The sequence below is a fragment of the Zingiber officinale genome, chromosome 11A (assembly GCF_018446385.1).
Source record: "Zingiber officinale cultivar Zhangliang chromosome 11A, Zo_v1.1, whole genome shotgun sequence".
NCBI lineage: Eukaryota > Viridiplantae > Streptophyta > Magnoliopsida > Zingiberales > Zingiberaceae > Zingiber > Zingiber officinale.
Genome location: NC_056006.1, coordinates 28,717,500 through 28,789,588, shown reverse-complemented (window position 1 = coordinate 28,789,588; position 72,089 = coordinate 28,717,500). Strand labels below are relative to the sequence as shown.

The 72,089-nt window shown below is 37.4% G+C and overlaps 2 protein-coding genes and 1 pseudogene across 3 annotated transcripts; 2 read left to right on the top strand and 1 right to left on the bottom strand.

Annotated features, from left to right (window-relative positions):
* The first annotated feature begins 16,265 nt into the window (after nt 1–16,265).
* LOC122031910 (uncharacterized protein At4g14342-like) lies at nt 16,266–29,521 on the top strand. 2 transcript variants are annotated; one of them, XM_042591136.1, is made up of 4 exons: nt 16,266–16,467; nt 28,261–28,346; nt 28,446–28,569; nt 29,316–29,521. In XM_042591136.1, the coding sequence occupies exons 1-4, from the start codon at nt 16,465–16,467 to the stop codon at nt 29,361–29,363; spliced, it is 261 nt and encodes an 86-aa protein (XP_042447070.1). In that variant the 5' UTR covers nt 16,266–16,464; the 3' UTR covers nt 29,364–29,521. The 2 variants fall into 2 exon arrangements, with proteins under 2 accessions (XP_042447070.1, XP_042447068.1); XM_042591134.1 differs by lacking the exon at nt 16,266–16,467 and adding an exon at nt 23,465–23,690.
* Nucleotides 29,522–30,160: 639 nt separating this feature from the next.
* On the bottom strand, nt 30,161–31,414 carry LOC122031321. Its single transcript, XM_042590447.1, has one exon. It carries the CDS (start codon nt 31,412–31,414, stop codon nt 30,161–30,163), a length of 1,254 nt encoding a protein of 417 aa, XP_042446381.1.
* An 8,800-nt stretch (nt 31,415–40,214) lies between these two features.
* Nucleotides 40,215–42,258, top strand: LOC122032362 (annotated as a pseudogene).
* The last annotated feature ends 29,831 nt before the right edge of the window (nt 42,259–72,089 follow it).

Genomic DNA, 72,089 nt, shown 5'->3' with positions numbered 1-72,089 from the left:
CGAAGGTGCATTTGCTTCGCTCACATCGCCATATTTCTGAAGCCAAGAAAGTATTAACGCAGCAGTTTTCAGAGGCTAATGTGCCAACTTGTTAACAAGTCCAATTATTGGAGATAGATTCTAGAGGACCTGAGCATCTCGGTTGCACAGAACGGGATATTAGAAACTTTGAGAAAGAGCTAAGGGATGAACAAAAGGGAATTGACGCTGAAACACTCATTGAGTTATTTGCAACTGAGAAAGAGAAGAATTCTACCTTTTTATGATTATGAGACTAATTCAATAGAAAGATTCACTAGGTATTTCTGGGTGGATCATGTATCAAGGAGGGCATACAACGTCTTTGGTAATGCAGTTGTATTTGATACCACATATAATACCAACAAATATGGGTTGATTTTTGCACCCTTCGTAGGAGTTAATCATCATCATCAGAGCATTGTATTTGGTTGTGCCTTTCTAAGTGATGAGAAAACTGAGTCGTTTGTTTGGTTGCTTACGAAGTTCATAGAAGTCATGCCTAAAGGTCCACCAACTGTGATCATCACCGATCAGGATCCAGTGTTGACGAAGGCCATTACCCAAGTTTTTCCTCGCACAGTGCATCGATATTGTTTGTGGCATATACTCAATAAATTTCTCGATAAATTACCCCTTTTGACTTTTCGCAACTACTATCAAACCATAAAAGATTTAATTGTTAACTCCTTAACCCCTGAAGAATTTGATAAGTCATGGGAAGAAGTTATCAGGTGTTCTGGCTTGGAGAAAAATGATTGGTTAACATTGATGTATGAATTACGACAAAGGTGGGTCCCATTATTCCTTAGCCATGTTTTTTCTGCTGGAATGTCAAGCAGTCGGTGATCTGAAAGCTCACATTTATTTTTCAAAAAGTATGTATCACATAAGAACTCATTGATTGATTTTATCATGCGTTTTAATAGAGCATTGCGACACCAAAGGCACAATGAGTTACTTGTCGACCATATTGATATGGTCGAGCAGCCAAAGATTAAGACAAATTGGCCAATGGAATCTCAAATGGTTAGGGTGTACACCAAAAAGAAATGGTTGGATTTTCAAAGTGAAATGAGTGTGAGTCATGGTTATTATGTGCAACAAGCATCTATAGTTGGTGATTTAGTAGGTTACCATGTCATGAATTTTCAAAGTGGTTCATCTACAAAACCAAGGGTCCTCACACATGACAAACATGCAGACTACATATCGTGTAGTGGTAGTAAATTTGAGTTCGAGGGCATTCTATGTAGGCATATGTTAACTTTTTTTCGTATCAACCAAGTGTTTCTACTGCCTGATAAGTACATACTCAATAGATGGACAAGAAATGCCAAGGTTGGGGCAATCTATGATTTTGGTGAGCAAACTTCCATCGGCAATCCATATGTGAAATTGATGGCAAGACACTCGATATTGTCCTATAAAGCTTCAGTAGTGATCGATGTTGCATCTTTGATTGATGAGGGGATAAACCTTTTGGATGACCAATTCGATTGTATATATAGTAAAATTCAAGAGCTGAACATTAGCCGAAAAAGTGACAACCAAAGTCAAAGGAAGAAAGGTATAGATGGAGGCCCCTCTATTGTAGATCCTTCTTTAGTAAGGGCAAAGGGTTGTGGAAAAAAATTGAAATCTTCAAAAGAGATGTCAACCTCAAAGTCCAGGCTATCTCATGGATGCGGTCACCAAGGTGTCTCACACGACAAGCGCAACTGTCCATTATTGCAGCAGGGGTATGCATCCATTAATTATCTCCTTAAAGCATACAAATTTAGCTGAGCATATCAATGATTATCATCCATTAACAATAAAGTTAATGACTAAACGATTGCCAGATCAACTGCTACAGAGAAGGAGAATACCAACGATAACGAATCCTATGAAGAAGATTTGGCATATATAGCTGGTACATTCATGTTTTTATGTACCTATATAACTGAATATGGACAACTTGCGACTTATAATTATTGCACTATTGTTGTAGGTTCTAACACCTTGCCCTTTGCGTTATGAGGATAGGTTTGCCAAACTCTCGGTGAACGGTTATGACTGATTACAGATCGGTTTCCTTCTGCTCTGAGCCTGACGCTATTATTCCAATAAGAATCTGAGATGTATCACATAAACCTAAATTTGGTTATAAGAAAATCATTTCTCCACAAAACTTCCTTTCATCACCATCCCTCTTTCTGCCAATACTCAATTAATGGACTGATGGTCTCCATAATAATATAATTTCAAATAATATAAGTGACCATGGATGGTACACTTTGTAGCATATCACGAATCTGACGTAGCTGTCCCCTCGGGACGGTCTAGTGGCTAGTACATGAGGTGTTGCCACCATGAGGTATGGGGTTCGAATCTCGACAAAGCCGAGGTAAATGTCTCCTTAATGTGTTAGTCACTATTCTAAAGGCTAGTAGCCGTCCGTGATTTATCTCCTCTGTGTTGGCCCTCGGACGGGTTGGCGAGGGCGCTGGGGGCGAGCATATTCACCTTTTGCCACCACGAATCCGACGTAGCTGCTACAATGTATAGCAGCTAATCCGCACTAAATGCTACATCGTGTAGCAGCTAATAATCAGTCACTCATTTTACTCAGATTTTCATGCTATTTAAATTATATACCTGACTATTGAGTTATTAATACACAATGTAGCAGCTAATACGAAGTAATTGCTACACAGTGTAACAGCTACTCTTGAGAAGCTGCTACATTGTTAGGAAATTCTATATACACTAAGTTGATACTATGTGTACAAGCTCATTTTTTTATCCAAATACAAATCACATGGGGGAATAGTTGTATTCACGCATCCACTGGTGGGCTACTGACAAAGCAGGTTTTTAGGTTGAAATTATAGCAGTTCGGGGGCGGAAACTGCTAAAACATATTACTTCATGTTGTAGCAGCTATCGATCCGTAGCTGCTACAACATAGAGAGAGGCATTTGGCTCCACATCTTAGATCATTGATAGAATAATAGCCTAGAAATCTGGTTCATTACTCTCTCATCGTCCATAAAATGACCACTCATAGCAGCCATAACCCATATGACTAGTCGTAAATCATAACTCGTGATTGAAACTATAAAGCTGCTTTGTTAGAAGGGCAACTGTGGGCTCGTGACTACTCCTATTCTCAGATTTAATAATATAGCGCCACTGCTTTCCTATATAACAGAGGGTCGCAGCATTCCTGATTGTCACAAAAGAAAGCAAGTAGCTTAATCATGGATTGCCCACATTTTCTCGGCACCACCTTCGTTATTTCTTTCATGTCATCCTCTGTAAATCCTGAAGTGTATCAAGCCCCTCTTCCGTGTTGGCCCTAGGACGGGTTGGCGGGGGCACTGGGGGCGAGCGTATTCACCTTTTGCCACCATAAAGTCTATCAAGCTCCCAAATTGGGAAAGACAATGCTGTCATGTTGCCTTCCACGATCTAGAGTATGCTTCCATACTCATAAACATAGTTCCTTAATGCGAACACCATCGTTTAGCCCAGATGCGTATACGTTGATGAGGTTTGGTCGCTGGAGTGGATTAGGAGAGGTTGATCACCTCAAATAACTTTTCCTAGCCACTACCAAAGGATGTGAGGGACGTGAAAAATAATATAATCTGTTTGGTGTTCACAACACTCTGTAAGTTGATGAAGGGTGTTCCCACATGGAGAAGAATGTGGACACAACTTGGCCAATATGAAAATGGTGTTGTCTGTATGAGAGCAATGTAAGCGATCATGGGGGTTTTGAATAGTGTTCAATATATAACTGACGATGCAATCGAAATATAAATGTATTGACATTATTTTCTAGGGTAAATGTATAAATATATTGTATGAGTGTTATACCTTGTTATCTTAGTACTATGTAGCTACTATATTATGTACTAGCTATTGCCAGATAATTTTAAACACCGGATTAATTTATTTTTACATATATTATTCCTATTTAATTTCTTAAGTATATCATAATATCACACATAAATGTCCTTATTACATATTTATGGTGACACTAATGTTTTGGTGACATCTACCAAAAACACCCTATAAAGTGATGTCGTCTTAGACCCCCCTCAATTTCCTGACATTTTATAATGTCGTTATACAATATCAATGCTAACATAAAAAATGTCCTAATTTAAAGATATAACGACACTCTAAAATGTCAAGAAAAGTCCTTTTTAGGAACATTTATATATGTCATGTTATCATTATAACAATGACAATGCTAAATGTCACAAAAACTCATTTATTATGATATTCATATTTTTTTATAAAGACAAAAAAAAATGTCAGTAAAGATAATTTATAAAATCATTTTAAATGTCACCTTAACTAATTTATTATGACAATAGCAAATGTCATTATAATAATTTATAAATATATTTAAAATGATCATTAATATTCATATAGAATATATAATATGAATTCAATATTTAAACATCATTACAATCCATCCACCATTCAGAATAGAAAAAAATTATAAAATACAATTTAAAATGCAAATAGATAATCTAAATTCATCCAACAAATATTTGAGTCAAAGTTACAAATGCAAACTAACGACAAGTTCTTTACATTCAAAACTAACAACACACTACACTAAAAATAGTAAGTTTTAGAACAAAGTCTTATAAAATAAAAACTAACTAGGCAGACCCTCTTCAACCGTCATATTGCTTCACAAAAATCCAAGTACCTATCACCTACAAATACAATGAAAGAATTTGTATTAGTGAAATAAAACAATGAAAACAAAAAGTTAATAGAAATAATGATAAAAATTAAATATCATACCAAACGAGAAAATGTAAAGTATCATTCCAAATCTACCTAATAGTAATTTTCGTTTACTGTTAACTGCAAATGCATTTCATATTTATTTAAAATTATAATTACATGATAAATATAAAAGATTAATAATATTTCAATGAAAAGTAAGAAATATACCAGATGATAAGGCCAAGATATCATTCCTCCAAGTATATCCTCAAACTTCTGTAAAAGATCATAAGGTCTAATTAAACTCTCTTCTGGTTCTAGGACAACTTGTATTCTTACTTCACACCAATTTGGTCCTAGTGCTTGTCTCCCTACTATAGTATTTGGATCCATGCTATGGAGCACTCCTTTTGCCACAATTTTCGTTGAATCAAATAAACTTTTGATCAAAACAGAACATCCAATCTACAAAAAGAAAAATAGAGTTAAAAATTTTGAAGAGTTTTGAATATGTGTGACACGCATAATAAAAATGAAATTAGATAAACCTTACTCGTATGGAATAATTCAACTCGAGATGGAGGGTGTCCCTTTTCTTTTTCCTGCAAATATTCAAGTTCATCCCAATCTAATAAGCATGTTTTCCACCTTCAGTTACTTCAATAAAACTAATCAACAAAAGCTAATCAACAGAAGCATGTTTCCAAAGAGCATCAAACTTGAACAAAAATATTATATTATCTTAACGTAATCGGTGGGAGTAGCAGAAGCATTAAACTTGAAGTTAGATGGGAGCAGCAGCAGCCAAAAAAAAAAAAGCAAAAATTATATTATCCATGCATAGACTGACAATACCTCTAGTTCTATACTATATAAACAAAAATACTTTCATCGTTTCAAGATGAGGACCAATGGCAATAGTTCACTTCTTAAACAAATCAATATTCACTTCTTTGTAAAATCACTGTGTTTTCACAATTAGATAACTTTTATATCTAAATTCAAGTTGTTACAACATGTTATACATGCATAGACTGACAATACCTCTAGTTCTATACTATTTAGTCGCATGCTTTGTTTACTAGAGGTTCTCATACCATTTAATTGAAGCATGAAAATTTTTAAATCTTTGCAGTTTTCCAGTTAGTCTTTCTAGCTAGTTTCTACATGTAGATTGGTTCTGGTTTGACAACCAAACAATATGGCCTGATTCCTTTGCCATTTCAACCTCCAGTCTAGTTCAAAACATTAAGTTGCAACAATTTTGCAAATAAATGCACAGGCAGACATTCCATAGCTACTCAAGATTTTCAAAGTAAATGCACGGGCAAATAAATGCACCAGCCACATTTTTGCTACCATTCAGATACATTCTATGAGTTTCAAAGTCTGAAGTGCATGTAGACTCCATCAAGGAAGCAACAAACTTGAATCAATGTTGCTACGGAAGATTTTGCTTGAAGTTTCATTTGACATTTACTTCATTACTAGAAGTCAAATGTGTACTTTATGACTTTAAACTACCTTGCTACTAAGGTCGAGCACAAATGACATGTTGACTAGGAGTTAAAAGATAATTCAACCTCATATGCAAGGTTCACAGTAAACAAAATCAAAAGAAATCCGTGAATTAATATTTGAAAAACATGGCTTGGACTTTGAGTTAGGATCATTAACTGACTCACACTATATAGAATAGACTGGAAAGACCTTGAGCAAGAATAGACTGAATAGACTTCAAACTACCATTTAGAAAGTGAGATGATACTAAACCTCGTATAGAATTATAATATGAATAAGAAGAATTACCAATTTGTGTTGTACTTGAGCAAAAGATGTCCTTCCAGTGGTTTGATGCATCATTATCTTGTGCTGTCTGGCAGATTTATTTTTTTCGCACATTTCCTAATATATTGAAATATACACATGTTACTCAAAATAAAAATCTACATACGATTAGAATCAAATTATATTCTAAATAAAAAAATATTGTCTACCTTTGATTTTTCTTTGTTCCAAAAAGTAATTAGTCCCATGTACTGTTCGACATGAGCTCTTTCAACTCCATTTCTATACTCCTCAGTTTGTCTCAGTAAAACCATCCAACTCTTATCCATAATGATTCTAAAAAAAAAAAATTATTCAAATAAGTTTAGCATTATATATAAATTGAAAAAAAATTATCATGATAGAGGTAATGCAAGTGAAATGCATGTCTAGATAGTATAATCTAGAATGTAAAGGTTCCTTTGCATGTTTAGTTGCAGCAACTTCTTAATACTATATTACAGAAAATGAATTTGCAGAAAATATGTTCTGAATTAAGCAAAACATAGTAGAGGTAATTTGGATCGTAGCAACTACAACAAACTTTGATCAAATATGTTCTGACTTTTCTACATAGTTGCTACTGATCTGCAAAAATCTGTAAAAAAAAATTTGATGATTGAAAAATCTGCTACATAGTTTCTGATTAAAAATATGTTCTGACTTTTCTACATAGTTTCTACATAGTTGCTAATGATCTGGATACATAGCAAAAAAAAACTGCAAAAATATTCTAGGATTATATCCAACTAAGTTTGATGATTCTTAATTAATTGATTTGCAAAATGCAGATTTGGTGTATTATGTTTCTTCATATCGTGCCTAGTGAAAATTATGAAGCAAGATTAAGCAATACACCAAATTATGTTTCTTCAACATAATACACCAAATCTATACACTAATGCAGATTAAGCAATACACTAAGCAAAACAAAACAAAAAAAATCTGCAAAAACCTAGAACCAAGAGAGGATTAGCACATACACAAACCTAAGAAGATGAAGGGTGGATTCAGCGCGTTCCTGGAAAATGCAGCAATTGAAGGAAAAGAGGAGGTGTGAGAAAATGCGCGTTCTTGGATTCGGCGCGTTCCTGGATTCGGCGCCTTTTCCTGGAAAATGCAGCAATCGTAGGGAAAAGATGAAATCCAAGGACAAAGAGGTGGTGTGCGAAAATCAAAACCTGGCCGTGTGCGATTGGCGATTTGCGGCGTGCGAACGAAAGGAAAAGAGGAGATCGATCGAAGGAGACTTACGGCGTGCGACGTAGGGAAAAGAGGAGATTTTGATCGAAGGTGAATGAGCTCAATCGCTGGCGGAAGGAAACCTAGCGGCGTGAGAAAATATCACGCGGCGTGAGAAAAAGAATCGGCACAGGGAATTAGGGAAAAGAAAGAATCGGTTTAATATAATTGTGTTTCTTAAGTTACGTTAATTATTAAACTAATTATTTTTATATTGACATTTATTAAATCTGTCATAATAAAGGGTTTAATATGTTATTTGTTTTTATTTTTTTTGGGTTTTTGATAAATGTCATTATAAGGTATTTATAATGACATTTTTTTATAAGTGTCATTAAGAAAATGTCATAGTAGACCTTTTTTCTTGTAGTGTAATGAATAATTGAACAAGCATGCGACCACAGAAAATAACGTCCACGTTGGAGCAGCTAGTTTGTGGTAAACATAAACACCATTGTAGGAACTGAAATATCATTCCCAGATAACGCATTAAAGGCAACGGGAGGAGTCGGTGAAATTTAATTTTATTCAAGTTGAAATTGTAGTAGTTACTAGTCGGTAACTGCAATAACACAGACCACTTCCATATGCATACTATTGGAAGTGCCAATGAATGTAAAAATGTAATGGCACAATATATATATTTGCATAATAATTGCTAAAAGGTAATTGGTAAGTTAAGGTTTTTTCGACCGTTAGCTACTTCAACGTGTAGCAGCTATTCTGGCGTAACTGCAATATAGTGTAGCATCCACTCTTGACAAGCTGCTTCAAGGTATAGGAGTTAGTACGGATTTGCTGTTTCACAAAGTAGCAACTATTGTAGAGATGTGAGCTGCTACAAGGTATAGCAGTTACTGGTGATGCAACTAACATGCCCTGTCATATATTAATAATTCAATGGTCAGTTATATAATTTAAAAATAATAAATTTAAAGAGACACATCAATTAATTAGTGGTGACCTACCACATCTGGTCCATTCATCCATGACGTCTATAGAATGACCACTCATAGCTGTCATTTATGACAGATATGACTACTCATACCTGTCATAAATCATGACTCTTGAAGAATTCAAAAATCGGCTTTGTCAGAAGTACAGCTATGAACGCGTCAATACAACTATTTCTAGAATGAATAGTAAGTGCCTTGTTTTCCTATATAACAAAGGCAGGGAGACTCCTTTTATGACATCCAAATATAAATGAGTAGTTCTAATTGGATTGATGCCATTTTCTCGACACCACCTTCATCATTTCTTTCGTTGAATCTAGTCTACATATTCAAGTGTTTCTTTCATGCACTAAGGAATCCTCATGAAGTAACCATATGATTCTTATCACAACGAACTTCTCCCATCCTCGACCAAATGACATGGATAAGGTTAGGCCGCTCATGGAGTGGTCTATATTCTCCCTAAAATCATGTGTTCGTGATGAAGACCCTTGAGAGTTCACCGAGGAATCCTCATGGAGTAACCATAAGATTCTTGTCTCGACGAACTTCTCCCACTTCTCCCATCCACGACCAAATGATGTGAGGTAGATGGAAAACAAAAGAGAACAAAGTGAGGGGTCAAGGGGGTTCAGACTATATTACAATTATGACGTATTGATAATATTAGAGAAGACAATATAATCTCTGTCATATTGATAATAAATAAATTATTCCTATTTTGTTTCTTAGATTTGTTGGATATCATAATGAGGTAAATTAAAGTGGACTCATGAGTCCTGATCAAACGCACGAACAACGAACATACGGTCCACATTTTAGCAGCTAGAGTGTGGTAGCTGCTATATCCATGTAGCAACTGAACCATCATTTCCAGATAACACATTAAATGCAACCGAAGGGGTCGGTCAAATATAATTATACTTTTTCAAGATACAATAATAAACTGATCTGCTACAAATTGCAGCAGCTTCTCAAGAGTAGCTGCTACACTCTATAGCAGTTAGTGCGAATTAGCTGCTACAAATTGTAGCATCTTCTCAAGAGTAGCTGCTATACTCGGTGGAAGTTAGTGCGGATTAGCTGCTACACATTGTAGCAGCTTATCAAGAGTAACTACTACAACGTGTAGCAGTTACTGAATATTAGCTGCTACACTCTGTTGGATCGAAACGGGCTAGAGGGGGTGCGAATAGTGCTTGTGGCTTTCACTTTTCGTATTCGGAAAAATTTAGAAGTAAACACAGCAGAATAATAAAGGACAACACAAATAGACACCAAGATTTACTTGGTTCGGAGCTTGGGGCGACTCTTACTCCAAGGCTCATGCTCATTGAGCGTTTACTTTGGGCAACAACTATAATTGTGCAAAAAGTACATGAGATTATTACAATTTAATTGTACTAAAAGACTATACCGACAATAAAGAATTGAAGTTTCGCAGCTTCGGGTCGTCGGGGTCATGTTGTAGCTCAGCCGGATCGTCTCGTTAGCAGCGTGCTAAAGAAAGATTGCCTGGAATGTGCTATATCAAGCTGCTGGTCGAGACTACCTTATAAAGGTTGTTGAGGGCACCTCCATCATAGGCGAATTCACAGCGTGGATCGACTTCGAAGAAGTCATCGCCTATCCACCTAAGGGCGCCTCCAACATCCTTGAGGGCGCCTTCAATGCCGTCAGAGGCGCCTCATCACTCTATGAGGGCGCCTACAGGTTCACTGTGTGCACTCCTTAACCTTTGCACTCAAGGCACCTCCAAGCTCCATGGAGGGTGCCTCGGGTACTGTTCATCCGAGGCAAAGCTTGCTCTTTTATCCCTACAAGATACGTTAGTCCCAAAAATACCAACCATATCCTGCAACACAAAGTTAGCACATAATAATAACATGAATATAAAAGTCTGACAGTCACCGGACTATCCGGTTTTGACTTCGGATTTCTGACCGGAAACCCTAGGTCGAACCGATGCATACTGTTCTCTCAGCAAGGAACGCGTCCTCACCTATTCCACTCGGGAGAGTATACCTGTTGCCATTCCAGTCCTCTAGACCGACTTGACTTTTGCTCAGCGTTTGAAGCTTCCGGTCTTCATGCTGGACATCCGCTCCATGATCCATCCAGACTTCCACCTAGTTCGCGACGCCAGGACTTTCAACCTAGGGTTACCACCCCCTAAGATTTTGCCCGAAGCTCTCAACCCGCCAAGGCTTTCCGCTTAGGGTTACCACCCCTAGGACCTAGGGTTACCACCCCCTAAGGTTTTCCCTTTGCCTAATCGCAGCTAGAACTTTTCTTCACCTAGGGTTACTGCCCCCTAGGACCTAGGGTTACCACTCCCTAGGGTTTTCCACCTGCTGCACCAACAATCTCCCCCTTTTTGATTATGGCAACACGGTTCAAAGTTAAGTAAAAAAATATAGCAATAAATGAAGAAACTTAAGCATAAATGAAATAAACAACACCTTATGCTCCCCGTTTCATTCATTATGTTTAAGTTCATTCTTAATTTGCTTAACTTTGACTTTTCTCTCCCCTTTGACATAAATAAAAAAAGAAAATGAGTAGAGAGACGGTTGTGCAGCTCCCCCTGAAGGGTAGCACTTTATCTAATTTTTAACAGTTGAAAATGACTTAGCATTTCAAAAAGAATTGTTTTGAAAAACACTTAACTAAATTTTAAAAATACTTTGGAAAATATTTAGCGCTTTCAATAAAAAGTTAGCAATACTTAGCATATGAAAATAATTGCTTTGAGAACCACTTAGATAAATAAAAAAAATACTTTGAAAAATACTTAGGTAAATGCTTTTGAAAAATATTTAGCTAAATTTGAAAATACTTAGCTAACTGTAACGACCACCCTTCTTACTACTACGACACTCTAAGGATGACTGTTACTTAACTACTAACTCTACTTAACCGGTAGGATCGAAATCACGAGGAATCTCTACCGAAAAATTTCGGCAGAGTCTCCCTTGTACCGGTGACCATAAACATCAATACATACACAGTATACACAGCCACAGGTGGCTGGAACATATATTAAACACCCACGCAGTTCATATATAATCAAAATAACCAACTTTCGCAAAACACGATAAAACAATCCAAATGACATGGAACTCAAAATGCATTCTCAATGTTTATTAATCACTACAATGCGAAAAACTCAACAACATCCCAAGCCTCTCCCATAGTCCTAGCATAAGAGGAAATGCAATCTATAAGCAAAATGCTTAGTAAGCGCTATCCTACTCACAAAAACTCGATATGCATGTGAATATACTGAAAACTAAAACTGAATGCTCAAAAGGAAAACTATTCATGCTCATCTACTAGTAAAAGAAACAAACATACTGAAATGCTAAACATGTAAAGCTACCCATGCTCTTCTAATAGCAAAGAACAGTAAGCTAATCTAAATAATATGCTAGCATGAAAGAAAACTAAACTTGCTGATTTTAAAACAAAGTAAACTTAATTCATTTGTTCTAATCTTATTCTTTTATCTCACTTGTTAAAAACTTATCCTTTAATACTTTTATGCTTATGTGAAACTTATTTTACTCGTTCAAAAACGTATACTTATAATACTTCAAAATAATAATCAACTTCTCTTGGGCCCGGCAACTGTACTTGCTTTTACTATTGTAATGACCCGACCCATTTGGCGGCCCATTTGGCGGTCCATTTGGCGACCCTCGGGTCGTCGACCGTCGACCGTCGGCCGTGCCGTTACTACTAGGTTATCTAAACCTAGGGACGACTATGGGAGCTCAACCCAAGGACAACTGAGAGTCCAGTACAGTGCCACTGATAAAAGTAAAATACTTATTATCTTTTAATACTTCTAATATATAATGCCTTGGCATTTTAATAAGCACCTTGTGTGCCAAAAATCCCTAAAGTCCTGACTTTGGGATCTACTTAAGGCCTTGGCCTTTTTCTTGCTTTTCTTTATCTTTCTTATGCTTGATAATACTTCTAAAAGAATGCTTCTTTTAAAAAGAACTGAAATGTTTAAGCAAATTCTAACTTTGAAATGCTTAAACCAAAAATCTGCCTACTATGCTAATAAAATTCTGTATATTAAGCTTAATAAAAATCTGTTTTAGGATTGGAGTTCTGCATTCAATACTTATCAAAATATGCAAGCAATACCTATGAAAGTCTGCATATCATACAAACTTAAACTAAATCTAACACTTGTTGGAATTAAAACCTACACTGCATGCTTCGTATTAAAAAGGACTAAACTAGCTGACTCTAAACATATGCCTCAGCAACTAAAAATGGAAATTAAAACACCAATACCGGAGACTAAACTATCCATTTCATATATATAGGAAACTAAAACTAAACCATCTCATGCATGTTGTGGCGGTATGAAAACTTAAATCTGTGTGCTTGGAATAATCAACAAGACCTAGACTGAAATTCTAAAGCCATAAGCACTAGCTGAATCTAGGGTTTGGATTATAGCAATTGAAGCAATCAAGCACTCATGCACTAAGACTAAAATAAAAGAAACTAGATTAAGCTACTAGAGAACTAATTGGATCTTCCACATAACAAGACAATCTCATTGAATTCCTTGGTCATCAAGTAAATTTACACTTCAAAACTGTACAATAACAAAAGAGATAAACCAAAAAGATTTGATCATAAACCTTTAGAAAACTTTAGCTATTTAGTGATACGGAGATATCAAGGATTAATTCTACCATAATCTGTCCGAACCCTTATTACATCAAGAGAAAGCAAATTTAAAGGTAGATCAGGTTCTGTACAGTAGCAAAGAAACAACAGAAAACTCGAATATAATCTGTTCATTGCTGTTTACTTGGCAACAAAGGGTTTAGAACTGCATATTTAAAGGAAATCTAAAGCCTTGTACTACAATGCTTTCCATAAATTATCTATTAGCAAATCTGTATTGTTAAAGAAACTAAATACTTAATAAATCTACACATTCTGAATTGTTTCCAACCAAGCAAAGCATAAGGAAAGGGTGCTTCTATCAAACTAAAACTCACTGGAATTTTGGATCCTATATAACTCGTTTCATTTGTTTAGAACTATCACTTCTATTTTCTTGCAATTGCTACACCCAAAACTAAAGCCGTTTATGTCAATTGCTTAGCACGAACAAAACTAAAAGTAAGCTCCTCTGTTCGCGCCCCTACTGTAACACAAATCAAGCTATAATCTGCTGAAATTTAAAAGAAAACCCATGTAAAACTTGTTCAACAATATTTCCTCAACCTGCAATGTTGATTGTGTCTGTGTGTCTCGGCATAGTTGCTCAACCAGTAAATAGCATACAGACATAGCAAGAGTGTAACCTAATTTAAACAAATTATTCAGTACCAACAGTGGATCATGCACTATATGATTCTTACTAAGGCACACCAAAAGTTTGTTAATTGTCCCTTCCTTTGGTTTGAGGTTATTCTCCAACACGTTTACCAACCAAACCATGGCTTCTTCAACCTTGCCAACCTTGTAGAACCCATCCACGACAAAATCATTTGTGCAAACTAAAGGCTCCAAATTCTAAACCATTTCAAGCTTACTGTCGAGCAACAACAACTAAAACTGCAAGCTAATTGTAATCCACAACTCCAAATCCATTCAATGAGACATAACAGAATCGAACAGGATCTGGCATAATTAAAAGATCAAAACCTTATAGCCTAAAATCATGCTTCATTCAATCCTTGCAGAATTTAATAGAACAACTTCGATATCATTACAACTACAACAGATTCCGAAATCTACAAAGTCCTACATGAACCGATCATGCCTACTAAGGTAACAAACAGCAAGGGTTTGAGTCAAAACCTGGAAATACTAATTACAAAGCTTTGAAGGAAATCTAATCCACCTGCTTGAACTAAACTAACCCTTCCCTTTCTTTCGGTTTTGTTATTGTACAGTTGGTATCAGAGCAGTCCCCATTCTCCAGCATCACACATCAGCACCATCTTTGTCGTCTTCAAGTAAGAAAGTATTTAAGTTCTTCCTTTTATGTTTTTTTTTATTTGTAGTATGTAGTGATTGCTTATATGCACTTTAGTAAGATAAAAGTTTTGTTTCTCTTTTATACATATACATAAGAATGTTTAGAAAGGATTGAGAAGATATCAAGTCTTTTTCTTGGCATAACTAGACGTCAAGATAGAGGACAAGACAGTGGGGAGTCAGAAAACCCAGTTAAGTAATTAGAACTAGAAGGACAATGATAACAAGAAAGACCCAAGCAGGAGGACGTTCGGGTAGTCTGTGAATATCCAGAAGTATTTCTAGAAGAGTTACCTGAACTATCTCCCAACAGAGGAGTAGAGTTTGAAATTGAATTGGTTCCTGACACTAGCTCAATTTCAAAAGCTCCGTACCGAATTTCTCTAGCAGAGCTAAAAGAGTTACAAGAACAATTTTAGGAGCTACTTGACAAGGGTTTCATCCGCCCTAGTCATTCACCTCGGGGAACTCCAGAGTTGTTCGTTAAGAAGAAAGACGGATCTATGCGGATGTGCATAGATTTTAGAGCGCTGAACAAAGTAACAGTTAAGGACAAGTATTCTCTTTCCAGAATAGATGATCTATTTGATCAGCTAAAGAGGACAATAGAGTTCTCTAAAGCAGACCTTCGCTTTGAGTACCATCAGTTGAAAGTGAAAGAAAGTGATACACTTAGAACAGTTTCCAGGACCAGATATAGGCACTACGAATTTGTAGTCATGCCAATTGGTGTGACTAATGCACCAATGGTCTCCAGAGACTTTATAACAAGTCTTTCAAGAACCACTAATGGGTAAAATGCGATATAGGTGATGATGGACAGAGAAGTTAAGAATCTAAGAAGCAAAAAAGTACCACTAGTAAAGGACAGTATAAGACAGAGGTATCCAGGATTAGTCTAAGTTCGAGGATAAACTTTTTATAAGGTATGGGGAATTGTAACAACCCAAATTTCTCCCTTTCGAGTCCCAAAAGTAATTTTAAAATGCTACAGAAAAATTCTAGAGATTTTTAGAAATTTTTAGAATATTTTTATACAATTTTTGAAGGTCGTTTGGTATTTTTACTAAACGAAAGAAGTTTTGACAAAAAAATATCCAAACCGAGATTTGAACCAGCGACCTTTGATTCGGTCAAAACCCGACCGACCAAATGTGCTGACGGTCGTTGTTGATAAATTAGGTAGTGAAATATATTTAAGCAGTAGTTAAGAAATCGGAAATAAATTGGAATAAAAAATTCGCGGCTGAGGGATCGAAGCCATGGCCTTTAACCCGAGCAAAACCCGCCTGACCAGCTGTGCTGGCGGCAGATGATAATTTATAAAAGAGTGAATAATATTTAAGGTATAGTAATTAATAAAAATCTTAGTTATAAGAAAAGGCTTAAGTTTTTTTCTCGAACCCTAAACTTTTCTCATCCGAACCTCTCTTCTCCTCTCACGTTCGCATCGGCGCTTCTCGTCGGGCGAAACCGTAGCAGCAAGCAAGGGGCGTTCCGGCGGGCGGCGAGGGCATTCTCCAAAGATTTCTTCACCGTCGTGATCCTTGCGTCGAGGAGAAGCCGGGAGCACGAAGAGGGGGCCAAAATCGTCGAGATTTGGAGCTCACCCGAAACCCTAGAGCCTTCCTCTTCGGCTGTAAGTCCAAGAAATCGCATGGTAAGTTGCTACTCACCTGCGGTAAGAGTTGCTCCGATTTTTGCTTTGGTGTTTTCTTGTTTTCTTGAGTTTTTCCATGAAGGAACTTGTTTTTGTTTGCTGTCGTGAACTCTAAAGAAAGAAAGGGAAGGGTTAGTTTAGTTCAAGCAGGTGGATTAGATTTCCTTCAAAGCTTCGTAATTAGTATTTCTAGGTTTTGACTCAAACCCTTGCTATTTGTTACCTTAGTAGGCATGATCGGTTCATGTAGGACTTTGTAGATTTCGGAATCTGTTGTAGTTGTAATGATATCGAAGTTGTTCTGTTAAATTCTGCAAGGATTGAATGAAGCATGATTTTAGGCTATAAGGTTTTGATCTTTTAATTATGCCAGATCCTGTTCGATTCTGTTATGTCTCATTGAATGGATTTGGAGTTGTGGATTACAATTAGCTTGCAGTTTTAGTTGTTGTTGCTCGACAGTAAGCTTGAAATGGTTTAGAATTTAGAGCCTTTAGTTTGCACAAATGATTTTGTCGTGGATGGGTTCTGCAAGGTTGGCAAGGTTGAAGAAGCCATGGTTTGGTTGGTAAACGTGTTGGAGAATAACCTCAAACCAAAGGAAGGGACAATTAACAAACTTTTGGTGTGCCTTAGTAAGAATCATATAGTGCATGATCCACTGTTGGTACTGAATAATTTGTTTAAATTAGGTTACACTCTTGCTATGTCTATATGCTATTTACTGGTTGAGCAACTATGCCGAGACACACAGACACAATCAACATTGCAGGTTGAGGAAATATTGTTGAACAAGTTTTACATGGGTTTTCTTTTAAATTTCAGCAGATTATAGCTTGATTTGTGTTACAGTAGGGGCGCGAACAAAGGAGCTTACTTTTAGTTTTGTTCGTGCTAAGCAATTGACATAAACAGCTTTAGTTTTGGGTGTAGCAATTGCAAGAAAATAGAAGTGATAGTTCTAAACAAACGAAACGAGTTATATAGGATCCAAAATTCCAGTGAGTTTTAGTTTGATAGAAGCACCCTTTCCTTATGCTTTGCTTGGTTGGAAACAATTCAGAATGTGTAGATTTATTAAGTATTTAGTTTCTTTAACAGTACAGATTTGCTAATAGATAATTTATGGAAAGCATTGTAATACAAGGCTTTAGATTTCCTTTAAATATGCAGTTCTAAACCCTTTGTTGCCAAGTAAACAGCAATGAACAGATTATATTCGAGTTTTCTGTTGTTTCTTTGCTACTGTACAGAACCTGATCTACCTTTAAATTTGCTTTCTCTTGATGTAATAAGGGTTCGGACAGATTATGGTAGAGTTAATCCTTGATATCTCCGTATCACTAAATAGCTAAAGTTTTCTAAAGGTTTAGGATCAAATCTGTTTGGTTTATCTCTTTTGTTATTGTACAGTTTTGAAGTATTTTTAAAATGGTTTTGAAAAATACTTAGCTAAATTTGAAAAGCTTTTGAAAAATATTTAACTAAATTTGAAATGGTTTTGAAAATAATTGTTGTTTGAAAAACTGAACTCTTAAAAAGATTTTGACAAACACTAAAAAGTATTGATAAATACTTAACTTTTAAAAAGATTTTCTTGATAGAAGTTCAGCCTAAGTACTTAACTTAAAAAGGATTTTCATAAAAACTTAGCTTTGAAAATAGTTAGCTTCTAGAAAGGTTTTTAGATAAAAAAAACATACTTAAAAACTTTTTCAAAATTTGTACTTGCTTTTTCACATAAGGTTTTTCTTTTAAAAAAAAACTAAATTTTTAAACATTTAAACTTTGAAATAAGAAAAAAAATGCCCTTTTTTTTTTAAAAAAAAAAGCTTCAAATTTCTTTGCACTCCCCCTAAATTAATGCCAAAAGTGTTTGAGAGTCCTAGAGTCCAAGCATGAGAAGTTACAAACACAAGTTATAAAATAATTTTCCATCTCACCCATTCTATGATATCAAGCATATTTAGCTTATGAGTGAGTGTGAGACGGAGTTGTCTTTATCAATGTTGAAATTGATATTTAAAATAAGTTTGAGTTTGAGTTTCAAATGAGTAAACATTTAAAATTTTAAAAATTAAAAATTAATTAAGTTTGCAATCATAATTTGAAAATATGATTTAAGAATTAATTAAAATTTTAAAAATTAAAAATTAATTAAGTTTGCAATCATAATTTGAAAATATGATTTGAGAATTAATTAAGATTTTAAAAATTAATTATCATTAAGATTTTGAATTAAATATAATTCGAAAATTAATTATCATATGATTTGAAAATTGAAATTTTAATAATTAATAGTTTGAAATTTAATTATGAATTGAAAATTATAATTTTGTAAATAATGATTTTAAATTTTGAAATTATAAAAAAATAAATACTTTGATTGAAATTAATTATAATTTGAACCTTAATAATAATTAACTTTTTGAAAATAATTTAATTATGATTTTAAAATTAATTATAACATTAAGTGAGATTAATTATAATTTTAAGTAAGATTTTGAAATTAATTAAGATTTTAAAATTAATTATGATTTTGAAATTAAGTATCATATCGAAATTAATTATGATTTTTAAAATAATTATGAAATTAATTATAATTTTTAAAATAATTATGAAATTAATTATGATTTTTAAAATAATTATGAAATTAATTATAATTTTTAAAATAATTATGAAATTAATTCTGATTTTTAAAATAATTACCTAATTAATTATGATTTTAAAAATAATTATGAATAATTTTACTTGATTAACTATTTTAAACCTAGGTTCATCTCACCTAGTCTAAGTTACCAAGCAAGGAACCTTATAGATTTTTGTGAGATGATTATCTTTAGATTTAGGTTATGTCTAAGGATTAATTTACATTTGAGTTAGACTTAGATTTTTCAATTAGTCAATTAAATACACATTTTAAAGATTGACTTCTAGGCTGTGGCGAGGTACTAGGTCTTCTTGGATATGAGATCATCCACCACTTCTAGATAAAGCCTTTCAAATAAATTATATATTTAATTTTCTTTTTGAAACTCCTAGGACTAACCGATCAAGTGTAAATTATGCCTGGGTTCTTAATCTATCATAATCTAAGCATATAATAAAAGCAGAAGAAACAAAGTAATATCAAACAATTCTATTTATTTATAATGATGGTTTTTCTATTGGGTCCCCCTGGATCATAGCCTCGATATGGTCTATCAAGGTAATGGACTTGATCCTTGGGGTTCCAATATTGACCAAGTCAAACTTGATTGATCAAGTTAGACTTGGGTACTCATGCCTGGACTACCTTTCTATTTGGTCTATTAACAAGTGATAAATATGAACGATATTTCCTTTTTATCCTAAATCCTAGTCCGGATCGATTGTATACAGTCTTTTGTTTTCCAAGAATCAAATCAAGATTCTTGGAACCTAGTGTAAACCGTTCCAACGTGATCTTTAAATCCTTGACTTGAATTTTCGGGCTGGAATTCTCTTCCTCAAGCTTTTGGACTTGAGTTGAGATTTCAGTCTGAATAGGGTCAGTCAAGGATTCGGAGTTAGTCACTTTCTTAAGGGTTGTTACCTCCTTTTGGAGTGACTTGACCCGGATGTTGGATTTAGCTAATTTCTTTAACAAGTAAGGAATTAAGTTTTATAGATCGTCTAATTGAGTCTCGATAAATAGAGAACTTATAGTGGGTTTGAGCCCTTCGAAAACAGATACGGATCCATAGCTTCTCTTGGACTCAGTTTCTGATTCACTTTCGGTATCGGACTCGAACTCGGACTCAGTTTCGACAACATTCGCTTGTATCAGTAGTGCAAGGAAGCTTGATTGTTCTTCTTCATCGGACTCGTCTGATGATTCGGACCATGTTGCTTTCAACACCTTCCTTCTTTGTTGTTTCTGGTTTGGACAATCTGACTTGTAGTGCCCCTTTTTGTTATAACCGTAGCAGGTGACTCTAGTCTTGACCTTCGAATTTGATTAAGTCACATTCTTCTTTTTGCATATCTTTCATATGAGCTTTACTAATTCAGCAGTAATCTCGTCGTCGTCTTCTGAGTCCGATTCGTCTTTGGACTCGGGTTCGGTTCTATGCTTCGTTTTAGGTTCTGGGGTTCTTCTTGTACCTGCAATTAAGGCAATACCCTTCTCGACCGATCGAGCATTAATTTGTTTATGTAATTCAAATTCAGAAAATAATTCATCAATTTTAATTAAAGATAAATCCTTGGATATCTTATAAGCATCTACCATGGATGCCCACAAGATATTCCTCGGAAAGGCATTTAGGGCGTACCTTAGGATGTCGCGGTTCTCCACTTTCTGTCTGATTGTGTGGAGTTCGTTGAGCAGATCTTGTATACGGGCATGAAGCTGGCTAGCCGTCTCACCTTCCTGCATTTTAATATTATATAATTTATTAAGTGGTAAGTCATGCTTACTTACCTTTGTGTTGGGCTTGCCCTCGTGCAACTCGATCAGATTTTACCATAATTCTTTGGTGTTCGAGAACGGGCCGACACGGTCCTCCTTGGTTAGGCCGCACTAAAGTGTACATGTTGCTGCTTTAGCGTTTGTTTCTACCTTCTTTATCAGAGTTGCATCCCAATTCTCGCATGATATCGGTTTGTCGTTGTCGTCAGTTGGAAGTTCAAGGTCAGTTTTGACGATCATCCATACTTTGAAATGAGTTTGAAGGTACGACTCCATTCGGCCCTTCCAGTAGCCGAAGTCTTCTCCGGTGAAGAGCGGTGGGCGGGCAGTGCTATAGCCTTCTTGGAGAGCCATAAAAATGAAATCTCTCACACAAAGAAAACCATAAAAACTTGTCCTAGGACTTGATCCTGAATTAGTAGTGCGGGTTAAAAGAAGGATAAAAATGCGATATCGAGTGGTGTTGCACCAACTTCGAGAAAAAATTCAATTACGAAAAAACTGGATCGGAAGGCGGCAAAAATCCTGATTCCGATCACTCCGAAAAATTAAAAAAAACACCATGAAAAAATTACTTGACTGATGGTTGCACCAAATCAAAGTGACCCCGCTTTGATATCAATTGTTGGATCGAAAGCGCTAGACGGGGGGTGAATAGCACTCGTGGCTTTTATGTTCGTTTCAGAAAACTTTCGAGTAATACGCAGCGGAAATATATTTCGAGGTCGCGGGTTCAAATCCGAACCCGCGACCTCGGACTCGAACCGAAGCTTTAAGTTGATTCGGCTAACCAAGAGTTCAGCGGATGTTTTGTGATTAAAGAGAGAAAAGAGAGAGCGAATTTTATTTAAGTAGTAGTTGGTTAACAGAATACGTAGTTATAAAAAGAGAACTTAGGGATTAATTTACTGTGACCTAATTTCTTCCTCCCTCCCATTCGCGAGCGACGGCGATTCCTTCTCGGGCGAAGACGAAGCCGAGGCTAGGTCTTCTCTCCGGCGGCCGACCAAGGGGTCTTTCCGAGGGGTTTTTCCACCGTCGCGAGCACCCCGTTGAGGAGAGCATGGTGACGAGAAGAAATTGCCGAGTCTTGCGGTTTCTCCGAAACCCTAAAGGTCTTCCTCGGCTGTAAGTCCAAGAAACAACATGGTAAGTTGCTACTCACCTGCAGTAGGAGTAGTTCCGAGCTTTGATTTTGTTTTCTGCTTTGCTTTCGGATCATGTGTACAGAATAGATGATCTATTCGGTTTCAAGCTTCGATTTAGATTCCTTCTTTGTTTTGAAACTTGCTGTACAAAATCGAGGATTGATAGAGCTTTAGTTCCTTCTAGAAGTATGAGTGGGTATGATCCTAGCATGGTTGAAGGATGAATCGGGGACTACTATTAGGGCACCGTGGTTTAAGTTATTATCTTGTTCCTCTGTTTTCTGTGTTGTGAATTTGGATGAAGAATTTCGGTTTTGATGTCTTCATGGTCTGGAGCAGTGGGTGAGTTTAATAATTTTCTGATGATATCTGGTTTGCTTAATGTTGGTTTATGGGAGGTAGGTTTACATGGACCCATAACAAAATTTGGAAAGACTAGATAGGGTCTTAATTTCACCTTCTTGGAATGCTAAGGAGTTAGTGGTGGGTGTGGAACACTTGAGTAGAGTTGCGTCTGCTCATTGCCTTTACTGATCAAACTATCAGTTGCTTCCTCACCCTTGGCTTCGTTTAGATTTCAGAAAATGTGGACTAAACACGTTAATTTTTCTTTAACTGTAAGGTTGAATTAGATGCTGCCATGCTACAGAACTGGCCTCTAGAAACTGCAATCGAAATTAAGAAGGCTGAAAGAACATTGGGAAGTAATGTTCTGGGTGTAAGGTGTTTTACTCCATGTGTGGGTTTTAATTTGTGCATAATGGAATTGCTGTTTGGGTTAACAGTACCGTGCTTGATTAGTTTGGAATACATTCAACAGAATCTAAACTTATGATGAGTTAAGCTTAGATTGGTAGTGTTTTACTACTTCTTATGTTCCTGTGGATTTTGGACAGGATTAGAATAGGGAAGACTTAGATTTTTATGCATTCACTCCTCTTCATTGTGCTAAGTATTTTGGATTTGTATGTTGGCTCAGGACTCGACACCTTCAAAGTAGTTGTTATTCCATTACTACCTCAAGATATCTAGGTTGGTTATGCACTGTTAAAATTAGGTAGTTTTCTTTTATGGAAATTAGCAATGTGTTATGCGCAATCGCTACCCGGAATTATTCGGTGAGTCAAATTTTGAGGACAAAATTATTTTTAGGGGGGAGAATTGTAAGGTCTCCCAAACATTGAATACAGAATTTAATTAAAAATAAAATAAATTGATAAATTAGGATCCCATGAGCGATAATAAAGGAAAACATTCATAAAATTTTCTATGATATTTAGGAATTTTAGATGAACTGGTATGACATCATGAAACTATTTAACAAAGGGATTAACATTGGGAGTTGATGAATTATAATTACCTAGGTTACGGATTAATTGCCCTAAGCATTAAGACCTAGGTATAAAAGCTTAGCTCAACCCATTTCCCCCACACCCAGCCACTGTGCCAGATATCGCCGTCACTTCTTTCTCTTCACTCTCGTTGGTCTCAGTCGGGCTCTCCACCGAGCTCAGATCCCCGATCGAGAGTCACACTACTCCGGCGGGTCTGCGGAAGCTTGTGAGCAGGCGGGGAGTCCATCGACCACCACACCGGCGGCACAGCTACGACTGAGTTGAGGCTTCGACGGAGGAATGAGTAAGGCAAGTACATGTCGATTTGATGATGTGAGATCCATAAGGTAAATGATAGGAGCCTAGGTAAGTCTGATAGCTTGCTACGAAGTTGTTTTGAGTTGAATGAAGTGCGATTTGGGGTTTCCTGTGGTTCTATGGCTTCGTCTCACGAATTCGTGTTCTGCTAGGTTAAGAACATTCTGATAGTCTCGGTGCTGAGAAGGGAATTTGCTTGTTCGTTGCCCTGATCGATTGAATGTGACGCGATTCTAGTTCTTTTCGTGTTCATGCTCTGTTTCGTGATTTTTTTCGAGATTTCGCAACGGATTTCAGTGTTTGCAACTGGGAATGGTATAGTTCGGCTTTGTGGTTCTTCTCGTGGTGCTTATGTCTCGACTTAAAGGTTTTGTGGGGTCCTGGTTTTGATTTGGGTTTCCCCACTGTGGAGTTTTGAATCGCCTTGAGGTTTCATTGCAGTTCTCGCCGGGTACACATGTTTTCTAGAATTCGCTAGTGCATTTGTATGGTTGGAGTTCGGTTGTCAGTGGGATTGTTCTGTTTATGGTTTTCGTGGTGTTTGCTTGGCTGTGATTGGGTTGGTTCCGATTATCTCCATGTCGTTGAAGTTGCGAGCTCTCTGTATGCTACCTGTTTGTTTGAATGTCTGGCTGAGAGGTTAAATAGAGATATAAGTTGCGTGTTGAGTTTCTGTAGAGCTCTGGATTTGGTTTTGGTTCCCATGGGGTTTTCGAGTCAATTTTGAGGATGATTTTCTTGCTTCTTGGGATTCCGAAAGCTTCAGATAGACTGTTGATGGCTTAAACCTTGATGATTTATATCTTTTACTCTTCCTGCTGTTCTAAATAGTGTTGATCTGCTCTCTGATAGCTGAGGTTTCAGTTTGGTTTTCCATGCGATTTCGTCCTGTTTCCTTGGAGGTTTGATGTTGATGCACCATTGTAGAGGGCTGTGGTGATGGTGTGAAGTTCGGTTATTGGTTTGGTTTTGTGATGGTTTGCGAATTTTGTGTGGATTCTTTTATAAAGGGTAGTTGACTGATTTAGTTTTGGAGGATTGAAAAATCCTCACGTTGAAGTGAATTTCTTGTGTGAAGCAATAGGATTTAAGCTCTTATATGCTCTTGTTATTGAAATAGCTTGTTACAGTCCCTGGTTTAGCTGCATAATAAGCCACCTAGCTAATTTTTGAAGGGGTACCATGGCGACCGCATATGGCATATGTAGTCTACATATGCAGTTGAAAAAATTTATTTGGTTCATTTGCATTAATATAAACCGAACCAAATTGACTTAAACCCTAAGCTACTATATTTAGTAGCTTGTAGCACGTACCATTTTAATACTGTCTAAATATTCACATACGACATGTGTTTTTTGCAATAGGTTGACAGGTACCATTTGCTATGCTTTTTCAAACCTTGGTTTATATGGTCAGTCACCCATGGTTTCTTCCTATTTTTTTTTTTATCATTTTGTACTTCAGTGCTTGTTATCTTGTTAAGTATTAGCATCAGTTGGTATTTGGTTTGTCTCCTTGATCTTTCACATTTGTAGTGCTACAAAGTGATCTGATCACTGACCAAGAATGAATATGGCTGAGGAATATTGAGGCATACAAAATCATAGGTAGTAATGAAAATTCTGATTTACCACACTTAAATCCATTAAATTCTTTTGAGTTTGATTTTCTCATTCCCCTCCCTGGTACCACAAAATCTTTGCTTCATTCTGAAGAAATGACATTTCTTTCGGTTCATGAGAGGCATTAGCAGAGGAGCTAGCATAGGAGAAGTGTGAAATCGAGCAAGTCTCCTTGGTTCTAGCTTCCTTTCAGAGTTGCAAGAGCCTCAACAACAATAGCCACTACCATCGCGTCTACCACATCAAGTCTTGATGTGGGATCTCCGTTCCTCTAACTTGTGTAACGTCCGCAGCTCCACTAGTACTTCAACTTGAATTTCTATATATATATATATATAAAATTATCTTTGTCTTCCTTTTCTTGCAAAAAAAGGGTGAACCTTCTTCCAGATTTGATTCAAAATCGAAGACAACACCATTAACCAGATTACCTACGGCTTGAAATAGATATCTCCCCTTCTCTAGCAAAAAAAAAAAACACAAGGGGAGAAGCTATGATGGAGTCTAGGGACAACCTTGACAAGGCCAACTACAAGGGGTTGCTCAACCTCGTTTTCGGATTCAACGAATCGAACGGCGGCCATGATTTGTAGCCGAAGGTTGCTAACGCTCAACTTCGGTTACATTGCCAGGAACTAGCCGCTAACCGGAAAGAACCACATGGATTTCGAAGGATAACATATACCGAAACCTCAAAATCAGAAAGATACTTTTTTATACATATATAGAAATTCAAGTTGAAGTACTCGTGGTGCTGCGGACGTTACACAAGTTTGAGGAACGGAGATCCCACATCAAGACTTGATGTGGTAGACACGATGGTAGTGGCTATTGTTGTTGGGGCTCTTGCAACTCTGAAAGGAAGCCAGAACCAAGGAGACTTGCTCGATTTCACACTTCTCCTATGCTAGCTCCTCTGCTAATGCCTCTCTGAGGTCTATCTATTTACCTGTTTTTGTATGGAAAAAAAATGAACCGAAAGAAATGTCATTTCTTCAGAATGAAGCAAAGATTTTGTGGTACCAGGGAGGGGAATGAGAAAATCAAACTCAAAATAATTTAATGGATTTAAGTGTGGTAAATCAGAATTTTCATTACTACCTATGATTTTGTATGCCTCAATATTCCTCAGCCATATTCATTCTTGGTTAGTGATCAGATCACTTTGTAGCACTACAAATGTGAAAGATCAAGGAGACATGCCAAATACCAACTGATGCTGATACTTAACAAGATAACAAGCACTGAAGTACAAAATGATAAAAAAAAAAATAGGAAGAAACCATGGGTGACTGACCATATAAACCAAGGTTTGAAAAAGCATAGCAAGTGGTACGTGTCAACCTATTGTAAAAACACATGTGGTATGTGAATATTTAGTCAGTATTAAAATGGTATGTGCTACAAGCTACTAAATATAGTAGCTTAGGGTTTAAGTTAATTTGGTTCAGTTCATATTAATGCAAATGAACCAAATAAGTTTTTTCAACTGCATATGTAGACTACATATGCCATATGCGGTCGCCATGCTATCCCTTCAAAAATTAGCTAGGTTGCTTATTATGCGGCTCAACCAGGGGCTTTTAAAACTATGGTATAAACTTGCTATTCTAAAAGAATATATAAATACTTGCACCATATGCCTCTCTCTTCTTCATCATGTCCTCCAATGTGTTTATATGCATTTTATCCCACAAACAAGCTGCTTTAGTGCACCATCCTTGTGCCCACTACTTCTTAGGATTAAACCTTAGCACATGCACATGTAACAATTTAGGCATCATGAGGCAAAGTCATGGAGATAGCAGTTGTAGGCATGTTAATTTCCAGAAGTAGGATTGTAAACAAGCCGAGCCGAGCTTTAGGGTATTCAAGCTTATTTGATAAGATAACCGAATCAAGCCGAGCTGAGTTTAAAATGAACCAAGCCTTTGAAATGATTGTTCAAGCTTGGCTTGGTTTATTTTTTATGAGCTTGAGTTTGTTTTAAGCTTGACTTGAGCTTGGTTCGTTTAGATGTTATTGAGCTCTCAATTCAAGCATGACTTGAGTTTGGTTCGAGTTTAGTTCGTTTAGATGTTATCGAACTTTCAATTCAGGCACGTTGATTGTTTGATTAGTTATTAAGTTTGATATTTCAAAGTTATTTATTTTTTTAATTTTATTTTGTTTATTTAGCATATTGATAAAAGTTTTATTAATAAATATGGTTTACGAAAATTATTCATGAACGTTGTTTACGAACAGTTGAACACATATGTGTTCAAATTTGTTTGTTTAGTTTAACGAGCTGTTCAAGCTTGTTTATTTAATTGATATTGTGTATATTGAGCAAACATAAATAAACTCTTGTCAAGCTGAACATCAAGCTTGTTCACGAACATTTGGTTCATTTACAGCCCTATCCAGAAGAACCCTCAGTCACATACCTGGGACTATGTTAAATGAATTGTGGGCCTGATTGTGACCTTAACCTGAACTTTTGTTCCGTCTATTTCACATCATATTTTATTGAGACTACCTTATATGGCTTGTGGTTTTGCTGATCAGACATCATCGCTTGTCTCTATGCTAATGCTAAGCTTATCCTAACATCAACACTCAAATAGTAGGTATTTTTTTGTCACAATTATTCTTAACCTTCAATTAAGTCATCTGTCAAACAGTTCAGACTATTTATCACAGTAGGATTGCCCTTCAGTTAGTAATATTTGATGATTTTCATTCATCCATTGGTCTCTGTTCCTCCTCTACGTAGGAGGAATGCCCAACAACAATCCATTGATGTATCTGGGATGTTTATTTTAGTATAACCTTAATGGTACATTTTCAATTTTTCTAAATTTTTGTTCAATTGAATAGATGTAATTGTAATTCAGTGAAGCTATCATTATTTTTTCTAGTAGTAAAGATCTCATAGAACTTTGTCCACATAGGCAAGCGACAGATTCAACATCAATTCTCAGCTAGAGCATCTTCAAGCTAAATATGTTGGAACATGGCATGCAGACTTAAATAGATTGTAAATTCCCAAATCTTACTTGCAAAGTTGCTATCTATTTGTCATATATAAATTGAATGCATAAAAATAATTCAAATATATCTTCCTTGTGTCCTTCAGCGAATGGGGTGTGAATATCCAACGCGACAGTTATGCATCATACATTGGCCACTACCCTATCTTGGCCTATTTTTCTGTTGCTGAAAATGAATCCATTGAAAGACAACGCTACAATTTTATGCAAGTGAGGCTAGATCCTACTTCTTCATCTATTATTTATATTAATAGTCAGCTACCCATTTAAGTTCAATAGAAGTTAGTTATGCATCATAAATGCATGATATCATGTACTTTTGCCTTTTGTTGATGAATAAATGAAACAAATGATTTTTTTTTTATCATAGATTTTGGTTTTGTTTTCTTTCTTTATATTAATTATGTATGTGTCCATCACAGATGTGCATCGTAGAGGAAAAATTATGGTATCCTTTTATCTGTAATATATGAAATTGATGTTATGTGACAGATAGCTAAGTGACTCACCATCCACATATGTTCTTGTGATGCTAATTCGTAAGTCGATAAAATTCCTGCTTTTTGTACCTACAAATGAGTTGAACTTCTCTCAAAAGTTGTAGACTTTATTTGCCATTTGTTGAGATCATATGGAGGTTCTTGATTGGTTAGGTTGGTGGCGGTAGTTCGAAAACATTACCCTGCATATGTGCAGCTGATTGGCATGAGAGAACAACAAAGCTATCATTTCAGTTCTCTGATTTGTGGACTGGTTTATTTTAATAAGATTGAGTAGTTTTCTTCTGTCTTAGCTTATATCAGTAGTCTTGGGTGATTACACATGCCAAGCTAGATCCACTAGTTCTTTGTGTTTTTCTAACAGTGTATTTAAGTGCTGTAATTTGGACTTCTTTGCCATTTATATTCCTTTTGCAACAAGATGATTACAGCAAGATAACGTGTCTCTTGTTGCAGAAAATGCTGTTGCCTTGTGGTCTTCCTCCAGAGAGAGAAGAAGATTGAAGTCCTGTGTTACTTGTGGCTGCTTCCTTGTATTTTTATTTATACTGCTGTGTAGAACTCTTTATGCGTGTTGAACTGAGATCATCTGTAATGGATTTGAAGTTTGCTGGCTACAGATGGTAAACACTTGTTTAACTATTTTTCTGTTTCTTTGTTTTTCCGTGGGTTATTTAGTAGAGGTTTAAAGTTGTTAGTTTCTTACCTTCCGAAATGATCTGTTTATCGATTGAATGTCTGAAACTCATGTTGCTTTAAGTTCACTCTTGAATATAGAACAGATAGCGGGTTTTCTTTGGTTGGTTATAAGAAAACTTGTCAGAAATAGTAAAGTTAAAAAGGAGAAAAATAGAAAGAAGAAAGGGCCATGATTCACAACCAAACCGCGAGCAACCGCGAACTCATGGTTAAGGGTGTCAATTTGGATGGGTCAGGTTGAGTTATTTTTTTTCAAATCCAACATGAACTCGACCTGAATACGAGTTCAATCTAAAATACCTACACCTGAATCCAAATCCGACCAACCCGATTAATTCGAGTCCGACTCAGATAATTCGAAAATTCGATTTAAAACGACTTTTAGGGCTATTTTTCGTATAATTTTTTACTTTTATCTCAATACTCTATCATTATCATATAAATGTGATATTAGTATATATAAAAATATCTTAATTTTTAAAATAAAATTCAATTTCACCCTTAAAAAATTCCACTAAATCTTATATTTAGGTCAACCCAGACCCGACTCCATCCGGAAAAAAACATACTCAATAATTTAAGATGCAGATTGCATAATTTTTTCATAATTCAAGCTCCGATTTACACTGCCGCCGATCGTCGTACCACGACATACAACTCAACCCGACGAGCACCTCCACGACGGCTGCCTCCGCCTTGTTGACGTCAGCGTAGTGTAGCGTCTGCAGTAGCAGTGCCCGTGGCCGCGTGCAGAACCTCTGCTCCCGGTCCATGTTGCGCTCCTCCTGCCACCGCACCGTGTCGCGCGCCATCGGCACCAGCCACGCCAGGATCGCAGCCACCGGCTCCCTCCAGCCCTCCGCCAGAGATTCGTCCAACTCTGATAGCCGAACCCCCTCCCTCCTCCAGCACTCCCTCAGCTTCGCCCTCACAGCCGCGCGCATCCCTGACGGCAGCATCTCGTACAATTCCTCTCTCGCCGCCGCCACCGGCTCCTCCTCCACAGCCGCTGCCTCCACTCTGTTTCGTTCTTGAAACAACTTCTCGGCAGCCAGGATAACGTTGGCGTACCGCAACGTCAGGCCCGACCCGCCGACGGTGGTCGGGGACTCTTTGAGGAATTTCCTCAAACGATCGAAGGGCGTTTCTTGCGCGCCGATCTCCATCGGCGTTCTCATGATCGTTGCAGAGTTACGAAGGAAAGGCACGTGTTGCGGCACCACCCGTCGCTCCAGCAGCCCTGACGAGTGCTTCCCGAGGAAATTGGTCAGATCACCGTCCGGCAGACCGAGGACGTAGACGCCGAAGACAGCACAGATTCTGGAGAAGACAGCGACGACGGTTCGGACCATGAGCTCCACAGCCTTGTCGAAGGTCTTGCTCCACAAAGATTCCTCCTTTAGCCGGCGAACCCTGTCTTCCTGCGACCGGAGCTGGAAGCGAACCGGGTCGGGCGTCGACGGCGGTTTCTGGACCTGTATCGGATCGCTGTGCCGGCGCCACTCCTGCTGCTCTTGCTGCTGGGCGCGCTTCTCCGTCGCCTCAAGCTCATTAAGCACCTCCATCTCCGCGTACAGCCTTGACGTCGCCGCCACGTGCCACTCCATCTTCCTCACCCGCCTCTCCGCGCGCTTGGCGGTGGAGCCGAGGCCGAGGCCGTCGAAGGCGTGGAGTAGCAGGTCGCGGCACCTGGGGGCGAGGCGGGAGACAGCGGCCGCGGCCGCGTCGAGGTCGCCCACCAGCTCGGCGCCGGCGACGCGGAGGAGAAAAACCTGATCCTTCGAGGTCAAGTAGGCGACGTCAGGGGCGCGCATGCCGGCGCGGAGGCGGCTGTAGAAAATATGTTCTAAATGCATGATAGACGAATTAATTAAATGCGGTAAAAACTTACAGCGATCTCCCGCAGATCCGCAATCGGCAATGACGAAGCTCGCTATCGGAAGAGCGATCACAGGATCAGAAAGCCCTCCGTAATTCCACAAACCAAATCCCTCCGCTTTGGATGCTCTCCTCTTACTCTCGTCGCACGATCGCGATTTCACACACCCGAGAGCCTTGGACATACCCCCTTTATATAGGGAAATCCATTAGGGGTATAATGGACCTTTCCATTATGTGTAGTGGGGAACATGGGCCACGTTCCCCACTATCCCCATTTCCAACATCTCCCACTCGTCCAAGGTAAGTCACTAAGACTAGTTCATTCAGGCAAGTCACAAAGACTTAATAAGTCACATAGACTATTAGAGAGTTTGGTCACATAGACCATATGAGAACATCCAATCCATACTTAGAGAAAATGGTTCGTGCGACAGCAAGCACACTGAGCGATAGTTGCTAAGAAGATTGTTACACCTTGACTTAGCCGCTCTTTGAGTAATCAATGCTAATAAAGTTGTTACACTTTACTTAGCTACTCAAATAAATTAGAGACACACTCTTTATGGCACTTAGCCACTTTCTTGGTGGCACATAGCCTTTATCCAGGATCCATCCAATCTTCAAGTGACACATAGCCATTATCTTGAAGATATCCATGTCTTGCTATTTACCCAGATTAAATAATTTTCATTTACATCGATATGAACATCTCTAATCCCTTATAATGACCATTATGTCATGAGCATGTTCCATATCCAATATTCACATTCATTTCCGTACATAACAGAAATGAGTCGACCAGTGAATAACAACAAAAGATGTAAATATATTTAATCTTCCTTTTTAGTTAGAATCAATTCATTTTAACCAGTCGCTTTCCTAGTTATGCTCCATAGACCGAATCATCCATAGCCATAGGATACACGCTAAAGTAGCAGACACTGATTAAAACTTCAAGTAGACAGCTAAATAGTCACTAAGGCAAAAATTGAGATTAACATATAATCTCAAAGGTCTCACATAGTAGAGAATAGAGATTCATTCTCATACTACCTTTATTGTCGCAATAGCACATGTGGTATGAATCACATGCTACGATGTTATTCTCTTTACTAAAAAGAGTGCATGTTGTCTTCAAATTTAACATCGTACAGATTTCGATCTAGACATACCTAACGTCTAATCCTGAATTCAACATATGAATTCTAATCTGGCTTTCAACAGGTTTAGTAAATGGTGGGTTCATTTACTTCGATCATTACATAAATGATCTCATCTTGAAACAATTATCAAGGCGACCTCAACTTATAGGTATCATAATTTCAGATTCGTAAGCTGTTTCATAAGTAACGGTCTTACCCCTATTTGTACTTAACAAACAGAGATGATTATCCATGTGAGTGGACCAATCTCCACCTGCCAACATGCTCACCGAGATCTTACATGAATGTAACAAATACAACATATATACTGAATAAATTATGACAAATGACACAATCATAACACAAAGTCTGATTGTTATTTCAATATTGTTACATTCTACGAAATCCCAAAGACTTTACATGTTCTTTAAATGACTCTTTAGTCATTGGCTTAGTAAAATGATCTGCAAGCATAACACGTGTAGGGACATACTCAAGAATGACTTTTCTTTTAGCCACAATATCCCTTACAAAATTATATTTAATTTCTATATGCTTGCCTTTGCTATGATATTTGGGATCCTTGGAAAAAGCTATTGCAGCTTGACTGTCACAGTAGACAGTTACTGGACTCCCACTATCCTCAGCAATTTTCAGATGTTTCAGAAACCTCCTCAACCAGATTGCTTCTTGCACAGCTGCTGAACATGCCACATATTCAGCTTCCATAGTCGACAAAGCTACACAAGCTTGTTTCTTGCTGTTCCAGGAGATGACACCACCATTTAGCAAGAATGCATAGCCTGATGTGGATTTTCTATCATCCAAGTCTCCAGCCCAATCTGCATCTGAATAACCTTTCAGACTCATATCTGATCCTTGAAAATAGAGACAATAATCTGTTGTCGCCTTCAGATATCTGAATATCCTTTTTACTGCCTTCCAGTGTCTCGGTCCTGGGTTTGACTGGAAGCGACTGACCAAGCCCACAACATAGCTGATATCGGGACGTGTACACAACATAGTGTACATCAAACTACCAATAGCACTGGCATATGGTTTTTTATTCATCTCAGCTATTTCCTCTGGAGTTTTAGGACACATACTCTTGCTCAACACAGTACCTTTCACAATAGGTGTATGTTCTATGTTGCAATTAGACATGCTGAAATGATGTAACATCTTATTTATATAAGACTCTTGTGACAGACCCAAAAGTCTTTTAGGACGATCTCTTATGATCTTCACTCCTAAGATGTATTCAGCTTCTCCCATATCTGTTGTACCAAACTGTGATGACAGCCACTTCTTGACTTCATTCACATATCCTATGTCATTTCCAACTATTAGCATATCATCAACATATAATGATAAAATGACATACTTTCCTTTTTCCCTTTTCAGGAAAACACAATGATCCTCATTGATCATCTCAAAATCATAAGATAAAACTACTTCGTTAAATCTTATGTTCCATTGTCTTGACGCTTGCTTCAGCTCATATATAGACTTTCTAAGTCTACATACTTTTTGCTCTTGGCCTTCAGCAATGAAACCTTCTGGTTGAACCATATAAATTTCTTCATCAAGATCACCGTTAAGGAAAGCGGTTTTTACATCCATTTGATGTAATTCTAAGTCATAATGTGCCACAAAGGCCAAAATAACTCTTATTGATACAAATTTCAGTACGGGAGAAAATGTCTCTTCAAAGTCAATACCCTCCATTTGGGTATATCCTTTTGCAACTAAACGAGCTTTGTATCTGTTAATCGATCCATCTGCTTTCCTCTTTATTTTGAGAATTCATTTATTCCCAATAGCCCTTCGGCCCGGAGGAAGATCGACTAAGTCCCAAACATGATTTTGAATCATGGACTCCATCTCTTCAACCATTGCAGCTTTCCATTTTTCTCTAACTGTACATCCCAATGCTTCCTCAATGGATTGAGGCTCATCGTCGTCAATTGGAAGTGTAACCAATGCCTCATTCTCAATATCAAACCTCTTCTTAGGTTTGATCTTACGAACACTTCTCCGTAAGTTGGGCTGTTGAGAAGTCAACTCATGACTCGACATATCACTCCCACTCGGTTGACTAGACTCAGGTATCCCTTTTGACACCTCTCTTGTTGGTAATATCTCATCCTCCTCAAATAGAGGAACATTTTTATCAACATCACCTCTGATTGGGAAATCTGTTTCGAGAAAAGTCGCATCTCTCGAGTCTATTTCGGAGATGGTTCCATCTAGTTGCTCACCTATGAAAACATAACCTTTGGAGGTCGCATGATACATTATAAAGATACATTTCTTACCTCTAGGCCCTAGTTTTCCATACTTGTGAGAACTATCATGAACATAAGTAGCTGACCCCCAAGGTCTCAGATTACTCAAATCTGGTTTTTTGCCTGTCCAACGTTCATAGGGGTAGATGGAACTGACTTTGAAGGCACTTTGTTAAGTATATAGGCTGCAGTTAATAGTGCATCTCCCCAATAGGAGATTGGCAAATTAGCTTGCGCCATCATAGACCTAACCATTTCAAGAAGAGTCCTATTTCTTCTTTCAGCTACCCCATTTTGCTGTGGAGTTCCAGGGATTGTTAGCTGTCTAATAATCCCTCTATCATTACATATTGTCTTGAACATATCGGACAAATACTCCCCACCACGGTCAGTGCGTAAAGTCTTAACTTTACGTTCCGTTTGATTCTCAACTTCGTTCATATAACGAATGAAGCAATCTAATGCTTCGGATTTGTGAGAAATCAAATACACATGACCGAACCTAGAGAAATCATCAATAAATGTAATGCAATAGGAAGCTCCATGTCTAGCCTTCACATTCATTGGACCACAAATGTCCGAATGAATTAACTGCAATGTTGATTCAGATCTAATAGCCTTACCAAATGGTTTCCTAGTTGCTTTTCCAGCAAGACAATGCTCACATATAGACAATTGAATCTTAGCTCGAGTGCCCAATAGACCCTCTTTAGCTAATCGATTCATACGTTCTTGTCCTATGTGTCCTAATCTAGCATGCCAAACCTCATCAGTTATATCTGCATCACTAGTTAAAGCAATGTTTGAAAAACAACCATCAATAGCATAATTGACATCTGGTTCTACATCAAGAACCATAAAACCATTTGTTAAAAAACCATATCCGATTGACACTGAGTCAATCTTAAGTTCAACAGACCGACTGTAAAAATTAATACAATACCCTAAATCAAGAAGACACGTAACGGAAACAAGATTCCGTCGAATTTCAGGAGCATACAGGACATCATGTAGAAATAAAACTCTACCACCACGTAGGTTGAGTTTGCAAGTGCCGACTCCTTTGACCTCAACTCTTGCATTATTTCCCACATAGATCCACTTGTTGCTAGCTGGTACCCGACGGTACTCAACAAATGTAACTCGTTCCCGAGCTACATGGTTGGTTGCTCCCGAATCTATAATCCACAAAGGATAAGAATCAGCTAACAACACTGAACTAGCAACAAAATACTCTTGAAAAGAAGACACACTTGGATTTACCTTTTTCGGCTCAGTGCATTCCCGAGCAAAGTGGCCCTTTTTGCCACAATTAAAACAAGTCAACTTGTTTTTAGGTTTCTTTCCAGTCTTCTTGACTATCTTCTTGATTGGGCCTTGTCCCATAACAGCAGCTTCCCTCTTCTTTCCCTTCCCTTTCTTGAACCATTTCTTTTTCTTGGATCCATATGATCCTGCAGAACCTACAGCCACATAGGCTTGTCCAGAAATCCTTGCGGATTCAACTCTCTCCGCCTCCAATTCTACATGGCGTGAGACGTCAGTGAAAGTCTTGATACTCTCACTGTGAGTTAAGGTCTGCTTCATGGTCTCCCAAGAATCTGGAAGTGAACGAATAACTGCTTGAACCTGTTGTTCATCAGTCAACTCATGACCAGCAGTTTTAAGCTCCCGAATCATGTTCGACATCTCCCTGAGGTGTTGAACCATTGACACATTCGGACGCTTTTTGTAGCTGTCAAATTTAATTGTCAGCTGTCGAAGCTTGCTCAGACTTACTCCACTGTATTTTTCTTTAAGGGCAACCCAGACTTCATGAGCCGTCAGATATGACTCATATTCAAAAACTAGGTCGTCTACCATTGAACTAATCAATATACCCTTTGCAGTGGAGTCCTTTTTCTTCCATGCCTTATAGGCATCGAGATCTCGTCTATGTTGTGCAGTGGGACCATCTACAGGTACATCCATAACCTGATTTACAGCCTCTAAAACTTCTTGTTCCTCAAGTACATATTGTATCTTGAGGTGCCAGATCTTGTAGTTATCCCCATTAAGTTTCACCTTTGTTGAGTTCAGCTATTATGTTTTTGGTTGCCATAATCTATCATAAATAAACACATTATTTAGTATTCAGTGTAAATCATATGTATGCAATTTATGATTGACTTAATATTACTTTGAGTTGGTTTACAAAATCAAGTGACAACAGTGTTCTCACTCATCATCCGTATGACCAATCAAATTAATATTAATCAATTCTATTACATACATCCCTACAAATGAACTAATCATTTATAATATCATGAATTCATTAATTAAATGAACTAATCATTTAACATATCATGTATTTTTTTTAATTAAATGTACTAATCATTTAATATATCATGAACTAATCATGCATCATGTCAAGCAAACAACATAAATAAATGAACATATCATTAATATAAAATTATGCTGCAAATTGTTAACATATAACCAACTGACATGAATGAAATAGACTAACTATTGTTCATACAAAACGATAATAAAAATAACAGAACTCTAATAAACTAGATAGGCAACTACCACTCCCACTAGGACAGACACTAGTGCAGTGGCTAATATAATCCCTCTCAGCCTGGACTCATTTGGGGTAATCCCAGGCATGACAGCTTCAAGATTTCCAATTGGATCCACAATTGGATCCTCTTCTGGTTCCTCCTCGATCATTTCCGGGTCCTCTTCGAACTCTTCCGGATCCTCTTCAGTCATATGATGAAGCAGCTCCTCACATAATACAGAATATGTGACGCGTCCTTGATGACGCCCCCAAATATAGTCTGCTATCATCCTAGGATTTTCTGGCAATGATTGCATCAAAGCCCAAATGCTATAACTATCGAGGACTGGAAACTCTTCTCGCTCAAGTTTCCAAAACAGATCATCAAGCCGTCCAATGTGTCCATCGACTCCATAAGCAGAGTTATACTCTATCTCCTGAATCTCCTCCCTGAGTTTCGCGACGAGTCAATGTGGTAATCGTCCGTGCCATCTGAAAAATTGAAAATAAATAAGTCAGTACAAAACCGACTAATCAGTTCAAAACCGGCTTATTTCAATTTATACAAGCATAGTACCAACATAATAAATCAAGAAAAACAAATCTTCTCGATTTTCAGGAGTTAAGTCGACAATTAGAACTAATCTAATTGGTCAGATCCATTGGATCGGTTGATTAGGGATCCAGATCCTAAGCTTGGTCCATTGTCTTTAATTAGAACTAATCTAATTGGACAGGGATTTTTGTACCTATGTTCTGTTACTTTTTCTCTAAGTCCATTTCAACCAATTTCAGACTTATTGATCAAACTCAGGTCCGTTTGATCAAACCAATGCCCATTGGTTTAAGTCCGATCAATTAGAACAAATCTAATTGTTATGATCAAATCTGACCTATTAGAACAAATCTGGTCATTTGATCATATTTGGTCTATGCTCTAATTAATCAACCCAAATTAATTTGGGGTTGAATCAAATTGGTTTAATTAAACCCAATGGTTTAATCTAAACCGGGTCTAATTGGACCAACCAATTTAAACCCACCTAATTAATTAAAATTAGACCAACAATCATAATTTTAATTAATTTTAACATGCATTATTTATATAATATAAATAATCCTTTTTTTTTTAAACACGTAAGTTTAAAAAAATATCTTTAAAATCTATGCATGTTACCTGTTCGGATCGAAAGCAAAAAATTTCGTTTTCATTTTTTTTTTTTAATAGAACTTATCCTAAAAAAAAAACCGAACTTTGTGCCTCTGTTTTCTCTGCAACACCCCACGTCCCACGTTGTGCACATCGTGCACATTGCGCACGCCACACACGTTACCACGCCGCCTTCTTCAATCAAACCGCGTAAACCGTCCACGCCGCGACGGACACGATCGCCGGTCATGTCTACCTTCTGCCGGTGCCAGTCGATCCTTTCCGGTACCAAAATCTAATTAATTTTAGGCTCGACGAGATCGCCGACAGTGGTTCTGCCTGTCCTAGCCACCAACACATAGCCGGTCAGCCAGGATACCAACGACGGCCATGAACTGTCATCACCGGCAAATCCAGCGGTCTAGATTTTACAAATTTGGCATAGCGTGTATGCTACGACACTTTAGTCATGCAAAATAGCGACGTGCAATAACAAAGCAAGAAAACATCCGTACAACGATTTTATAATTCATCTCTAAGCATTTAGAAATAACTACGTGCTCTGATACCATTGTAGAAAATATGTTCTAAATGCATGATAGACGAATTAATTAAATGCGGTAAAAACTTACAGCGATCTCCCGCAGATCCACAATCGGCAATGACGAAGCTCGCTATCGGAAGAGCGATCACAGGATCGGAAAGCCCTCCGCAATTCCACAAACCAAATCCCTCCGCTTTGGATGCTCTCCTCTTACTCTCGTCGCACGATCGCGATTTCACACACCCGAGAGCCTTGGACGTACTCCCTTTATATAGGGAAATCCATTAGGGGTATAATGGACCTTTCCATTATGTGTAGTGGGGAACATGGGCCACGTTCTCCACTATCCCCATTTCCAACAGCGGCGGACTTCCTCCTCGGCGAGGGAGCGGTGGAGGGAGACGAGGCGAGACATGACGGTGGCGGCCTCGAAGGCGAGGATCCCGACGGCCGGACGCTGCGGGCAGCACGCTCGGAGATCGGCGAGCACCTTGGTGACGCCCATGTGCTTCCCGGCGAATCGAAGCTGCGTTGGAAAGGAAGGTATAAAAGGATATATAATGAAAGAGAGATATCTAACATAGAAGATGTCGGATCTTTTAGGAAGTATGGATATATATATTTATAATCGAGATATAAAAGGAAGGATATAGAATCTGATTTGCATCCCCCAATTGTCGGCGGCCTGCCGAATCAGGCAAGCTGGAATTTTTTAGGAAGTATGGATACATATTTATAATCGAGATATGGAAGGAAGGATACAGAATCTGATTCGCAGTCATCCTAGTCGGCGGCCTGCCGAATCAGGCAAGCTGGAATTGCACGGCCGAGATGTATCATCGCATGACCCTAAGCCAACGTTTTTACCTATAAATACCGAGCGCCGCCTCGCACTCTCCTCGCTCGCGATTCGAGAGGCGAAGGAAGGGACCTTAGCGAGGTAATAATTTCTCTCTCTCTCCCTTTCTCCGGTTGCCGATCGGTTCCAATGTTTGATTTATTTGTTCAGGAATCGCATTCTCGTTGCATTAAATTAAACGCCATGATTACTTACTTGTGCGTTTGTTTGTTTATTTATGATTAGAGTCGTTCTGATTCGCTGCTTAATTATGGCTTCCAAGAGGCTACAGAAGGAGTTAAAGGACTTGGAGATGGACCCGCCCCTGTCATGCAGTGCAGGTAGACTCTGTTTCTGGTTGCTCTGATGATCTTTTAATCAAGTAATGTATTTGAACAAGTCATTCTGGGTATCTTAGCAAAATACGGCGCGAACTCTGTCGTCCACCATGTTATGCTAACAAATGTGAAATCAAACTAATGAAACTTCCACCCTTTCCGATTCACTTTTGCATGTTGTTGGTCTCAATTAATGAGATTGGTCCATGTTGGGCCCGGTAAGTCAGGTCGTTAACAAGTCAACAACAACTCAAATGGGTGAGGTGTTGGTATGGCGACATAGATTATCTCTTTCAGATTCTCGACACATACTTTTGGCTATTGAGGCACCCTTTCGGGTAGTAGCATCATCACTGATTTACTAATTCTGGTCAGCCAACTCATCTCTATATATGTTGACACCCCCTGTGTTGTTTTATCCCTTTGGATAAGAGAATTAATGTTAAGTTAAAGGCAAGTTTTCTCTCATTAAGATGAGTGCTTGCAGGTTAATTGATAATTTTCTTTCAAGATACCATGACTTTTGATTTGAAATAGGTGTAATCTAAATTTTGAGTCCAAATGAATTTTCGAAACTCTGGAATTCATTAAAGAGGAGAGGGAGAATTCAATAGGAGAACTCAAACTTGAGTATTGAGTGAATTGAACAAGAGTAAGGGATATTAACTAATAAGGGTGGCAAGTTTCTTCCCAGAGGTGTCAAGACACCCTCAAAGGGTGAAAAGACAACTTTACAAAAGGTTTTTTTTTTTTTTTTTTTTTTTTTTTTTTTTTTTTTTTGCAAAACTACCTTAATTAACTAGATTATTCTTGCTGGTCTGTGATTGATTCTACATGCAATTGCTGGTCTGTGATTGATTGTTTGCTGCCAAATTGCTTCTCCATTGCCCGCATTTATTATTTCCTATTCGAGCTGTTGCATGCAGTCAATGGGAATCAAAGAATGCTTCATGAAATCATGGAAGGACTGATTAATTAATTAATATTATCCTTTTCACAGTTCTATCTTGGGTTTTAATCCCTGATATATTTCTTAACCTTTAATGGCCGTATGAGAATTGACAGTTATGCATTCTTGGATTAGTGTTCATATATTTTATGTCCATGACCCTCGCTCATATTCAAGGCGCTATCTTTGTTTGATTTCATTGGACCAATCTTTCATAAGTCATTTTAGATATTAATTTCTTATTCACTCGAGAAATTAATTTATGATATTCTATTCCTAAAATAGTTTACGGACTATTCAATTTTAATTATACTTGATATAGATCTATCAATTGATTTATTAATACATCCGCTTCATTTTTTCTTGTCCATTAACTTTGCTAGGTCCGGTTGGTGAGGACATGTTCCACTGGCAAGCCACCATTATGGGGCCTGCTGATAGCCCATTTGCAGGCGGTGTATTTTTAGTGAATATTCACTTTCCACCAGATTATCCCTTCAATCCACCAAAGGTAGGCCTTTTAATATTGTTAAGTGATGAAGTTAGTTAGCGATGAAGAAAAATATAATTTGTTACTTTTTCAATTTAATTACTTTTCTTTTCTCCTATATCCTTCCTTTCAAGTCAACACAGTATTAAGGAATTTCATCTCAACTGGATTCATGCTTCCTTTTCATTGATCTTGCAGATGAAATTTCGAATACAAGTCTATCACCCAAATATCAACAGCAACGACAGCATCTGCCTTGACATTCTAAAGGAGGAATGGATCCTGCTTTGACAATATCTAAGGTGGTATCTTTAGAAATTTATAGAAGATTATTGGGCTATATTTCCTTGATGCTACCAAAGAGAACCTAACTGGCAATCTGAATTCAAATTAGGTGTTGTTATCGTTGTGCTCACTCCTCACTGATCCCAACCCTGATGATCCTTTGGTTCTTGAGATCGCTCGAGTTTACAAGACTGATCGAGTCAAGTACGAGACCACTGCCAGGTCATGGACTCGGAAATATGCCATGGGTTAAATATTCGCGTGATGTAAACCAATCACTTATGTTTTTATTTCATTAAGTAGGGTTAGTTATATAGCATCGCTTATGCAATTGAACTTTCCCTATTATATTATTTACATTTAAATAAATTTTATCATATTCTATCATTGTCAATTAAGTTTTCTTTGATATTTTTTTATTTTTGAGTAATGTGTATATTTATAATGACACAGCGTCAATGGCAAGTGTGAGAAGATTTTTACAATGAGTCCTCTAAGTAATTAAATCTGTTGCCTAGATCAATTATTACATTCAAGCTCTAGAGTCTCTTAAGCTTCTAACGAGTCCATCGTCTTAACCATTTATCGAACTCAAACTCAAACTACACGCTTAACATGATTTCGAAACATTAAAACCCATGAGAGAGAGACTTACAAGATCAATAGTCAATGTCGAGAAGCAAAGCCTTTTTAGTAATTAGAAGTGAAGAAAGTTGGAATTCTATGAGCATCGAGTTTCTTCGAAAAGCACAAGTAGGTCAATTTTAGTGCACTTGCTCACAAGATGAAGGGTGTCATTAGCAGCATTACATCGAAAGGTGCAAGAGTGTCAAAGATATACAACATATATATATTCAACAACTCATTTACAGTTAATAATGCTTTGATTTTCAATCTATTTTATTTCAATAGACACTAAAGAGATGATTCTACTTATATTTTAAAAGTCTCTTCGCGGAAGGAAGTTCAAGCAATGTTAGGACTTGTTTAGGGCTGTCTTCACTTGAATTAGCCATTTGAAGCCATTTTGGAAGAGGTAAATAATGTTTTTATATGTTTTATATTTTTTTCTCGCATAGTAGACTCATTAAGTTTATATATTACTCCCTCTCGTAATAAACATCTAAAACATAAGCTCTGTTTGTTCTGTCTTTTTTTTATTTGACATTAAGTGTTTAATTTATACTGATTAATTCTAGAAGTGATGTTCCACTAAATTTTCTATTGGTAATTAAAAAAAATTAAAAGGTACTCGTAGGACCCATCAACCCATTAGACTTTGTTCTCTCTTAATTACTTTACGGTTACAATAGTGAAACTTCTGTCATGGAAATAAGCTCCAAAGTCAAATCATGAAAATTTTCTTGCGAACGAGAGGCATGTATTGTTTCTCCATTGGTGATCCCCGTTGTTGGATGCATATTATATAAGTTAAGCAGTAGCAACAAACTTCTATCGACAATCTCAAAATTAGACTATTGTTGGGCAAGAACACACTACAAGTAAACATGAAAAATAATCGTTTACCAAAGACACACTCAGTTTTCTAAATTTCACAAAAGTTACATCCTATTGTGATTTTTACCAAAAAAAAAAAAATCACTTACTTTCTAAATACACCTTTCAGCTCTAAATGAAAGTAATTATTTTTTATTTAAATTGAACCAAACCAAAAAAATGATCTCTTAAATGTATGTATTCATATTTTTTTAAAAAAAAGATATATAAAATAAGGTTAATAAAAATTATAAATTTAAAAGAACATTAATAAAAATAAAAAATTAAATTTATTATTTTTTAAATATTTAATTACAAAAAAATGAAACTAAAATAAAAAATAAAAAACAGTTTATATGTCATTTGAAGCCATTTGAAGCCATTTTGGAAGAGGTAAATAATGTCTTTATATGTTTTATATTTTTTCTCGCATATTTGTGAATTAGCCATTGGAAGACGCCGGTGAAGCTTTTCCGGCGACAGCGAGAGGACCGACGGACGACGGAGACAGAGGGAGCGAGGGAGAGAGAGAGAGAGCGGCGAGGGAGATTTTAATTTGGTAAATTTCCCACGCTGAAGTTTTGAACAGAGGGCGGAAGGGAAGAGAGAATAAAAGGAATATTTTATTTGTAGGGAAATCAACTGGCAACGCCATGTCTATGCATCACTCACGGTCGCGCATAAAGCGTCGCCCAACATATCAAATATATATATATATATATATATATATAATAAGGTTAATAAAAAATATACAATTAAAAGAACATTAATAAAAATATATATTGAACCAAACTAAAAATATGATCTCTTAAATGTATTCATATTTTTTCTAAAAAATATATATATAATAAGGTTAATAAAAAAATATAAAATTAAAAGAACATTAATAAAAATAAAAAATTAAATTTATTATTTTTTTAAATATTTAATTACAAAAAAATGAAACTAAAATAAAATGCAGTTTGATACTATTTAGGTGAAAAGCATCACCATCTTGATGCTGTTTTGAAATTAAAGCATCATCACCTTGTTAATTATTTTATTAAAATATCAGAGTACTGATTTTATCAAAATATCATAATCTCGGTGTTGATTTCGTCAACACATCACCACGTTAGTTGTTATTGATTTCTTTAAAGCATGACCATGTTGGTGTTGATTGCTTCAAAGCATCATTACCTTGATATTGATTTTTTCAAAATATCATCATCTTGGATCAAAGTATCACCACCTTAGTATTATTTTCACCAAAGCATCACCACTTTAATGTTGATTGTACATTCTAGGAGCTGAGGGATGATTAACTCCAATCACTTCATTTTATTAATTTGTTATAGTGGAATAACTCGAAGCAATGCTAATGTCTGATTTACTTAGAATCCACCTCTTTAGGGTGACTAATCCAATGATCCATACAGTGCACACACTTCACTATGAAAATCACTCATTCTCGAAAACAATTCAGAGTTCAGAGGTGACGAAACTATAGGATTGATTGCACGTGAGTGGAGGGGGGGATCACGTGTATTTTAAAACTTTCTTTTTTGTTTTTTAAAACGAGTGCGCAATGGAAAAATAAACTAAGTAAAAAGAATATAACATAGTCGATTTTTACTTGTTTTGGAGCCTTAAGCGACTCCTACTCCTAAGATCCATACCCTTTGAACCTATCGACAGATAATTCATTATCAAGTCATAATTGAATACACAAATCGAAGAAAAAAGTGTAACAACACCTGCACTTTTCTTTATACAATAATTACCGGTAAACAAAATGTTACCCAATACTTAGACGGAGATTTGAATGCACTCAGTGCCTTGGTGTTGGTCCGTCTACAGTAGTTGAGTATAGCAACGACGCAGCACAGCAGTAGGATGATGTCGGTGTTGGTTGCTACTCGGAAAACCTATTGGTTCTACTGTACAAAAATTTTGTACAAGATCTGAACCTTTCCTAGCTATCATGTGTTCTTTTAAATTAAAATTGGAATCGCAAACGGAACTTAACCTTATTGATTCCAAATTTAACTTATATGTTCTTATAGGTTTAGACTTGGATCGCCTGCGAAACTTTACACTTTTGATCCAAGTCTACCCCTATTACAAAGTCGATTAAATATTAATTTCTAAAATTGGCTTCCAGTACTGCATGGCGAGGCACTAGGTCTTCTTGGATATAGGAGCAACCACCACCGACTAGACAAAGCCTTTTAAAGAAAATTAATATTTAATCTTCCTACAGTAACATAGAGTTTAACCAAAAAGAACAATCGAATCACAAGATCGAAAAGAAAACAAAAGTACACAAATTGAAACATAAATCGATTCCTAGAATTACTAGCCTCTTGTGTTTGGAATTCATACAAAGGAAAAACTAGGATGATGCGGAAAATTAATTACTAGTTATACCTTTCTTTGTAAACTTTAATGACCTCTTGATCTTCTACCGTATTCCTCTTCTAATCCCGGACGTCGTGTGGGCGACGATCTACCGAGATGAGAACCACCAAGCACCTTCTCCTTCCTTCAAGTTTCGGCCACCAAAAGCTCCTCCAAGGATGAAGATGTTCGACCACCACCAAGCTCCAAGGGATGCTAGAAATATCACCTCCTTTCTCTCCTTCTTCTCCAAGCAAGATCCGGTCACTACAAAGAACTCCAAGGAAGAGATGAGGTTTGGCCACAAGATGGAGAGAAGAGAAAAGAGAGAGAGGGATGATGGCCGACCACACCAAGGAAGAGAGGGAGGAATAGAATAGAGGTTGTGTCTCATGAAGGCACCCCTACCCTCTCTTTTATATCCTTGGTCATGAAAAATAAGGAAATTTTTGAAGAAGTAAAATTTCCTTATTTCCTTGCCATTGGTTTATTAAGGAAATTTTTATCAAAAATTTCCTTTCAACCTCTCTATGGTCGGCCACATCATCACAAGCAAATAAGGAAATTTTTCGCTAGAAAATAAAACTTCCTTATTTCCTTAGGAAAATTTTTAAATAAAATTTTCCAATTCAAAATCTCTTCATGGTAGGTTATAAAAGGAAATTTTTATAATTTAAAATTTTCTTTAAATATGTGGATAATTTACAAATAAGGAAAGTTTTCGATAAAAATTAAAACTTCCTTTCATCTACAAATAAGGAAAGATAATTAATCTTTCTCTTAACCCTTTGCAGAAAACTATAAAAGGAAAGTTTAAAATTTTTAAACTCTCTTTTAAATAATGGCTTCCACATCAGAAAATCTTTTTAAAAAATAAAATCCTTTTAAATTTATTGTGGCCGGCCACTCTTGCTTGGGCTCCAAGCATTGGCATGCCACATTAAGTGGCTCAATCCTTAGGCTTGGCTAGCCCCAAGCTTGACTCCAAGCTTGGCTTGGCCGGTCACCTAAAGGTGGGTAAGAATGTGTGTATAGGTGGGTATATTACTCTATAATTAAGAGGCTACAATAGGGACCGAGAGGAGGAATTGGTTTTGGTCTCCCGATGAAATTAAGCTTCCCGCATTCGCCCCGAACACACAACTTAATTTCATCAATAATAATTCATTCCACTAAAGAACTATTATTGAACTACTGCACCAATCCCAAATTACATTTTGGGCTCATTTTTATTATGAGTGTATTAGACTCCCTGTGTTTAAGATATCGAATGTCCATTAATTAAACGAGTTACTGACAACTCATTTAATTAGTATCTAGTTCCAAGAGTAGTACCACTCATCCTTATTTTTATGCCGGACTAAATCCACCTGCAGGGTTTACATAACAAACTTTATGAGCTCCTCTTGGGGACATCATCACCCTAACTCACTAGGACACAATTTCCTTCTATAATCAACAACACACACTATAAGTAATATCATTTCCCAACTTATCGGACCTTTTGATTAAACGAGCTAAATCTCACCCTTTGATAAATTAAAGAAATAAATATTAAATATATGTGTTTGTTATTATATTAGGATTAAGAGTTTACACTTCCATAATAACAGAGACTTTGTTCTTTTATATAGTCAGTACAAAAAGAAGCTGCCTCAAGTGGTCCTACTCAATACACTCTAAGTGTGCTAGTGTAATTATATAGTCAAGATAAACTAATACCTAATTACACTACGACCTTCCAATGGTTTGTTCCTGTCCATTTTGGTCATGAGCAACTGTTTGTAATTTATAAGGAACTGATAACATTATCTTCTGTGTGTGAAACCACACACTATGTTATCTACAATATAAATTAAATGAACAAATAAACACAAACATTTGACCAATGTGATTCTTTTATTCAAAAATAAATGTTTACAAAAGTTAGGTTTTTAGTATACACTCTAACAGTCGGAGCAACCGGATAGTTAAGGATTAGCATAGAAGATTGATGTCTTTTTCTTAGATATCTAACCTCCTTTTATAGATGAACCTGTTCTTATCAGATCCATTGAATTCGAGATAAACTTTCTGTCTTTGGATCTTATAGATAATTTTATAGAGAAAACTAATTAAATAATTCAGATCTTATCCATTGCTTCAATTCGGTCTGATTTGGTTCAGTTTGGTTTGGTCCAGTTTAGTTCGATCCGGTCCGGTTTGATTCACTCCATCCACTTGAGGCTCCTCCAATCACTAGTTCAACACAGCAATCTTTCGTATCTCATATCTTTTGACTCTAGACTCGGAATCAGGCTTTGTTAATGACCACACGTGCAGAATTTGAAGATCTGTGTATGTATCTACAACACAGAGTTTTATAAGTTAGTTCCCGTCTTACCAAGACCAGGATTTAGTCGTGGACTCAGCTTAAACTTCTAAAATGGATCTAAGATGGACTAGTGCCTACAGTCCCACTGGGACTCGTCCTCACTGGATCACTCTCCTCTAGTTGACTTACTTCACTTACCATTTGTAGTCTCTTGACTTACCTCTTGACCCACCAGGTCTTCCTGTCGGAATCATACATTCGGACATCAGACAATCGTCTAAAATTGAACATCCCGACTAGACTTCAGCCAGCTATCAAGTCCTACAGACGTAGCTAAATTGCACATCTAAATTTCAGCCTGGTGTCAGGTCCTCTAGACTCGTCAATTCCTACACACTTGGTAAAGAAGTTAGACAGACATAATATCTAATTTTAAATTATATGTCATTCATCAAAACCTAAGTTCAATCATTGGTGTTTATTGCACAAGCAGAAATCTCGTACAAGCTCACAGCAAGAAAAATACAACAAGAACAAGGAAATGAGTACACAAATACAATGAGAACCTTGCTTGCTTTCTTCTTCCTTTAAAACACCTCTTGTAGACTTAGAAGTGTAGCAACACTTCGCCCTCAATCATCCAAGAACTGGTGGTGAAGAGTAGAGAAGAAGAGATGCATTTGAATCTTCACGAAAGCCTTTATATCACACGAGTTATGGCTCCCAATCAATTAACCTTACTTCCAATTGATTGTCACATTAAATTCGAGCAAACCCAACCGTCCAAACCTCGTAATGACTCTTTTCTTCTTCTCCCAATCGATTACCTAATCGATTAAGATAGCCTCAATCGATCACCTGATCGATTTAGAAGCCCACTATTTGCTCGCAAATTCCTCTCAATTGTTTACCTAATTGATTAAACTCCTTGCGACAAAACAACTCCCCAATCAATCAACCCAATTGATTAGAGAGAGATGAATCGATTGGCTAATCGATTCAGTACCTCTCTGTGCTTGCAATTTAGACTCCCAAACGATTAGCCAATCGATTGGTGAAAGCTTAATTGATTATTCCAATTGATTCAGGCTTTCTCTTCTCTCATGGCAACCAGCACCCAGCTGATCGATTGGGAAGAGCTTAATCAATTGCTCCAATCAATTAGCTTAGGGGCAATTGATTGTCTAACCCTAACTTGCATGATCAAGTTTAGGGTTCCCTTACCCAATAACTGGTTAATCGTGATCTGTTAGGATTTCTTCACCAAGTGTTCGGTTAATTTTGACCAACTTGGACTTCACATCTCGTGCCAACTTTCCGTTGGACTTCCGATCACCAAGTACGGTCCTTCTTGATGCACTTGAATTTTTCTTTTATCTAACCATAGTTAGGACTTCCCTTTGCCAACATGTGATCCTCCTTAACTCACTTGAATTTTTCTTTACCTAACCGTAGTTAGGACTTTCCTTTGTCAACATGTAGTCCTCCTTGACTCACTTGGATTTTCCTTTGCCAATGTGCGGTCCTCCTTGAACCACTTAGACTTTCTTTTTCCAATGTATGATTCTTCTTGATCCACTTGAACTTTTCTTTACCTAACATCCGAGTTAGGACTTTGCCTTGCCTAACCTCTAGTTAGGACTTTGTCCTTATCAAATTCTCGAGCTAGGACTTTACCTTGCCTAACCTCCAGTTAGTGCTTTCCAGTCAAGAATCCAGTTCTTCATAACTTACTTGACTCCCATCTCACATATCATCAAATATTCGATCAAACTTGACCTATTTGACCTCTTTTTAGATATTGTCCAAACATCAAAACTCAAGCTTGAATCCACTCGAGCTTACTCAAACTTGTGAATCTTGACCCGAGTATGATTGCACAAACAATCTCCCAACATTGATTTCATTAAAGCATCTTCACCTTGGTGTTATTTTTGTTAAAGATTACTGTTTTGGTGATCCAAACATGAAATATCAAGAGATTTGGTCCAATAGGTTTCTTTTGCTCTCCTATCTCACTATGCTAAAAAAATTCTTGATTCACAACCCTTATCGGATTACAAGAAATTGTTTAAAAATTTTATTATTTTAATTTTGGCATAGTATTATATTTAGACTTAAATATCTCTGATTTACTGTAGGACAACTCCAATAGCATTCTTGTACTTTCTTGATCTTGTTCACACTAAAATTTCAAATTTTTAGAAGCACCTAACCATTTGATGGAATTAGATAAGTCAGTTCCAATCTAAACTTTATCTGATAGTTTTCTTTCACTCTTCCCTTCTCACTATGCTTAAAAACTCTTGCTTCACTCCTATCAGTTTAGAAAAATTATTTTAAAAATTAAACATTCGTTACTTTTAGTACAATATAATATCTGAACTTAAACATTTCTGATTTACTCTAGGACTATACTGATAATACTAATAGTTTCCTTGCATTCTCCTGATCTATACCCATGCTAAAGTTTTAACATTTTAAAAGCATCTAAACCATTAATGAGTTTTTGAACAAAACTTATTAATAGATCTAGATAATTCAATTTCAATCCAAAAGTTATCTAATAGATTCTTTTCACTTTCCTGAGTTTTATTATGCTAAAATAAATTGATTCATGACCACTATTAGTTTAGAGAAATTATTTAAAAGATTCAACCTTCTTTTCTTTTGCTACAATGCCATATTTGAATGTATACACCTTTGATTTACTTTAAAACAACACCAAAAACTTTCTTACTCTCTCTTGATCTTATATCAATATTAGGATTTTAGAAGCATTTAAGCAATTAATGAATTTTTGACTAAAACTCATTGATGAATTTAAATAAGATAGACTCAGTCCAAATTTGATCCATTAGATTCCTTCCATTCCCTTGAGTATCACCATGCTCCAAAACTCTTAACTCATGACCCTCATCGATTTAGAGAAATTATTTTAAAATTCCATCTTTTTTATTTTTGACCTTTGCAATGAGTTTTGGGAAAAATATTGATGACTTAAATATCTATAAAATCTTGAAATTTTAACAAGAGAGTATAAGGAAGCTATTGGTGCTATTTTAGAATAAATCAAAAGTGTCCAGGTCAAGATATGACATTGTACTAAAAGTAAAGAAGATTAATTTTTTAAATAATTTTTCTAAATAAAAAAAATCATAAATTAAGAGTTTTTTTTTAGCATGGTGTGACTTAGAATAGTGAAAAAAACATTAGATAAAGTTTGAAATGAAACTAACTTATCTAGGACCATTAATGAGTTTTAGTAGACCAAAACTCATTAATGGTTTCAATGCTTCCGAAATTTTGAATCAAAACTTATTGATAGTTTAAATGCTTTTAAACTTTTAGTATGAATAGGATCTATAGAATGCAAGGAAACTATTGGTGTTGTCTTAGAGTAAATCTAATGTGTTTAAGTCAAAATGCCAAAATAAAGACATGTCTTGAATTAAGAGTTTTTGAGCATAGTGAGACTCAAGGAAATAAATCCATCAATGAGTTTTGGTCAAAATTCATTGATTACTTAGATGCCTTTAAAAGTTTAAAATTTCAACATAGACAAGAATATAAGAGTGTAAGGAAGCTATTGGTGTTGTCTTAGAGTAATAAGAGGTGTTTAAGCCCAAATATGATATTGTGTCAAAAAATAAAATGTGAATTTTTTAAACAATTTTTCTAAACTAATAGCGGTCATGAATTAAAAGAATTTAAGTTTGGTGAGAATTAGGAGAATAAAAAAAATCTATTAGATCAGATTTCTTGATATTTTATCCTTAGATCATTAAGGTGGTGATTCTTTGATGCTTTGTCGAAATTAGCATCGAGGTGATGTTGTGAAAAAATAAATACCAAAATTATGATATTTTGAAAAAAATAACACTAAGATGCATTACAGGAAAGCAGTAAAATTGCAATGAATTATTAGTGACGAATTTAAAATCCGTAGCTAAATATCACTTTTGCGATGAAAATGCTAGTTGTTGCAAATAAAAATATATATCTACTTTCTAAAAAAAAAAATCAACCTGTTAGCGACAAATTAGAAAAATTATGCCACAAAACGTAATGATTAGCGACGATATATATTGATAACATCACTAATCTTTATCTAGGCGACGAATTAGCGTAATTTGTTGCCAAAGTTCACGAATTAAAATCCTAAACCTACGTCATGGGGCCATTTTAAGTGCAAATTAGCATGAATTATTGTTAATACATCGCTAAATCTAACGATTAGAGATGAAATCTACTTAAATAGTCACTAATTGTTAGATTGGAGACGAACAGTGTAAGTCGTCGCTAACCTTTCCTGATCTCCTCCCCTTCTCTTGCTCTACATTATGCTCCGGCAACTCCGCAACTCCGACAAATTTTCCTCTCCCGCTGCTGACTCCGTCTTTCTTCTTCTTCTCCTTGTTCTCTGCTTCGATGACTCCGACAAATCTTCCTCTCTTACTCCCGACGCCGCCGTTCTTCGCCTTCTCCCTGCTCCGGCGACTCTGGGCTTCCTACTCCGACCCTCCTCCAAATCTTTTCTCACACGGTAGAAGTTTTTTTATGTATTATTTCAATATTTTTAATTACTTATTTTGATAGCTAGGCAATAATTTTAGATATATTTTGATAGTTAGATGATGATTTAAGGATTATTGTGATGGATAATTTTAGGGATATTTTGATATTTAGATGATGATTTTAGGGTTACTCTTCCTCTAGTATTTTCAATATTTTTAATCATAATTTTAGGATTATTTTGATATTTAGATATTAATTTTAAGGATATTTTGATACTTAGACGATGCCTTTAGGGTTTTTTTATGGTTAGATGGTAATTTTTGAGTTATTTTGATCTTTAGATTATAATTTTAGAGTTATTCTTTCTCTAGTATTTTTAATATTTTTAATCATAATTTTAGGATTAGTTTGCTACTTAGATGATAATTTTACATATTTTTTTGATACTTAGATGATGACTTTAGAGTTATTCTGATTCTTATAAGAATTAGTTGTTAAATAATATGATTTCTTTTATATGATATAAGAGTTAGTCTACTGATAAATATCAATCCCCTCAAAAGTGAGAATTGGATACACCTTGTTCAATAGCAGGAAAGTAGAACATCACCTAATAGAATTTAGGGCTCTTGCTACATTCCTATACAAGGTTTTGTCAGCCAAGCACTAGCAAAAAGATGGGCCTAGTTTTGAAGCTTTGGGCATGAAAGTGATTGTCTTGTTAGAGCAGGGTAATGAATACCATAGAATGAGGGTCTGTGTGAGGGTGACTAAAGTTTCCCATGATAATTTCTTGTAAAACCTAGGCCACATGGATTCTAAGAACCATATAGGAATTTGTATATAGTGTTGGATCGAGAAAGCGCTAGGGGGGGGGGGGGGTGAATAGCGCTCGCGACTATTTCGTTCGTTTATCGGAATCGTAAAAAGCGTAAGAGTTAAAGCAGCGGAATAAAAACAAAGAACAATCACACAGAAAGACGCAAGAGATTTTTACTTCGTTCGGAGCCTAGATCGACTCCTACTCGAAGGCCCGCGATCCTTGATCGCTTTGCGTGTGCAACAACTATAAGCTCGATAAAAGGATTACAAGATAAAGTACAAGTAAATGCAAAAACTAATTATACCGACGACAAGAATAGAGTCTCGGAGCTTCGGGTCGTCGTAGACTTGTAGCATCACTTTCGGACGTCTTTCAGAGCGGCACGTTGGAGACAGAAGACTTGGAAATCGATTATCCAAGGTGTTGCTCGAAACCCCCTTATAAAGGGTGTTCAAGGCGCCTCCATGCTGCCGAGTCTCTGTAAAGCCCGAAAAATTCCCAAACGTGTTTTAGAAATATAGTATGATTTTTCTGGAATTTTTAGATATTTTTCCGGAATTTTCCGAGTAGCGGAAGTAGCAAAAATAATTAGAACCGTAAAATAGCTTAGGCGGGAATCGAACCCGAGACCTATGGTTTACGGGTAAGTTTAGTAACCGGTGAACCCAGCAGGGCCGTGCTGAAAGAAAGAGGAATCAATTATATTTATATTAGAATTAGGCCTAGTTACCCACTTAATATAAATAAGAACTTAAGTTGGGGTTTGGTTTATTTTCAAGTTGGTTCGGCAATTCCTCCTCACGAAAACCTCACGCCACTTTCCCTCTCCAAACCCTCAACGCCGAACACCCCTTCTCCTCTTCCTCACGCACGGCACACCAAGGCAAGGGTCCATAGGTTCATCTTCCGGCGACGACTCCAACACGAAAGAGGTTCTTCTCCGCGAGAGGAACGCGAAGACGTGATCGGATCGTCGAGAGGATCATCTCCACCGGAACTCTAGCGAATAGAATCGTAAGAAATTACGATCAAGAGGTAAGAAACCCCTCACCTGCAGTATAATAGCTCCGTTTGGATTTTCTATGCATTAGATTAGTAATATGCAGATTTTGTTGACATGTAGGGTGTTTTAACCCTCCTCTCAGATTTAGGGATTTAGTTGAGCACCTTTAGATGGGCCGGACACGCCTACCCTCTTCAGTTGGGGTTGTAGACGTTGTCGGGTGCCTAAAGGTGGTCTTCCTAATAAAGAGGAGAGTTGGGGCACACTAAGTGTTCGATAAAATAACTAGATCCGTAAAAATGCAACTTAGGCATTTTAATACTACAGTTAAATGCATTAGAAGCGTTTAAAACAGTAAATCAGTTTATTTTAGCTGTATGGGACTACGGTCCAATGGGTGGGCTCCCACAGTCGCCTCTAGGTTCAGACAACCTAGCTCTAGGTTCAGATAACCTAGAAACAGCATGTTATATCAGTTAGCTATAGATATCAGTATTTTATTTTCAGTGGCACTGTACTGGATTAGATATCCATTGGGTTGGACTCCCACAGTCGTCCCTAGGTTCAGATAGCCTAGACAACCCTGCTAAATTCGGGACTTGCAACCCCGAGTCTAGTAGGAAGTACAGTTGCCGGGCCCAACAGCATGTTTAGTATTTTCACTTATTATGTATTAGATTTCAAAACTCAAAATCAGTTATGCTAGTTGAGTTTGTTTCCAGTTACAGATTCAGTTTCAGTTAGTTTAGCTTATATTCAGTTCAGTGTTTATTTGGTTGCTATGCCATGATTCAGTGCTTATGTCATGCTTATATGTTATGCCTTACGATTTCAGTATACCATGTCTTAGTAAGTTCAGTGCATATTTTCAAATAGCATGATTTAAAAGCATACTGCATCGAATGCATGATTTTGTGAGGTAGATGGTTTCTTACTAAGCTTTAAGCTTACAGATTCTACTTTTCCTTATACTGCAGATAAAGGTAAAGGAAAGATGGACTAACAGAGGAAGCTGGAGGGCAATGCAAAGATGGTGTGTGTGGCAGGAACCGGAATCAAAGGTCCTTAGGGGACTTAGCAAGTTTAACCAATTAGAACTCTAGCAATTTTTACTTTCATACACTTTCAATTGTTAAATATGTTTAGTGACTTAAAATGCCATGAACCAGTGAACCTTACTCTAGCTTAAGTCTAAAATTGTTATTACATGTTGTTAGAATAGTTATCATGCATGGGATAGTTGATAGGTGGAGTCTTGGCACAACCCAGGGGCTGAAATCAGAACTCTGATCGGTCTCCAGACCGATCAGGGCCTGGCTGTGTCACTGGATCGGTCAGCCGACCGATCCAGACAGATACAGTATGCTACTGTATCCTCATGGATCGGTCAGCCGACCGATCCAGAGGCGAACAGAGACATGGGAGGTGAACTGATCGGTCTACCGACCGATCAGGGTGCTCCTGGATCGGTCGGTAGACCGATCCAGCTGCGCCCAACGCAGCAGACGCACGGAGGCTCGCTGATCGGTCAGTCCGACCGATCAGTAAGGTCCTGGATCTGTCGGCAGACTGATCCAGGTGCGTACAGAAGCGAAAGAAGAAGAGAAAGCTGTTGGATCGGTCTGCCGACCGATCCAGAGACTTCTATCGTGCCAGTATCAAGCTGGATCGATCCCGTGATCGATCCGACAGCCCAATCGATCTATGGATCGATTGAAATGCCTGATTACAGCTAGCAGGTCATCCGGGAGGCATAGGTTGTCTCCCCTAGCAAGTGTACAACCCCTAGGTACACCCAGAACATTAAGTTTTGATCAGTTTAGTAGCAAAATTTAATTAGCCCAGTTTTCCGCACAGTATAGTTTAGCAAAAACCGTAGCGATTCGCCTTACAGCCTAGTAGTAGAAGGCGGGTCGTTACAGAGTGGTATCAGAGCAGTGTTCCATACTTCCTACACACACATCAGCATTGTACCTGCAGCTTCCAAGTAAGAATACCTCTACTCTCCTTATTGTTATTGCTTTCTAGTTACAGTTCATGTTATATGCCTACTTCCTGCTTGTATGAGATAGTCTTTGAACATGATATCAGTGATTATAGAACTGTGATAGTATTAGTTATACATATGTTCTCTATGTCTTTAGAAATGGCACGAGGACGCCCAGCTAGAAGGGCACTAGCTACTGAGCCCCAGCAAGAGACAGGCAGTTCAGTGCCTCCTCCAGACCTTACAGCATTAGTGGCTCAGTTACAGCAGCAACTAGCTGAACAGCAACAGGAAATAGCCACCTTAAAGGCTAATCAGCAGAATACCCCCACAGTCACCCCGGAACCGAATTTGACGACTCCGGTAGTCCTAGAGGTTCCACCAGCTCAGCCTACAGCACCAGCACCAGTAGCCCCAGCAGCTGAACCAAGAAAGGAAGCCTATCTGATCCAGTGGCAGCGAGTCAAGCCAGAGAACTTCTCAGGCGCTACTGAACCATGGGATGCACAAGCCTGGTTCAAAACACTGGAGAGTACGATGGAGCTTCTGGACTGGCCAAAACACGAGAAGGTGAAGTGTGCCTCCTTCTGCCTGACAGGAGACGCACGCATGTGGTGGGAAAGAATCAGAACGCCCAGTGAACCAGATGACATGCCGACTTTGAGAAGGAATTCTTTGAGGAGTTCTTTCATACGGGTTACAAACCGCCACTATGACGAGTTCACCGAGTTTCGTCAGGGCAACCTATCGATTGAGGAAGCCGTGAAGAAATTCAACAGTTGGCTCGTCTGTGCCCGTGAGTCGGTAAAAGGAACGGATCAGTTGATGCTCAAGATCGAGGCCGAAATAGCGAACGTGGTGGTGGCATACATAGGCCACAAACCATAGAGGAATTGGTGAGCAGTGCCTTGACCACGGAGCATTACCAGAACAGCATAAAGCAGCAAAAGCAAGTCTCCTCAGAGTCCAAAGGCCAAGGAAACTCTCACACTCAAAAACAGCAAGGCCACAGCTCTAACTGGAAAGGAAACTCCAACAGCAAGCGCAGATCAGGAAGTGACCCAAAAGGAGGACCATCTAGCAAGCGACCCAGTTATCCAAAGTGTGCTACTTGTGGGAAATTCCACCCAGGGGTTTGTCGCAAGGGCACACGAGGATGCTTTGAATGTGGACAAGAAGGGCACATGGCCAAGCAGTGCCCGAACAAGACCGGTCTTCCTCAGCCACAGCAGATTCAGTATGCAGGCCAGCCAGCTCAGTTATATCAGATGCAGGCCGCTCTAGAAGGTCCACTTATCAGCCAGGGCAGATTAGAAGCCCCTCCAGCTATGGCGAATGCGAGGATCTACTCACTCACCAGAGAGGACGTAGCCAATGCCTCGACAGTTGTCACAGGTCAGATTAGCATTTTACAGTATAGTGCTACTGTTCTATTTGATACTGGGGCAACCCATTCATATATAGCCAGGGTGTTCTCCGAAAAATTAGAAATACCCCCAGAGGTACTCAGTGGTTAAGGCACTACCTTCAGGAGAGGTCATGGCATCCACGCGGCTCGAGCGGCTCATTATAGCAGCATCGAACTCTTTGTGATCCGATCCTGCCGAAATGATGACTACGACGTCATCCTTGGAATGGACTTCCGATCAAATATGGTGCTTCCATAGAGTGCCGTAAACAGAAATTCAACCAGGAGTACAGTTTGAGTACATCGGAGAACCAAAGAGAAAAGCGAAAAATTTCTCTCGCTATGAAGGCACAGAAGTTGATGGATTCGGGATGTACGGGGTACCTAGCACATGTAGTCAATACCAGCCATGACGAGGACCAACAGCGGAGGTCCGAGTTGTATGTGACTACCCAGCAGTCTTCCCTGAAGAGTTACCACAGTGAGATTGAATTTGAGATAGAGCTCTTCCCGGCACCAATCCTATTTCCAAAGCGCCTACCGCATGGCTCCAGCAGAGAAGGAACTTTGAGCAGCTACAGAGCTACTTGACAAGGGCTTCATACGCCTAGTCACTCACCATGGGGAGCGCCTGGTTCGTGAAGAAGAAGGATGGAAGCATGCGGCTATGTATAGACTACAGAGCATGAATCAGTCACGATCAAGAACAGGTATCCTCTTCCCAGAATAGATGACCTGTTCGACCAGTTAAAGGGAGCAGCAGTGTTCTCTAAGATTGACCTCAGATCAGGATATCACCAAGTCAGAGTCAAGGAGGGTGATATACCGAAGACAGCATTCAGGACCAGATACGGACATTACGAGTTCGTAGTCATGCCTTTTGGCGTGACAAATGCTCCAGCTACATTCATGGATCTCATGAACAGGGTATTCAGGGAGTATTTAGATAAGTTTGTTATTGTGTTTATCGATGACATTCTTATCTACTCAGGAACTCAGGAAGAACACTCAGAGCACCTGAAACTAGTATTGCAGACCCTTCAGCAGAACCAGCTATACGCCAAGTTCACGAAATGTGAGTTTTGGCTAAATCAGGTGTCCTTCCTGGGTCACGTAATCTCAAAGGATGGTATTATGGTAGATCCCAGCAAGATAGAAGCAGTAAGTAACTGGAGGAGACCTAGGAACGCCAGCGAGATCAGGAGCTTTCTGGGATTAGCAGGATATTACAGAAAGTTTGTAGAGGACTTCTCCAGGATAGCCTCCCCACTGACAGCTCTCACCAGAAAGAACAAGAAATTTCAGTGGACAGAGGACTGCGAGAACAGCTTCAGCGAACTCAAGAGGAGATTGACTAGTGCACCTATTCTGACACTGCCAGAAAATACAGACAGCTTCGATATATATAGTGACGCCTCTAAATTGGGATTAGGAGCAGTGCTGATGCAAGATGGCAAGGTAATCGCCTATGCCTCTAGACAACTCAAGGATTATGAGAAGAACTACCCTACTCATGATCTTGAGCTTGCAGCAGTAGTGTTCGCTCTCAAAATTTGGAGACATTACTTGTATGGAGCTCAGTGCAGTGTGTACAGATCATCAGAGTCTGAAGTACTTCTTCACTCAGAAGGATCTGAATATGCGACAACGCAGGTGGCTAGAGCTAGTCAAAGATTATGACATAGACATCCTCTACCACCCAGGGAAAGCCAATAGGGTAGCAGATGCACTTAGCAGAAAATCCAGCGCTACCTTATTATCTCTAGCAGCCATGTCACCACCCCTACAGAAGGAGATCGCGGATTTTGGTCTCGAACTCATCGTCGGACAGCTCTCTACTATGACCTTAGAGTCTACCTTGCTTGGTGATATTTAGTCGGCTCGGGACCGGGACCCCGAAATTCAGAAAATCAAGCAAGGCTAAGCCAAGAAGTAGAGAATTGAGTGTCCGATGGCGGGGTGTTGTATTTTGGTGATAGACTAGTGTTCCGGATCGGAGGAGCTACGGAGACAGATTTTAGATGAGGCTCACAGGACTCCTTATGCATCCAGGCTCCACCAAAATGTATCAAGACCAGAAGAACGTTTTGGTGGCCGGGATGAAGCGAGACATCGCCAGATATGTTAGCATCTGCACCTGCCGAGGGTCAAGGTAGAACATCGGTGACCAGGAGGAGTTCTGCAGCCTCAGATTCGAGAATGGAAGTGGGAGGATATCTCGATGGACTTCATAGTGGGGCTACCGAACCACGAATGGTTTTGATGCCATCCGGGTAATAGTCGACAGGTTGACTAAATCAGCCCACTTTTAGCTATCAAGATATCCTACTCCATGGAGAAGCTAGCTCGGTTGTATCTTCAGGAGATCGTCGGACTACATGGAGTCCCACGAACCATCATTTCAGACAGAGACGGCAGATTCACATCACACTTCTGGGAGTGTGTACAGTCGACATTGGGCACCAAATTGAAATTCAGCACAGCCTTCCATCCTCAGACGGATGGTCAGACAGAGCGAGTAAATCGGTACTCGAAGATATGCTCCGAGCTTGTGCCCTAGATTTCAAGGAAGTTGGTGCAAATATCCGAGTCTAGCGGAATTTGCATACAACAGCTATCGGGCCACTATCGGCATGGCACCTTATGAGGCACTCTATGGGCGGAGGTGCGGATCACCAATCTGGTATGAGGGTGGTGAGCAGAAGGAACTAGAGCTTGGCGGATCTAGTAGCGAGATACCACATGACCATACCAGATTCGCGGAGGATAGAGACGAGGACAGAGTCGAAGAGCTATCTTGATACAGCGTAGACCCCTAGAGTTTTCAGTTGGGGATACAGTTTTCCTTAGAGTAGCTCCCATGAAGGGAGTCATGCGTTTTGGGAAGAAGGGAAAGCTAGCTCCCAGATATGTGGGACCATACCCTATCACGAAGAGAATGGGCAAGGTAGCATATGAGCTAGAGCTACCTCAGGAGATGTCAGCCGTCCACAACGTATTTCATGTCTCCATGCTGAAGAAGCATATTCCAGACGCCACCCAGGTGATTGAGCCCCAGTTGGTACAGGTCCGTGATGATCTCAGCTATGACAGTCGGCCTATTCAGATAATAGACCGAGCAGTAAAGAAATTACGGAACAAGGAAGTACCATTAGTCAAAGTCAGCTGGCAAAATCACACAGCAGCAGAGGCGACTTGAGACAGAAGTACCCAGAATTGTTTTAAGTTCGGGGATGAACTTTTATAAGGTATGGGGATTGTAAAGCCCAAAAATTCCCAAACGTGTTTTAGAAATATAGTATGATTTTCTGGAATTTTTAGATATTTTTCCGGAATTTTCCGAGTAGCGGAAGTAGCAAAAATAATTAGAACCGTAAAATAGCTTAGGCGGGAATCGAACCCGAGACCTATGGTTTACGGATAAGTTTAGTAACCGGTGAACCCAGCAGGGCCGTGCTGAAAGAAAGAGGAATCAATTATATTTATATTAGAATTAGGCCTAGTTACCCACTTAATATAAATAAGAACTTAAGTTGGGGTTTGGTTTATTTTCAAGTTGGTTCGGCAATTCCTCCTCACGAAAACCTCACGCCACTTTCCCTCTCCAAACCCTCAACGCCGAACACCCCTTCTCCTCTTCCTCACGCACGGCACACCAAGGCAAGGGTCCATAGGTTCATCTTCCGGCGACGACTCCAACACGAAAGAGGTTCTTCTCCGCGAGAGGAACGCGAAGACGTGATCGGATCGTCGAGAGGATCATCTCCACCGGAACTCTAGCGAATAGAATCGTCAGAAATTACGATCAAGAGGTAAGAAACCCCTCACCTGCAGTATAATAGCTCCGTTTGGATTTTCTATGCATTAGATTAGTAATATGCAGATTTTGTTGACATGTAGGGTGTTTTAACCCTCCTCTCAGATTTAGGGATGTAGTTGAGCACCTTTAGATGGGCCGGACATGCCTACCCTCTTCAGTTGGGGTTGTAGACGTTGTCGGGTGCCTAAAGGTGGTCTCCCTAATAAAGAGGAGAGTTGGGGCACACTAAGTGTTCGATAAAATAACTAGATCCGTAAAAATGCAACTTAGGCATTTTAATACTACAGTTAAATGCATTAGAAGCGTTTAAAACAGTAAATCAGTTTATTTTAGCTGTATGGGACTACGGTCCAATGGGTGGGCTCCCACAGTCGCCTCTAGGTTCAGACAACCTAGCTCTAGGTTCAGATAACCTAGAAACAGCATGTTATATCAGTTAGCTATAGATATCAGTATTTTATTTTCAGTGGCACTGTACTGGATTAGATATCCATTGGGTTGGACTCCCACAGTCGTCCCTAGGTTCAGATAGCCTAGACAACTCTGCTAAATTCGGGACTTGCAACCCCGAGTCTAGTAGGGATGCGCGCACAGCAAGTACAGTTGCCGGGCCCAACAACATGTTTAGTATTTTCACTTATTATGTATTAGATTTCAAAACTCAAAATCAGTTATGCTAGTTGAGTTTGTTTCCAGTTACAGATTCAATTTCAGTTAGTTTAGCTTATATTCAGTTCAGTGTTTATTTGGTTGCTATGCCATGATTCAGTGCTTATGTCATGCTTATATGTTATGCCTTACGATTTCAGTATACCATGTCTTAGTAAGTTCAGTGCATATTTTCAAATAGCATGATTTAAAAGCATACTGCATCGAATGCATGATTTTGTGAGGTAGATGGTTTCTTACTAAGCTTTAAGCTTACAGATTCTACTTTTCCTTATACTGCAGATAAAGGTAAAGGAAAGATGGACTAACAGAGGAAGCTGGAGGGCAATGCAAAGATGGTGTGTGTGGCAGGAACCGGAATCAAAGGTCCTTAGGGGACTTAGCAAGTTTAACCAATTAGAACTCTAGCAATTTTTACTTTCATACACTTTCAATTGTTAAATGTGTTTAGTGACTTAAAATGCCATGAACCAGTGAACCTTACTCTCGCTTAAGTCTAAAATTGTTATTACATGTTGTTAGAATAGTTATCATGCATGGGATAGTTGATAGGTGGAGTCTTGGCACAACCCAAGGGCTGAAATCAGAACTCTGATCGGTCTCCAGACCGATCAGGGCCTGGCTGTGTCACTGGATCGGTCAGCCGACCGATCCAGACAGATACAGTATGCTACTGTATCCTCATGGATCGGTCAGCCGACCGATCCAGAGGCGAACAGAGACATGGGAGGTGAACTGATCGGTCTACCGACCGATCAGGGTGCTCCTGTATCGGTCGGTAAACCGATCCAGCTGCGCCCAATGCAGCAGACGCACGGAGGCTCGCTGATCGGTCAGTCCGACCGATCAGTAAGGTCCTGGATCGGTCGGCAGACCGATCCAGGTGCGTACAGAAGCGAAAGAAGAAGAGAAAGCTCTTGGATCGGTCCGCCGACCGATCCAGAGACTTCTATCGTGCCAGTATCAAGCTGGATCGATCCCGTGATCGATCCGACAGCCCAATCGATCTATGGATCGATTGAAATGCCTGATTACAGCTAGCAGGTCATCCGGGAGGCATAGGTTGTCTCCCCTAGCAAGTGTACAACTCCTAGGTACACCCAGAGCATTAAGTTTTGATCGGTTTAGTAGCAAAATTTAATTAGATCAGCTTTTCGCACAGTATAGTTTAGCAAAAACCGTAGCGATTCGCCTTACAGCCTAGTAGTAGAAGGCGGGTCGTTACAGTCTCCCGCGTGGATCAAACTTGAACTGGTCGAAGTTCATCTCTTCAAGGCGCCTTCCAAGGCGCCTTATACCTCCTTCAAGGCGCCTCCATGGGTGCTTCGCAGCCAGCTCCAGCTTTTCACCCGAGGCGCCTCCAAGCTCCATGGAGGCGCCTCGGACACTGTTCATCCGAGGGAAAACTTCATTATTTTGTACCTGCAAGACATGTTAGTCCCAAACAATATCCTGCACCACAAAGTTAGCATAAAACAATAGTATGAATATGATACTAAGTAATGACAGTCTCCGGACTGTCCGGTTCTGACTTCGGATTTCCATCCGGAAATCCTAGGTCGACCCGACGCCTACTGTTCCCTCTACGGGGAACACGTCCTCACCTACTCCACTCAGGAGATTTACTTGCTGCCAGTGTGATCCTCCAGATCGACTGGACTTTTGCTCAGCACTCGACGCTTCTGGACTTCCTGCTGGACATCCACTTCCCGGCTAGTCCAGTCTTTCACCTGGTTCGCGACACCAGGACTTTCCACCTAGGGTTACCAGCCCCTAGGACTTTTGCCTGAAGTCATCGACCTACCAAGACTTTCCGCATAGGGTTACCACCCCCTATGACCTAGGGTTATCACCCCCTAGGGTTTTCCCTTTGCCTAACCGCAGCTAGGACTTTCCTGTAATACTCAAGCAGACTTGTCAGATCACAAAACACCTTAACTTTGAATCCTTTGCCATTATCAAAACACGAGTTTGATCGTCGGATGCTTCCCGCATCAACAATCTCCCCCTTTTTGATTATGGCAAATCAAATTCAAAGTTAAGTAAACAGATATTAAATAACCGAATAGATGAAAACATTTAAAGCAAGCTTAGCAAATTTGCTAAAGTAAAATCTATGAATTAAAGTATAGTACCAAGTAAATGCTCCCCCTTAACTGTTACTCTCCCTTTAATATCCATTGTTTTAAATTTAAATTTTATTGAGTATTTGAATTTGCCTACTCTCCCCCTTTGCCATATATCAAAAATAAGTAAGAATAGTTATTTGGTTTTTTTTTTAAAGATAGATAACAAGAATTTGTAAACACTTAACAGTTCTTATTTTTAGCTAAGTGAAAAGATGATGTTAGCTCTTTAGAAACTTAGTTAAAATTATAAAACTACTAGAAAGTGGAACCTTTTGACAGGTTTTGAAAAGCTAGTAAAACTATACATTTGAAAATTTGTTGGAGAAAATATTTTGAAAATTCGCTTTTTAATTTTTTGAAAGCAATGAGTTGAATTTTGCAAAACTGTGCTTTACTTAGGAAAGCAAGAATTTACAAAGTTAAATTTCAAAGTGAGCTAAGTTTTAAAATTTTGAAAATAACGATTAGAACTTAGCTTAGCTCTTTGCAAGTATTGGATTTTGAAATCTATAGCTTAGGTTAAAAAACTTAGCTTAATTTTAAACAATACTTATTCAATTTTAGGGCACAGAGCGAGTAGAGTAGCTAAAGATTTGGTTTAGGTTATTTATTCAAAGTCAGTTGCTCCTTAAGTGCAAGCATGAGTCAAGTTCTATAGATTTAAGAGGTATCAGAGCCCTAAAGATCAAACATGCTTAACTAGAAAATTGAGTATCCTTTACTAACTGTCTAACCTTTAGCTACTTGTTGATTTCCTACAGGGCAACAACTTTCACATGGTTAGTCAAGTTAAGTCAATTTGGTCCAGTTAGATTTGACTAGAGCTGGAAAACTTGACTTGATTGATGTATATTACGTGTTTAACGCCCATACTCATATTGATGCACAGATATAAGCATTCTTGAGTCCAGGCTGTACCCTATGCATCTCACACCGTTTTATATCTTTCAAACACAATCAAGGTATACCTAGGTGTTTGTGAGATGCTCTGGCTTAAGTCTAGGGGAACATGATATCTAGGGGGAAAGCTTAGGCTATGTCCAATTTTTGTAAAATCTAATAAATTAGAATTTTGAAAACTATTTTTCCTAGAATTTAACAAGATAATTAAACAAAATGAGATACTTACTCTACCCAACACATTCCTATTTGCCTTCTAAGCGCACTGAACTCAAGTTCAGGTAAGGGTTTTGTAAAAATGTCAGCTAGGTTTGATTTGGACTCAACATGGTTGAGTGCAATTTCACCCTTAGCTATGTGATCCCTTACAAAATGGTATTTTACCTCTATGTGTTTAGTCCTAGAATGGTGAATAGGATTTTTCGTCAGATTAATTGAGCTGATATTATCATTAAAGATTTTTGTATTTTTATATTCTAGTTGATAGTCTTTTAATGTATGCATCATCCATAACAGTTGAGATGCACATTCTCCTAGAGCTATGTATTCAGCTTCTGTAGTGGATAGAGCAACACAGTGTTGCTTTTTGCTTGACCAACTTACTAGGCACTGACCTAGAATCTGGCAGCTACCACTTGTACTTTTTCTGTCTAATTTGTACCCGGCATAGTCCGAATCAGAATAGCCATAAAGGTCAAAGGTGCAAGCTCTTGGGTACCAAAGTCCTACATTTAGAGTTCCTTTAATATACCTAAGTATTCTTTTAACATATGTTAGGTGTGACTCTTTTGCACAGGATTGGTATCTTGCGCACATACCTACTGCAAATAATATGTTGGGTCGGCTTGCAGTTAGGTAAAGTAAGCTTCCTATGGCACTCCTATAGTACTTTGGATCTACTGGCTTTCCTTCAGGGTTAGAGTCAATGTTAATGTTGGTTGCCATTGGAGTATTTATAATTTTTGAGTTTTCCATGCAAAATTTTTTAATTAATTCCTTAGCATATTTAGTTTGATAAATGTAGATTCCATCTTTGGTTTGTTTTATTTGTAAGCCTAATAAAAAGTTGAGTTCCCCAACCATACTCATTTCAAATTCATTTTTCATTAATTTAATGAATTCTTTTAAAAACTTAGAGTTAGTTGAGCCAAAAATTATATCGTCAACATATATTTGGGCTATAAAGATATCTTTCTCTATAGTTTTTACAAACAGGGTAGGATCTATATGTCCTTGGTTAAAGCCTTTGGATATTAAGTAGTTAGACAATCTTTCATACCATACCCTAGGGGCTTGTTTTAGTTCATATAATGCCTTTTTTAGTTTAAATACATGGTTTGGGTAGTCTAGGTCTTCAAATCCTGGGGGTTGATTTACATAGATCTCTTCCTTGATGAATCCATTTAAAAAGGCTGACTTAACATCCATTTGGTATAACTTAAACCCTTTATTTGCTGCATAGGCTAATAGCATTCGAATGGATTCGAGTCTAGCTACCGGTGCATAGGTTTCATCATAGTCTAAGCCTTCAACTTGACTAAACCCTTTGGCTACTAGTCTGGCTTTGTTTCTTATTATATCACCCTGATCATCCAACTTGTTTCTAAAAACCCATTGGTGTCTATTATTGATTTATCCATGGGTTTAGGTACAAGGTCCCAGACTTGGTTTCTTTCAAATTGTGCTAGTTCTTCCTGTATTGCTATGATCCACACTGGGTCAGGTAAGGCTTCTTCTATAGTCTTAGGTTCAATTTTAGAAATAAGGGCAATCTGACTAAGATTTCTATAGGAGGATCTAGTTCTGACTCCTAGGTTTGGGTCACCCAAAATTTGGTCAGGTGGGTGAGAGGTACTTACTCTAGTTGGTCTTATCTGTGGGTCAGAAGCTGGTTCTTCTTATTCAATAAGGTTAGGTTGGATTTCATCATCTTCTATAGCTCTTGGATTGATGTCAATATTTTTATTTATATTAGGTAGGTTGTTTTCTTCATCAAATATTACATTAGTTGTTTCTTCAACTTTCAATGTGTTTTGATTATATACTCTAAAGGTCCTACTGGTTGAGGAGTATCCTAAAAATATTCCTTGGTTAGACTTGGGTGTAAATTTTCCTAAGTAATCTTTTGTATTTAAAATGTGAACTTTACAACCAAATACTTTTAGATAGTTTAGGTTAGGAATTTTATGGTAGTAAAGTTCATAAGGTGTTTTATTGTGAGGTTTGCTAATTAAAATTCTGTTTTGAATATAATTTGCAGTATTTATTGCTTCAGTCCAAAATTGATGATTTAGATTATATTCGTTTAACATAGTCCTAGCGGCTTCTTGTAGTGTTCTATTTTTACGTTCCACTAGGCCATTTTGTTGGGGGGTTCTAGGACATGAAAATTCATGTTGGTATCCATTCATTTTACAAAATTGAGTAAACTTATGATTTTCAAATTCTCCCCCGTGATCACTTCTTATTCTTTTAATTTTAGTATCTTTTTCGTTTTCCGTTAATTTGCAAAAATTACTAAATGTTTCATAGGTTTCATCTTTTGTTTTTAGGAATTTTACCCATGTGTACCTAGAGTAGTCATCAATTATCACTAAGCAATATTGGTTCTTGCTTAGTGATTTGGCTCCATGTGAATCAAATAAGTCAATGTGAAGGAGCTCAAGTAAGGAGTTAGTTCTTTCTAGGTTGGTTGACTTGTGGGTTGACTTGGTTTGTTTTTCTTTTTGACACGCATCACAGATTGAGTTTTCAATAAATTTTAATTTGGGCAAACATCTAACTAGACCATTTTGACTCATTTTTGAAATGAGTCTAGTGTGAATGTACCCAGTCTTTTATGCCACACTTGGGTTTCCTCTTGTTGTGTCAAGAGACACTTTAATGAGGATATTGATAGGTCAATTGTGTAGATGTTATTCTTCCTAAGCCTTTTAAGTCTAATCTCAGGGTTTCAATGTTTTTAACTAAATACCCAGATTCATCAAAATTGACTAGATATCCACTGTCACACAATTGACTTATACTTAGTAAATTAAAGTTAAAATTTTCAACCAATAAAATATTTCGAATAATGAAATAGGAACTAAGTTCAATATTACCTTTTCCGATTACTTTAAGTTTACCGTCGTTGCCGAATGCAACCGATCCTAAATTCTTGTACTTGAGTTTAGTAAACTTCAATTTATCTCCAGTCATGTATTTGGAGCATCCACTATCCAACATCCATTGATCCAATTCCTACACATTAAGTAGTTGAATTGGTTTCTCTTTAATGGATTTAAAGATAGCTTAATTGAAGTAGACTCTTTACCCAATCTAAGTTAGCAAGCAATTAATCCTATGTTTGTTTTTAATTAACATTTTGAAAAAGTTTTGAAAGGATTTTAAATAAGATTTGAAATAATTTTGAAATTAAGTTATTTTTTAAATAATTTTGAACTTAAGTTTTAAAATCATTTTGAAATTAAGTTTTAAAATTTTTGAAATTAGGGTTTTAAAATCATTTTGAAATTTTGAAATTAAGTTCTAAAATAATTTTGAAATTGAATTTTAAAATAATTAAGTTTTAAAATATTTTTAAGTTAATTAATTTTGAAAATAATTTAAAGTTGATTAATTTTGAAAAGAATTTTAAGTTAATTAATTTTTGAAAATAATTTTAAAGTTAATTAATTTTTTTGAAAATAATTTTAAAGTTAATTAATTTTTTTTTGAAAATAATTTTAAAGTTAATTAATTTTTGGAAATAATTGTAAAGTTAATTAATTTTGAAAAGAATTTTAAATTAATTAATTTTGAAAAGAATTTTAAGTTAATTAATTTTTTAAAATAATTTTAAAGTTAATTAATTTTTTTGAAAATAATTTTAAAGTTAATTAATTTTTTTTTGAAAATAATTTTAAAGTTAATTAATTTTTGAAAATATTTTAAAGTTAATTAATTTTGAAAATAATTTTAAGTTAATTAATTTTGAAAAGAATTTTAAGTTAATTAATTTTTGAAAATAATTTTAAAGTTAATTAATTTTTTGAAAATAATTTTAAAGTTAATTATTTTTTTTTAAAAATAATTTTAAAGTTAATTAATTTTGAAAAGAATTTTAAGTTAATTAATTTTGAAAAGAATTTTAAGTTAATTAATTTTTGAAAATAATTTTAAAGTTAATTAATTTTTTTGAAAATAATTTTAAAGTTAATTAATTTTTTTTAAAAATAATTTTAAAGTTAATTAATTTTTTTTTAAAATAATTTTAAAGTTAATTAATTTTTGAAAAGAATTTTAAAGTTAATTAATTTTTGAAAATAATTTTAAAGTTAATTAATTTTTTGAAAATAATTTTATAGTTAATTAATTTTTTTTTAAAATGATTTTAAAGTTAATTAATTTTTTGAAAATAATTTTAAAGTTAATTAATTTTTTTTTTGAAATAATTTTAAAGTTAATTAATTTTTGGAAATAATTTTAAGTTGATTAATTTTGAAAATAATTTTAAAGTTAATTAATTTTTGAAAATTATTTTAAGTTGATTAATTTTGAAAATAATTAAGTTTTAATTTCTTAGTCATCTCACCCGATCTAAATTTTCAATTAGGGAACCCTATAATTGTTGTGAGATGAATTATGGTTGAATTTAAGGGTCTGGTTTAACTTTGTGTTAGATTCAGGTTTAGCTTTGGGTTCAACAAGTAAGCATTCTTTGGATAAACTTCTGGGCTATGGTGAGTCACAAGGAACTCATTAAAGTAACCATGCCTTCGAGGTTTTCCAAATAGTCCTACCCATTGAACTTAATACTAAACCTTGGTCTAACTAGTTAGGATCCATTTAAGGGTAGCTTCGGTCAGTTCCACTTGGCCAAATGCACCAGGTCGAAGACATATCTTCCTAGACATGGATGCCCAAGCTTCCCTAACGTATTATCATCCAAAAATTTCACCAGTACTATGGGTCAAGTTAAATCTAGCCCGTTTTAATCTAACCTTAATTACCCTGCCGGGTAATCTACTCTTGTTTTACCCATTTCGGGTAGATTAAGTTCAGTTACCCTGTCGGGTAGTTCAGTTGAGGGTGCCAGCTATTCTGGATCCTCCATCTATATTTTATTTGATTTGAATTCGAATTATTTTGAATTTTGAATTTATAATTTATAATTTAATTTCGATTTTTTTTTAATTTGATTTTTGAATTTTGAATTGATTTTTGAATTTTTAATTTTTAATTTAATTTCAAATTTTTTAATTTTATTTTTGAATTTTGAATTTTGGATTTATAATTTGATTTCGAATTTTTTACTTTGATTTTTGAATTTTAATTTATAATTTAATTTTGAATTTTTTTAATTTTGTTTTATTAAGATCGTTTTTCTTTTTGCCCCCCCCGGATCATAGCCTCGATATGGTCTATCGAGGTAGTGTATTTGATCCTTTGGGACCCAGTATTGGCCAAGTCCAACTTGATTGACTAATTTGGACTTGGGGACCCATGCTTGGACTGATTTACTATTTGGTTTGTTTATTTAGGATAAATAAGATTTATATTTCTTTTTCGATTTATATCCTAGCCCAGTTCTATTGTAAACGGCTCTTTGTGTCCCAAGAATTAGGTCAAGATTCTTGGAGCCCAAAGAAAACCATTCTAAGGTATTTTTTAAATCATTGACTTGAATTTTCAAACTAGAATTTTCTTCCTCAAGTTTTTGAACTTGAGTTGAATTTTCAGTCTGAACTTGATCAGGTAAAGATTTAGTGTCAGTCACTTCTTTAAGGACAGCTACTTCCTTTAGAAGTGACTTAATCTTAAGATTTGACTTAGCTAACTTGCGTAATAAATAATTGATTAAATTATTAAGTCTAGGAATACTTACAGTGGAGTCTGGCCCTTCTGAAACGGATGCGGATCCGTGGCTTCGCTCGGACTCAGCCTCTGACTCGCTCTCGAATTCGACGATCTGGTCCCGGGCTATCAATGCGAGTAAACTCGTCTGATCGAGTTCGTCGTCGTCGTCTTCCGAAGAAGATTCGTCCCAGGTTGCCTTCAAGCACTTCTTTCTTCTTTGCTTTTTGGCTTCCTTTTGGTTGGGGCAGTTGACTTTGATATGCCCCTTCTGGTTGCACCCGTAGCAGGTAACTTCAAACTTTAATTTCGGACTCGGTTGGGTCTCCTTGGATTGTATTGCCTTCTTCAGGTCTTTCTTGTTGAAGCCCTTCTTCTTCTTGTAGAGCTTCTTCACGAGGTTCACGAGTTCGATGGTCAGTTCATCTTCTTCATCTTCTGAGTCGGGTTCGTCTTCTGATTCCGGTTCAATTTTTCGCCAGGATCTCGGTTCGCGCATTCTACTGGTACCTGCAAGCAAAGCTACACCTTTCTCGGATGGCTGTGCATTAGTCTGCTCATGAAGTTCGAATTCTGAAAATAATTCATCTAATTTAATACGAGATAGATCCTTAGAGACTTTGTAGGCATCTACCATTGATGCCCACAATGTACTCCTAGGAAAGGAGTTGAGTGCATACCTTATGATGTCCCTATTCTCAACCTTCTGCCCAATTCCGTGGAGGGAGTTAAGGATATCTTGAATTTGCTCATGTAGTGAACTCGCCGTCTCGCCTTCTTGCATTTTCAGATTATATAATTT

Bases quoted from the DNA above. Each gene is read 5' to 3' on its own strand.
- LOC122031910 (XM_042591134.1), top strand. The intron at 28,347-28,445 runs GTAAATTCCCAA...TGTGTCCTTCAG, and splicing joins CATGCAGACTTAAATAGATT to CGAATGGGGTGTGAATATCC. The intron at 28,570-29,315 runs GTGAGGCTAGAT...CTCTTGTTGCAG, and splicing joins AACGCTACAATTTTATGCAA to AAAATGCTGTTGCCTTGTGG.
- LOC122031321 (XM_042590447.1), bottom strand. From the start codon at position 31,414: ATGCATTTAGAACATATTTTCTACAGCCGCCTCCGCGCCGGCATGCGC.